The sequence below is a fragment of the Leptodactylus fuscus genome, chromosome 1 (genome assembly GCF_031893055.1).
Source record: "Leptodactylus fuscus isolate aLepFus1 chromosome 1, aLepFus1.hap2, whole genome shotgun sequence".
Lineage (NCBI taxonomy): Eukaryota > Metazoa > Chordata > Amphibia > Anura > Leptodactylidae > Leptodactylus > Leptodactylus fuscus.
Genome location: NC_134265.1, coordinates 145,939,960 through 146,012,048, shown reverse-complemented (window position 1 = coordinate 146,012,048; position 72,089 = coordinate 145,939,960).

Sequence of the window (72,089 nt, the reverse complement as noted above, 5' to 3'; positions counted from 1 at the left end):
CAGTGCTGATTGGCCAGAGTACGGAATTCGGCCAATCAGCGCTGGCCAATGCATTCTATTAGCCCGATGAAGTAGAGCTGAATGTGTGTGCTAAGCACACACATTCAGCACTGCTTCATCAAGCCAATACAATGCATTAGCCAGTGCTGATTGGCCAGAGTACGGAATTCGGCCAATCAGCGCTGGCTCTGCTGGAGGAGGCGGAGTCTAAGGTCGCTCCACACCAGTCTCCATTCAGGTCCGACCTTAGACTCCGCCTCCTCCGGCAGAGCCAGCGCTGATTGGCCGAAGGCTGGCCAATGCATTCCTATGCGAATGCAGACTTAGCAGTGCTGAGTCAGTTTTGCTCAACTACACATCTGATGCACACTCGGCACTGCTACATCAGATGTAGCAATCTGATGTAGCAGAGCCGAGGGTGCACTAGAACCCCTGTGCAAACTCAGTTCACGCTAATAGAATGCATTGGCCAGCGCTGATTGGCCAATGCATTCTATTAGCCCGATGAAGTAGAGCTGAATGTGTGTGCTAAGCACACACATTCAGCACTGCTTCATCAAGCCAATACAATGCATTAGCCAGTGCTGATTGGCCAGAGTACGGAATTCGGCCAATCAGCGCTGGCCAATGCATTCTATTAGCCCGATGAAGTAGAGCTGAATGTGTGTGCTAAGCACACACATTCAGCTCTACTTCATCGGGCTAATAGAATGCATTGGCCAGCGCTGATTGGCCAGAGTACGGAACTCGACCAATCAGCGCTGGCTCTGCTGGAGGAGGCGGAGTCTAAGGTCGGACCTGAATGGAGACTGGTGTGGAGCGATCTTAGACTCCGCCTCCTCCAGCAGAGCCAGCGCTGATTGGCCCGAATTCCGTACTCTGGCCAATCAGCACTGGCTAATGCATTGTATTGGCGTGATGAAGCAGTGCTGAATGTGTGTGCTTAGCACACACATTCAGCTCTACTTCATCGGGCTAATAGAATGCATTGGCCAGCGCTGATTGGCCGAATTCCGTACTCTGGCCAATCAGTGCTGGCCAATGCATTCTATTAGCTTGATGAAGCAGAGTGTGCACAAGGGTTCAAGCGCACCCTCGGCTCTGATGTAGGAGAGCCGAGGGTGCACTTGAACCCTTGTGCACCCCTCAGCTCTGCTACATCAGAGCCGAGGGTGCGCTTGAACCCTTGTGCACACTCTGCTTCATCAAGCTAATAGAATGCATTGGCCAGCGCTGATTGGCCAATGTATTCTATTAGCCTGATGAAGTAGAGCTGAATGTGTGTGCTAAGCACACACATTCAGCTCTACTTCATCGGGCTAATAGAATGCATTGGCCAGCGCTGATTGGCCAGAGTACGGAACTCGACCAATCAGCGCTGGCTCTGCTGGAGGAGGCGGAGTCTAAGATCGCTCCACACCAGTCTCCATTCAGGTCCGACCTTAGACTCCGCCTCCTCCAGCAGAGCCAGCGCTGATTGGCCGAATTCCGTACTCTGGCCAATCAGCACTGGCTAATGCATTGTATTGGCTTGATGAAGCAGTGCTGAATGTGTGTGCTTAGCACACACATTCAGCTCTACTTCATCGGGCTAATAGAATGCATTGGCCAATCAGCGCTGGCCAATGCATTCTATTAGCGTGAACTGAGTTTGCACAGGGGTTCTAGTGCACCCTCGGCTCTGCTACATCAGATTGCTACATCTGATGTAGCAGTGCCGAGTGTGCATCAGATGTGTAGTTGAGCAAAACTGACTCAGCACTGCTAAGTATGCATTCGCATAGGAATGCATTGGCCAGCCTTCGGCCAATCAGCGCTGGCTCTGCCGGAGGAGGCGGAGTCTAAGGTCGGACCTGAATGGAGACTGGTGTGGAGCGACCTTAGACTCCGCCTCCTCCAGCAGAGCCAGCGCTGATTGGCCGAATTCCGTACTCTGGCCAATCAGCACTGGCTAATGCATTGTATTGGCTTGATGAAGCAGTGCTGAATGTGTGTGCTTAGCACACACATTCAGCTCTACTTCATCGGGCTAATAGAATGCATTGGCCAATCAGCGCTGGCCAATGCATTCTATTAGCGTGAACTGAGTTTGCACAGGGGTTCTAGTGCACCCTCGGCTCTGCTACATCAGATTGCTACATCTGATGTAGCAGTGCCGAGTGTGCATCAGATGTGTAGTTGAGCAAAACTGACTCAGCACTGCTAAGTCTCTGCATTCGCATAGGAATGCATTGGCCAGCCTTCGGCCAATCAGCGCTGGCTCTGCCGGAGGAGGCGGAGTCTAAGGTCGGACCTGAATGGAGACTGGTGTGGAGCGATCTTAGACTCCGCCTCCTCCAGCAGAGCCAGCGCTGATTGGTCGAGTTCCGTACTCTGGCCAATCAGCGCTGGCCAATGCATTCTATTAGCCCGATGAAGTAGAGCTGAATGTGTGTGCTTAGCACACACATTCAGCTCTACTTCATCAGGCTAATAGAATACATTGGCCAATCAGCGCTGGCCAATGCATTCTATTAGCTTGATGAAGCAGAGTGTGCACAAGGGTTCAAGCGCACCCTCGGCTCTGATGTAGCAGAGCTGAGGGTGCACAAGGGTTCAAGTGCACCCTCGGCTCTCCTACATCAGAGCCGAGGGTGCGCTTGAACCCTTGTGCAGCCTCGGCTCTGCTACATCAGAGCCGAGGGTGCGCTTGAACCCTTGTGCACACTCTGCTTCATCAAGCTAATAGAATGCATTGGCCAGCACTGATTGGCCAGAGTACGGAACTCGGCCAATCAGCGCTGGCCAATGCATCCCTATGGGAAAAAGTTTATCTCACAAAAATCACAATTAAACACCCGATAGAGCCCCAAAAAGTTATTTTTAATAACATTCCCCCCTAAATAAAGGTTATCCCTAGCTATCCCTGCCTGTACAGCTATCCCTGTCTCATAGTCACAAAGTTCACATTCTCATATGACCCGGATTTGAAATCCACTATTCGTCTAAAATGGAGGTCACCTGATTTCGGCAGCCAATGACTTTTTCCAATTTTTTTCAATGCCCCCAGTGTCGTAGTTCCTGTCCCACCTCCCCTGCGCTGTTATTGGTGCAAAAAAAGGCGCCAGGGAAGGTGGGAGGGGAATCGAATTTTGGCGCACTTTACCACGTGGTGTTCGATTCGATTCGAACATGGCGAACACCCTGATATCCGATCGAACATGTGTTCGATAGAACACTGTTCGCTCATCTCTAGTTAATATAGCATGACACTGAGCATTATACATTCATATCCCATTACTAGCTCTGTATTGGCAATTATTACTGTAATTGCTGTATTTGTATGCAGCATTGATCTGTTTTTTTCTTCTATTGTATAATTTTTACATCTTTTTTTTTTCCAGTTGCATAAATACATACTTAGATATATCCTCGGAACAAGACTGTTTTTCCTCGGTATGCATTCTTGCTTAGAAAATCGATTTGGAACAGAAAAGAATTGTTTATTGTTAAAATAAATAAATAAAATGCTGATTAATTTTTTAGGCCTGTAAATATTTTTTAAGGTGGAAAGTCATTTTACCACACAGCACTTTTCCAACAATGCATTCTGTTAAGTTATGCATGACTCTTATTTGTCAGTTCAGAGATTTGCCTGTCTCCACATCCTCACTGTCTGTATAATTTGACTTGACTCACTGTGGAGAAAAAAATCACCTTCCATTAAAGTGTTTTCTGTAGTAAGCGCTCTCTGGCAAGCAGTGTAGTGTAAACATGAGTGGCTGTGAACATTTATTAAATAGCAGTGATGAATATTTCAATACCCTTGGGAAAGCAATTCACAGCTCAATCATTCAGGCTGTTTTAAGTGCAGCGCAGGACAATTGCACTACATCTTCCATTAATATTTAATGAGCCATTTTATTCTGTTTACTTTTTCCGTTAATATATAATTTAAAACGCTTTTGTCACAAAAAGAAGAAAGCAGAGAACAACATTAAAAATAATTTTAACAAAACTATGTTGAGAATTCCACATTAATTTTAAATTCACTGTAGAATAACTTTACAGTAGAAGTATAGAAGGTCCTGCTCTGACATTCATCCTATCTATCTATCTATCTATCTATCTATCTATCTATCTATCTATCTATCTATCTATCCATCCATCCCTATCTATCTATCTATCTATCTATCTATCATCTATCTATCTATCTATCTATCTATCTATCTATCTATCTATCTATCTATCTATCTATCTATCTATCTATCTATCTATCTATCCATCCATCCCTATCTATCTATCTATCTATCTATCTATCTATCTATCTATCTATCATCTATCTATCGTATATCTATCTATCTATCTATCTATCTATCTATCTATCTATCTATCATCTATCCATCACTATCCATCCATATCTATCTATCATATCTATCTATCTATATCTATCTATCTATCTATCTATCTATCTATCTATCTATCTATCTATCTATCTCTCTATCATATATATATCTATCTATTTATCTATCTATCATCTATCCATCACTATCCATCCATATCTATCTATCCTATCTATCTATCTATCTATCTATCTATCTATCTATCTATCTATCTATCTATCTCTCTCTCTCTCTCTCTCTCTCTCTCTCTCTCTCTCTCTCTATCTATCCGTCTGTCTGTCTGTCTGTCTGTCTATCTATCTATCTATCTATCTATCTATCTATCTATCTATCTTTCCATCCATTCATATCTATCTATCTATCTATCTATCTATCTATCTATCTATCGCTCTATCTATAATTTCTGGCAAAATATATAATATATATGACTGTATTAACCACCTCTCACTGCAACCATTTGTCATTTTTGTATTTTTTAATTGCCTTCCTTCCAAAAAATTGTAATTTTGTAATTTTTCTGTTCTCACGGCCTTGTAAGGGATTTTCTTGAGAGTACAAATTGTACTTGGTAATGTTACCTTTTAATATTATGTACTATGTACTGGAAAGCTGGAAAAAATAAGAATGATGTAGTGTTTGTTATATTTTAATACCTTTAGAAAAATAAAAAATGTAGAAAAATGCAAACATTTATTTTAGTCTTTAATGTGACCACTGTAACTTTTTATACCTGATGTTTTGATCACTTTATACTCAATTTTTTTGTAGCGTGTAAATGGCTAAAAAATGGCGATTCAGTGATTTTTTTATTCTTTTTTTACCACTACGGATAATATTTTTTGCACGCAGGGATATCTAATAAATTTATGGTTTTTTTTTGTTTATTTATTTTTATATACATTCTAAGGAAAGGGGATGATTTTAAATTTTATATGCTTGATATCCACCTAGTTGACTTGAACCTGCAACCAGTAGGTTGATTGTACCATACCACCATACCACAGCATTGCAGTCTATGGTAAAATCCCTATATAACTATTGAAGCCTGCTGGAAGGGTGGCATGAGCTCACTGCGTGGGAGCCATACAGGCAGTAAAATGTGAAGGGGGGCCACACGGTGGCTCAGTGGTTAGCACTGCAGCCCTGCAGAGCTGGAGTCCTGGTGTTCAAATCCCGCCATGGGCATAAAACCATCTGCAAGGAGTTTGTATGTTCTCTCCCGTGTTTGCATGGATTTCCATCCCATATTCCAAAAAGACATACTGATAGGGAAAAAATGTACATTGTGAGCTCTATGTGGGGCTCACAATCTACATAAAAAAAAGTAAAATGTGAAGGGCAGGGGGAGGATCACACTGGATGGCAGGGAGAGGGGGTAATCGGATGCTGTAGAAACAGTTAATCCCACAAATAGAGAGGACTGTAATAATGGGCATTACTGTTAGAGCCCCACTGTGTAAAGCAACTGATACCTGATGGTTATGGAGCCTGCTCTGGGAGGCTACCCTTTTTAAAGACCCCAAATCTGACATAATAATATGGTGGATGTTTGGAAGGGGTAAAAGTAACTAAGGTTATCTGATTATGTAAACAAAACTAAAATAAGTTCTTAATATCTTGAGGTGACACACATAACAGATTTGCTGCAGAATGTTTGTAACTGAAAATCTGTTTTGTAGTGGCAAGAATATGATTTTCTGCACACCACATTCAGATGAATTGGAGAGTCACAGAAATTTCTGCAACAAGTTTGCTGCATGTAAATATATCATTATTTATTTCAAATTCAATTCCAGTATAAAAATGTGTTTGAAGAATTAAGGGAACATAGGTCAGGGTAGCAATTGCCGGCTTTACTACTGTAACCAAGCAGGGGTTTCCCTTTAGGGCTTGGCAATTCCTCCTGTAGGGTAGGTGCTATTGCTATTGCCCAACCCCCCCCCTCCCCCACCCCCCTACTCTTATGTAGTGAAGCCAGCAATTGCCATCTTCTCCACTGTACTTGGTCAGGGGTTGCTCTATTGCAAGGATACTCATCTGCTGCTTACTGCCCGCTTTTCTGATATTTCATAATGACAGCAACCAGAAGAAAGCTTAATCTCCCACCCATTATTCCCAAGTCCTGTTTCCCTAGCACTAGAGGCAGCAGGGGTTGACTGATCCCTGCTACTGGTTAGTGTAAGATATCAGGGCTTGAAGATATGAAGATGAATGTTTCTCCTGGCTGCTGTTAATGTTAATTATGTGTGGGGGCTCTAATGGGGAGTTATATTGTGTGTGTGTGTGGGGGGAGGGGGGGGGGGGGGGGTTTACCGAGGAGAATACTCTGAATAGGCAAAAAATAGGGCATTACACTGTGTGGGGGGCACTGATTTGCCAGGGTTAGAAAATAGAAGGAGCAATAGCGGTAGCAGGCTTTGTAACTTACAGCTACAATAGACTCTTTGCCACAATTGCAGCATGTAAGTGGTTACTTTAGCTGCTGTTGTTGAGTGGGTTGATCAAGGGTGGGGGTGTGAAGTTGTTCAAGGAGTCAACCTCGCGAAACGGCACTGCTTTATTTGTAGCTCATCACAGGACAAACATCATGCAGCAGTATGCCATTAGACCCAAACTGTATGGACAATGGCTGTTTCGTGTTACCATGCTTTCCTTCGGTCCTCAGTTGCATACAAGATATGCACTGCAGACATCCCACAACCTTAATTTGAGTTTGTTTTTTTTAATTTTGTTTAGCAGTAATTCCATGGTTGATTGTCTGACTTAGGATTGTTTTTTTTTCTTTTGTTAAATAAAATGGACAAGAGGGATTTCAATAGAAAATTCTCTTATGTGTGTCTGTGTTTTTTCAAAATACTTTATTACAGCCTTAGTAATGGACAGCTGTCTGATTGAAAGGATGCATTACTAAGGTGGGGCTTAGTGTTAACCAGTAAAAAGGCTACCACTAACCTTCCATTATTACCCCAGTATCCACCACCACCAGGGATACTGATAAGAGCCGGGTATGAGCTAGTATACAACCATTTAGAAAATTTCAGGTACTGGCTGGTGTTGTTATGCTTGCAAGGCCTAAAAACCACGGGGTTTCCCACCGTGGTAATGCCTGCCTGTTGTTACTTCATCATATTTGGCTGTTATAAAAACTGGGGAGATGCCTTGGTTTTTTTTTTTTTTTTTAAATAATTTAAAAAAGGAGGTCCCTTATGTTTTTTTTTTTTTTTATAACCAGCCAGATAGGGTGTAGTAGTTTTTACTAGTTAACATAAGGCCCCACCTTAGTAATGGATACATTCAAACAGATGTCGGCAGTAATAAAGTATTAAAAAACTTAATTAATGAAAAAGAAACACCCCTCATATCTCTTTGACCATTAAAAATAGTGATTATCGATGGAGTTCAACAGATCTGAAGTAGTCCAAATAATCCCGTATACCTTCAAAATTAGAACTAGAAAAGTTAGTAGCATAAAAAAACTTTAACTTTTCTTGGGAGAAGTTATTCCGGTAACTCCCACAGTAGTGAATGGGACAAAAGAGAGCAATGCTGCTTTTAGTATGCCTGGTACCATTGACAGCTGGGACCAGGTGAGAGGGAGGAATGAGGTTGGGTGGGGGGGTGGGGGTAAGTACTACCTTTTACTTGACCATTATGGTAAACACTGATGCATTTTTGAATCAGTTTTGGCATCTGTTGTAATGACTTAAGGGACAAAAAACTGATACAGATGCAACTGTTATATGTGAACATACACTAAAAGAGCGAAATGCTACATCAACCAGTTGTGTATATATTGCAGGTCCAATAATATTTTTAACACCATGGTCCAGTAGCTTTAAGTTATGCAGTATAGAAAATCAAATTCTACTAATTACTATTATGTAGTCAACTAGGGTAATCCATTTTTCAAGTAACATTATTGATATGATTGGATTAAACACAGATCCATCATGTTCAACCTACAATCACACCATGTTGATTCAGAGGAAGGCAAAAAGAACATGAGGCAGATGTTTTTTCCCCCTGTATTAAGGAAAAAAAATATTTCTGACTCCAGAATAAATTCCTGGAAATACATCAAGTTAAACAAAGACTTAGTTTTCATAACTTGTGGTATTTTTACTTTCAAGAAAGGCATCCGGGCAACTCTTACACAATGTGTTAACCCTCACAACATGCTATGGCATGGGCTTCCTCAATCTCGCTGCTTTTACTGTGAAGAATCCTTGTCTATGAAAATAGTAACACTTTCATCTTCTAGATGTAGAGAATGCTGGGTAGTTGTCCGTTATAGTTATTACTTTATTATACTTTGCTATTTGTCTTATTAGTAGATTTTCAGCTTCTTCCATTACACTTGGACACTGGTAAGAAACTTCTGTTAGTATTTTTTATTGCTCACCTTATTTCCACATATAGAGTGATTTCACACAGAGTGTTTTGCAGGAGCATTTTGAGACAGAATCGGCTTAAAAATACACATCCCATTCATTTGAATGGTAGTTGGTAGTAGTCAGAAAAAAAGTGACATCACCTACCGCTAGTGTTTTTTTAGGGTGCATTCACACTACGTAACGCCAGCGTGTATCACAGCCGTACACGCCGGCGCTACAGCAGGGCTGCCGAACACTTCCCATTCATTTCTATGGGAGCCGGCATGCGAGCGCTCCCCATAGAAATGAATGGGCTGCTTCTTTCACTGCGAGCAGTCCCACTGAAGTGAATGGGAAGTGCCGGTGTGTACGGCTCAGCATGAGCAAAGCTTGCCGTATACGCCGGCACTTCCCATTCACTTCAATGGAACTGCTCGCAGTGAAAGAAGCAGCCCATTCATTTCTATGGGTAGCGCTCGCATGCCGGCTCCCATAGAAATGAATGGGAAGTGTTCAGCAGCCCTGCTGTAACGCCGGCGTGTACGGCTGTGATACACGCTGGCGTTACGTAGTGTGAATGCCCCCTTAGGCTGCATTCACACTGAGTAACGCTGGCGTTTTTTGTGCTTATTTTTGCACATAGCGCCGCGTTAACACCGGGTAACGCTGCTTTAATGCCGCGTATACGCTGCGTTTGCGCCGCGCTATTTTGCGGTGGCGTTGCCCAGCGTTAACGTGGCGTATACGTGGCGTTAACGCGGCGTTACCCAGCGTTAACACGGCGCTATGTGCAAAAATAAGCACAAAAAACGCCAGCGTTACTCAGTGTGAATGCAGCCTTAGGCTGATTTTTCAGGTCCATACAGTGTGTTGGAGTAAAAAAACGGTAAAAAAAGGGTTAAAAACCACATCATGGGAAAAAAAACATATCAGAAACCGTTCCCTAATTCCCAAATAGGATTTTTTCAGCCTATAAATATCTCTGTATGAATATAACCATAGGTAAGCCACATATTTAATCTCCTTACATATGTCATCACGCAGTATAGGCTTAAGGATTTTATATTAAAGCAAACTCCTCTTCCTTTCCCATTTGGAAGTTCTTTTTTACTAAATTGACTAAAACTATGTAAATTAACAGGCTATCATCCATCAATGTTTGACTTATCCCCACTGTCATATTTCTCTTCCAATATTATCAGTTCTAATTGCTCTGTCTTGTTAGTGAGGTTTCTGGAATTAGTATGCAGGCACTGTATGTGTTTCCTTATCTAAATTCTTCTTTTCCATACTAATTTTCTCACCCTTCTCTCCGCTCTAACCCCAGTTAGTTAGCCCAAAATTTCTGTCTTGCTTTATAACTGTTTTTATTGCCCTTTCTCCAGGTTCTTACTTTACACATTCTTCCAACCTACTAGAGATCTTCTCCCCAAGAGCTTTACCCTATTATTAAGGTTTATCCCATCCCAACAGTAGAGTTCATAGCCCAGAGGAAAATCAACCCAGTTCTTGAAGAACAAAAACCCTTCTTGACACAAAAGCTCTTGAGCTCTCTAATCACTGCCCCTGTCTTATGGCATAGTTAGTACAATATATTACCCTTGAGGTCTTTGATATATACTTGCAACCTAGTTTGCGGAAGTAACTTTCAGGACATTTCGCTTACCTCTAACTGTGTCACTAATTCCAATGTGCACTTCAGCCATTAGACCCTCACAAGTCCCTCCCAGACTACACTATTTGCTCTCCTAATCAGGGCCGGCTCAAGGTTTTTATGGGCCCTTGGGCGACAGAGCCTCAGTGGGCCCCCTTGTAAAGGAGGCGGGGGAGTCAAGACACTGTGCGTCGCAGATGAAGCGAGTGACGTCATGCAGGAGTGTGGTGTCACCAACGCCATACCTCCCAATTTTTAAAGAGTAGAAAGATGGGCAAAATGGGCACATTTGGCTCCACCCACTTTTGTTGATTCCACCCATTCTCATTCATTTATCATGTGCTCCCACACAGTACAATCCTCCTACAGTCACCCGTAAATTATATGCCCCCCTCCATCTCTCCCCCAGTTTCATATACACCCTTCCTCTGCCCCCAGTTTCATGTCCCCCCCTCCATCTCTGTCCCCAGTTTCATCACGTTCTCCCCCTTCATCTGCCCACAGTTTCATGTCCCCCGTCTCTGCCCCAGTGTCATGCTGTTCCACCCCTCCCCTTCATTTGCCCCCCAGTTTCATTGGGCCATCTCTGTCCCCAGTTTCATGCCGTTCTCTCCCCCATCCCCTTCATCTTCCCCAGTGTCATGCCGTTCCCCCCCTCCCCTTCATTTGCCCCCCAGTTTCATTGGGCCCCCTCCATCTCTGTCCCCAGTTTCATGCCGTTTTCTCCTTACCCCCTTCATCTTCCCCAGTGTCATGCCGTCCCCCCCTCCCCTTCATTTGCCCCCCAGTTTCATGAGCCCCCTTCATTATGTTCCACCTTTATATTTAGTACAAAACAAACACTTACACTCACCTTCCATCACTCACCTTCCATCGTTCCCCCGACGCTCCTCTCTCTCACTCCAGTCACATACGCGATTAAAGCAGGAGCTGTGAGTTCAGCTCCTGCTTAGCTGCGGCCCGGCTTGCGTGTGTAGGAGCGATGTGATGACATCATCGCGCCTACACACGCAAGCCGGGCCGGAGCTTTAAAGCAGGAGCTGAACTCACAGCTACTGCTTTAATCGCCTACGTATTCAGCTCATCGGCGGACGGACGCTGATGAGCTGAAATCGTGACAGGCAAGTGCTGGGGCGGGCAAGTGCCGGGGGGCCCCCAGAGGCTCTGGGGGCCCCGGCACTTGCCCGACTATGCCGTACGCTGACGCCAGCCCTGCTCCTAATAATGGAATCCCCTACTACCAGCACTTACAGTGCACGTGTATTGCAGTAAATTGTATAAGAGATCAAGTGATTAAGCCACCTTGTGGGGCATGAAAAAGTAAAGTTAAAAAAGTTTAAAAGAAAGTATTAAATAATTAAAATTTTAAAGAAAACCTCTTTCTCAATAAAAAAAAATATAAGGTAAACAAACATACTAGGTTTCCCAATGTGCATATAAGCCTGCCAGACTCAAATCTATGAACCTGTTAAAAGCGGATAAGTCTGGAGGGGAAAAAAAAAAGATTAATGAAATTCTTCTTTTTTTTCACTGACAGTTGCAAAACTGAATACATTTGGCCATCAAAAACAGAACAGAATCGAGAAAAAAATGATTCAAAACTACCATCAAAATTGGGCATTAGACCTATCAAAAACATCACAGTTATGTGCAAGAGACCTTAGGGTCCTTGCCCATGACTATGTCCCGTCTGTGTGTTGTCTTTATGTCCTGGACTGATCTTGGCCGTGTGTATAGGAGTTACTGCATCAGTTATAATGCAGTGAGCTCCCGAATATTCCAGTTGCTACAGTTAAGCTACAATCTGTAAGGTAATTGCTAGGACAGCAATTCCCCAGTAGCTGCTGGAAACCCTGGGAAGGGGCACAAGAGACATTGAGCCCTAAGCTGAAGCCCCCCACTGTCCCTTCCTCTTGCCAGGCTCTATCCTAGGTAATAGGTGGCAACTTGGATGATCACTTCCTATATATTTGAAACACAAAACACAGACAAGACAACCAACAACAAAGGGAGGTCAGCTAGCCAGGGGTCAGTAACAGTCGAGCAATGCAGAGTCAAAATCGATATCCAAAAGAGTAGTCAATAGGGAAAGCCAGAGGTCAGGAATCAGAATACACGCATAAACAGCAAAAGAAAAAGCCAGTACACACAAAGCAATAGCAAGCAACATTGTGAATGCGAACCAAGAATAAATAGGGAGGAAGAACCCGCCCAGAACCTGATAGGAAGGCAGGATGTCAATCACAGGGCAAAACAAAACTTAACTCTTAGAGGAGCAGAAGGAAATGAAAGTGAAGGAGACGGGTGTGGTGAAAAATCAATTAACAAGGTGAAGGAATAGGACAGTGTTAGACCATGCAACAAAAAACTCTAAGCAAGTTATACTGCACACGTCTCCTGCACCGCAGCATGCCAGCAGAGGGTGATGCAGAGACCAGAACAGGCAGAGATGTTACACAATCATCAAGATGCAAAATGGACATGAAAAACGTTAATTTTCAATTACATCTTGCACATAAGGGGCAGTGGTTTTCTTGGATTACATTGTAATGTATGGAGAGATCTGTAAAATCAAACAAAAATGAAGTATATTTTTACAGCTCGTTACAGTGGACTGTTAAGATAACGTTTATGTGAATAGCCCCTATTGAATGTAATGCTGCCGTGTAGTGTGCTTTTTTTTTTTTTTTTTTTTTTTTTAAAACAGCCTTTATTCACTGTAATGTAACTGACATGACGCTATCAGTTCATTTTTGTAGAGATCTGGCAGTTTTGGAAGCTGAATGCATCATAGCTGACTATGACGTAGTGACTCCCATGCACACAGCCGAGTTCAATGCAGATGCTATGGCCCACAAATGGACCATTTTCCACCGACAAGACTCAGGGTATGTGCAATGGCCCTTATACAGGTTTATTTTCACCCCTCAGCAAAAAAACTAAGGTTTTTTTGTGAGGGTCTGTACACAAGGAGTTTTTTAGCACTGATTTTAATGCTGAATCTGCCTCAAAATTAGCCTCCCAATAGAACTCTAAAATTTGAGGCAGATTCAGCATCAACATCAGCACCAAAAAACTCCATGTGCACTGACCCTGAAGTTTTTGCAACATCCGTCACACATCCATTTTGATGTGTGAGTGCAATCTGTCTATTCACATGTCCGATTTTTTAAACTGTCCATTTTTGACAGTTGACTGTATGTTTGTCTGTTTTCACAGATACATAGACCCAACAGAAATCAATGGATCCATTTTTAACTGATGTAAAACAGACTAATGTGCATTAAAAATAGTTCACCAATGAATTTCATCCATTGCCATTTTTGATGGCCAAGAATAATCAATTTTGCATAAGTTATTAACTGAAAGGATACATTTCATTGGTCTACTGTTTTTTTTTTTACCAAATCCACAGATTAATTTTCAAAACTTATGACAATCCTTTACATTTCTGTTAAAAAGGGTCCCACAGACTAGCATTGAGTCTATTTGGCTGTCAAAATGGACAAAGGTAGTGAAGGATATGAACAATGGACCATAAATGTGTTCTCAACATGGAACATCTGCCAAACCCAATATTTTTGTAGCATTTGAAACCAACACTGTAGGGGCTGTATGGAGACCACTATGGTACATTATACTGTATGGAGAGCACTATGGGATAATATACTTAGTGGGGGCCACTGTGGAACATTATACTGTGTGGATGGGCCACTATGGGACATTATACTGTGTGGAAGTCACTAAGGTTCATTATACTGTGTGGAGGAGCCACTGTGGGACAGTTAAGTCCTTAATGAAGGATCATCTTCACAAATTGATTAGACTTTAAACTTTCTGGATGTTTACTCTAGATATCCAAAGGAATGAAATCAGAGGCAGGGTTTGATTTTGTGCTATTGTGGGTTTTGGCTATATATGGGCAAGGGTGGTCTTTACATTTTCTTGTTAAATTTATGAGTATTAATAAATTGATAATACCACTCCTTGAATTTTAGCATTAATATTTTGGATAGTATGTATTGGTTACTGTTGTTTAATGGAATTATAATGGTTGTGGAATTATATTGCTCACAATATCAGTTAAAGGGGCTCTATCAGCAAAATTATGCTGATAGAGCCCCACATATGCATGAATAGCCTTTAAAAAGGCTATTCAGGCACCGCTAAAGTTTTATTAAACTACCCCCCCGTTTTAAAATAAAACCCTACAAAAGAATATATTAAACTTATCTATCGTGCACAGTGGGCAGGCATTCAGGGTCCAACGTCATCTTCAGCCATGTCTCCTCTTCCAGCGATGTCTTCGGGTTTCATCTTCCTCTGGCACTCACGAACTGCTATTGATAAAAAATGGCGCAGGTATATGCACAGTAGCAGTAGTAGAAGTAGCAGCATGTTACTGCGCATGCGCCCGCGCCATTTTTTATCAATGGCAGTTCACGAGCGCCGGAGAAAGATGGGACCCGAAGACATCGCTGGAAGAGTAGGCGTGGCTGAAGATGACGTCGGACCCTGAATGCCCGCCCACCCACCCACCGTGCTCAATAGATAAGTTTAACATATTCTTTTTTAGCATTTTATTTTAAAACTGGGGGTAGTTTAATATAACTTTAGCGGTGCCTGAATAGCCTTTTTAAAGGCTATTCACGCATATGTGGGGCTCTATCAGCATAATTTTGCTGATAGAGCTCCTTTAAAGAGGACCTTTCACCAGTTTTGGGCACATGCAGTGTTATATACTGCCAGAAAGCCGACAGTGCGCTGAGTTCAGCGCACTGTCGGCTTTCCCGATCTGTGCCCAGTGTAAAGAGCTTACGGTGCCGGTACCGTAGTGCTTTATGGTCAGAAGGGCGTTTCTGACCATTAGCCAGAGACGTCCTTCTGCCTCGCGGCGCCAATCGCGCTGTACTGTGGAGCGGGGAGGAACTCCCCCCTCCCGCTCCTGATAATACTCGTCTATAGACGAGCTGTGTGAGCAGAGGGAGGGGGCGTTCCTCCCCGCTCCACAGCACAGCGCGATAGGCGCCGCGAGGCAGAAGGACGTCTCTGGCTAATGGTCAGAAACGCCCTTCTGACCATAGAGCACTACGGTACCGGCACCGTAAGCTCTTTACACCGGGCACGGATCGGGAAAGCCGACAGTGCGCTGAACTCAGCGCACTGTTGGCTTTCTGGCAGTATATAACACTGCATGTGCCCAAAAGTGGTGAAAGGTCCTCTTTAAGGCTTCTTTTAGACGTGTTTGTGACCTTAGGCTAATTACACATTGTGAACGTATTTGTTTTCTTTTCAATATGTGTTTCTTTTCTTTTTTTTTTTTATGGAATTTTTATTGAAATTTTCATGAATTATACAACAACAAAGTGAGAAATAAAAATGGTATAAAAATATACAGTCACAACACCACAACATGTGGCCAGAACACTGAACAATGTAGAAACAATTACTGAAAAGTACATGCAAAGAAGAAATGGCAAACAATAACACAAAAAATACGGGTGGGGTGAGGGGCGGAACAAATTAGAGACATTTTAAAGAGGACCCTTCATGGATTTGGGCACAGACAGTTTTATGTACTGCTGGAAAGCTGACCATGCGCTGAATTCAGCGGACGATTGACTTTCCTGATCTATGCCCCGGGTGAAGAGCTATCGGTGCCGGTACCATAGCTTTTCTCAGTCAGAAGGGCGGTCCTGACAGTCTGTCAGGAACGTCCTTCTGGACAGCAGTGCCTAAAGTGCTGTACTGTGTGAGCGGGGAGGAACGCCCCCTCCCCTCCAGATAATAGTCATCTATGGATGAGTACTGTGAGCAGAGGGAGGGGGCGTTCCTCTCCGCTCTGACAGTACAGCGCTATAGGTGAAGAAGGACGTTCCTGAAAGACTGTCAGGAATGCCCTTCTGACTGTGAAGAGCTACGGTACCGGCACCAATACCTCTTCACCCAGGGTACAGATCGGGAAAGCCAACAGTGCACTGAATTCAGCGTACTGTCGGCTTTCCAGCAGTATATAAAACTTCCTGTGCTCAAACCCATGAAAGGTACTCTTTAAGATATAATATGTGTTCTAAGATGACCACACAGCATCAAAAGCTTCCTCATTCTGATGAAGAGAGGTTCTCCATACTACAAATGTCCTTCATACAGGCAATATGCTCCAGGTCAGTGCCCCTTCCTCCGATGGAGAGCAATAAGCGTTTGGCATAAAAATAGTTCAATATACTATTCTAATGATCACATGACTTGTTTTATTATCCAACATCCCAGTATTTTTAGGGCTTGGCAAAGGCTAAAACGAAACATGTAGCCACTGGGGATTTGTGTTAGTGTTTGGAGATTTTTATATAATTTAATAAGTCTGGAGTCCTGAAGTGCAGGCTGCCTCTTTAAATCTTCTTGGAATTATCCTCTGGATTTATCTATGCACCAAGATTTCTCTAACTTCATACATGGTATCAATGAATTTCATTATTTATTAAAGCTAATCAAGCTAAACATATTTTTAAGAATTTTTTATGACGTTTTTAAAATTTCCCATTTCACTTTCTAGATTTTTTTTAAGTACTAACTCCTACAATTTTAATTCTCGCCAATAAGCCTTAAAATAGACTTGCACTTGCTTGTTTTCTTTACAGCAGTCACCTGATTTTCATTACGGACAGTATTGCAATAAAAGATAATTCCTATATAAATAATCTCACTGAACTGTCACGGCATCGACTACTGACAATACGTGACATCAAAAATTATGTACTCCCCCTCCCTGCAAAGAGCATGTCTCAAAAAAGCTTGGGCCTTGGACCCACTCGGACACCAGCTCGCCATGTAACTATAATTCTTAGCTTTAATAGTCTCCACACTGACAACAAGCTCTACAATATATGAGTATGCAATGTTCCTTACGTGAGTCACTTACGCAATTTTTTGCAATTAGCGTATTCAGACTGAAGTGACTGACAGTGTTCGCAGAATATAGGCTGGAAAGTAAATCCAGCTCTTCATGTGATCTTTTCTGCAGTCAGTCACTGAAACCTCTGTTCACTGCTTCTTGGTGACTCAAGTTTTTTCCAGTAACTAGTTATTGTCAATCTGAAAAAGCAATACTATGTTATATAAATGAAAAAGGGTTAAAATGTATAGAAACAAAGTGTTAGATAAGTGAGATGCATTGCTAGTCACACCACTATACCACTTCACAGGACTCGGCACATTATTATTGATTTATAGATGTGTCCTTTAAATCTCAGCGAATCTTGGACTTTATTCTAATTATTTATGGAAGCAATGTCCCAGCATGCAATATTCATAAACCATTGCTACATTTACTCCTGATTTGTCTATGTTATTAATGATAATGGATGTATTATAGGGCAGCGATTTCAACTCCTCTTTTCAGTGTAGTGATAATTTGGCTAAATTGGTGGAACCAGTAATTAAAATGGAAAGACATTTTAGTAGGAACTCTGGAATAATTACCCCCCCCCCCCCCAAAGAGCCTGTATGACCAACCGACGACCCAGCTGCATTCCTGCACATACTATTATGTCCCATAGTGGCCCCTGGGCCCTGCACATACTATTATGCCTCAAAGTGGCCTCTGTACACAGTATTAAGCCCCATAGTGACCCCTGCACACAGTATTATGCCCCATAGTGGCCCATGTACACAGTATTATGCCCCATAGTGGCCCCTGCACAAAGTATTATGACCATAGGAGCCCCTGCACAAAGTATTGTGCCCCATAGTGGCCCCAGGGGAGGATACAAACATAAAAAAATACTGTTACTTACTTCTCCCTGGTTCCGGCACACTCCCCGCAGATGTTGATCATCTTCAATGATGTATGGGACGTCACGTGAGCAGGGGCTTGCGTCGCAATGCATAAGCACGCAAGCTCTGGCCTATGTGATGTTTGGGATGTCACCAAGTAGGCCTGAAGCCTGCTCAGAGCCAGGAGAGGTAAGTAACACTGTTTTGTATTTTCCACATTCTCCGTCAGACACATTTCTTTATATAGTATAAAGAAATGTGTCTGATATGGAAAACAAAATTACAAAATGTCTTTCAGAATTTAGGTATAAATTATACATAATTATATGATTTTCTAATTATGCTGGAACTGAGTTCTGGCACGGTCTGGCCCAATTTAAGCAATGGGTGAGACACATAGAGGCTAGCTAACATATTTACTGAAAATGGACAATAAAGGATAATAAATACTCTACGCATTTGTGTCATTTTGGATTACATCAATTTCTGCTTTCGCTTATAGCTACATAGATACACTAATATCTCATTAAAGGGGTTGTCCAGAATTAGATAAACATGGCCGCCTTTCTTCACAACAGTGCTACAGCCGTCCATCAGTTTTGTCTGTGCTGCAGTTTCATTACAAAGAGAGGGGTTGAGTTTCAATATCATACACAACCTGTGAACAGATGTTAGGGGTTTTGAATGAAGCAGCCATCTTTGTCTAATTCTTGAGTTTGCCTTTAAATATGTATTTGTTAGCACTGTGATGTGCATGTCACAATAGTGTTATGTAACTGAAAATTAATGATGCAACTTTCAGTAATTCCCTATGATTTTTTTCCCTATGGAAATAACCCATTGGGTTCAATGACATGAATAATTTTGGTTGCTTACATTTTACAGATTTACACTGCTCCATTCTGAAAAACAGAAGTCTCACAATAAAAGTTGTGAACTATACTTACCTAAAAATAGTGGTGTCCAATTGGTGGTAGCCATTGAAATAAGCTACAGCACTCAGCACGCAATGACAATAGTTGTTACTTATGCTTAGCCTCCTACAGTTCTCTATTACAAAGTCAATGACACATCTTTTGTATCTGTATGGTGCATCTATATCATACTATATAGCAGAACTCCTCCTCCTCCCATGAGGTAATGAGGCATTCAAGGGACCATGGATTTTTTTTTTTTTTTTTTTGCTTTCAGATTCTGTAGGAGAAAAGGTTTTCATATGTTTTTGTATGAAATCAAAGCCATACATAGTTACGGTGTGCACATGTATATTTTTATACTACCACTTTGAGCAACTGGGAGTTTGTGTGAAACCATCATATGGTTAGAAAGGCTAGACCCCATGTCAAACTTTTCACGGGCATTTCTCCCCTTTTCTACCATGTCCTGGATACAGATAAAGATGTATACATGTAACATGGCGCAAAATCTATCACTGATCCTCCTATGATAAAAAATAACAGCTATATTTATATAGCACCATCATATTTTACTGCATTTTACAAATCAGAGGACACATAAACGGACAATGTGAGACATTATAATTTGAAAAAGAATTAACATATCAAACAATAGGAATGAGGACCTTGCTCGCAAGAGCTTACAATCTATGAGTAAATAGGGAGACAAACTATTAGAGGGCTTGTTTGATACAATTTTCCAACCATCTTAAATGAAAAAGGTCATATAACTGAAGCTGTATGAGCCCGTCACGAGCTGGTATCTGTGAATATACAGATTCTATGTGCAGGCAGCACAGGGTAACTTCTAGATGGAGGGGTCAGGTTCTGAGGAATAGAGTAGCAAGGATAGTTTAGGGTAGGAAATGTTAGCTGACGCTAGGTTCACACCTGCGTTCATGTCTCCGTTCTATGGTTTCCGTCTTCTGCGTGGCAGAAGACGGAAACCATAGACCAGGTGCGGCGGTGAGCGTTTTAGGCTCTCCGCCGCGAAACCGGATTTTTTTATCCGGACACGGAGTAGTGCATGTCCGACTCTGTGTCCGGATTATAAAACCCGGTTTCGCGGCGGAGAGCGCAAAACGCTCACCGCCGCACACGGCCGGACATCTCTCTCACCCATTCAAATGAATGGGTGAGAGAGACTCCTGCAGGCTTCCGTCTCCTGCCTCTGTTTTAGGCAGGAAACGGAAACCTGAACTACGGAGAGGGCGACGCAGATGTGAACGAGCCTTTAGTGTGGGTAGGTGTAAAACAATCTGATCAGGTCTCACAATAATCCTAATTAACCCCTTCCTATAGGGGATATTTTTCCATTTTTGTTTTTGACTTTGTGCCTTCCAAACCCCATAGCTTTTTTTGTTTTTCCATTCACAGATCCATATGAGGGCTTAATGTTTGCAAGAAAAATTGTTCTGTTAAAAAATTCAGAAAGAGGTAGAATTGCAGAAAAACTGAACTTGTGCAACTTTCTTGTGGGCTTTGTTGTTACCCCTGGTTCTCATTAGCATTTGGATTCCATCCGGAGGAGTCTGCATGATGAGCAAGTGCTGTGGAGTTAAGGCACACAGACCCTATAGACTAAAATGGGGTCCGTGTGCTTGCCATGCACTGCTCACATGAATGATTTGTGCGGGCAGCGCACAGCAAGCACACAGACCTCATTATAGTTTATGGGGCCCGTGTGCTTTTACAGCACAGCGCTTGCAATTGCGATTCTATTCCAACCAGGGGGTCTCCATGTGGACTCTAATCGGACGGAATACATACGCAGATGTGAGCCGACTCTTACAGTGTTCACTGTGCAGTCAAAATGACATGTCACCTGTATTCTATGTTTCGGTGTAATTCATTTTTATTTACTTTTTTTTTTAAATGTAGATTGTGAGCCCCATATGGAGCTCACAATGTACATTTTTCCCTATCAGTATGTCTTTGGAATATGGGTTGGAAATCCATGCAAACACGGGGAGAACATACAAACTCCTTGCAGATGGTTTTATGCCCTTGGCGGGATTTGAACACCAGGACTCCAGCGCTGCAAGGCTGCAGTGCTAACCACTGAGCCACCGTGTGGCCCCTTTTTTATTTACATTTTAAGCCCTTAACAAAAATCTAAAACTTAGCAAAAAAATTTTTCCTTAAAATTGCTATATTCTGACATCTGTAACTTTTTATATTTCTGTATATAGAGATGCATAGGGCATCTTTTTTGTGGGGGCAAGTCTACTTTTAAGTTATTTCTATTGCTTTGCTAACTATTTATTTAAATTTCTACTTTTCATTTTCTTTCCGGCATTCACCATATGAAAAAAAATATTTTATATGTTTGTAAATTGGGTGTTTTTGGACACAGGGATACCAAATGTGTATGTGTTTCACTGTAATGGTTTAGTTTTATATATATTCTAAGGAAAGGGGGGTGATTTGAACTTATAGCTTTATTTTAAACTTTTTGAATTTTTATTTTGGAAGCATTTAGAAAATTTTTGGTGGTGTTTTTTTATTCACTATCCAGTTTGCAACGTACAGTCCTATGACTGTATATATTACAGTTTTTGCATTGGCCACAAGAGTAGTCTCAGTAGGTTGACAATGCATGCTTTCTATACAGCTTTTCTGTATACATCAGGGGAAATTCAGTAGAAGTATGTCATTAGTATATATGTACAAAGTATGTATTTATATAGGTTATATCGCCTGTAACCCATTGATTTGCAGTGCTGGTACAATATAGTTAATGCCAATTGCCATGAATGTACGGCATAGGGAAGGTGAATGCATAGGATGCACAGTGGTTGTCTGCTTTATGTATGTTATTACGTTACACATGTGTGATTGAAGATAATGTTGATCCTAGCTACTTAACCCCTCATAGCGACCATGCCATGCTATCTGAATGGTAAAACAGAGTAAGCATACTCTCTCTGTCAGTCATTTGGTGTCCTAGAAATCACAGAGGGCTGATAACAGATGGCTGATGGATTTCCATTTCAGCCAGGGACCTAGTGATGGCTCCAAGGTCTGCCTTCTGTGTTTGCTATAAAATAAAGAAGTTATACTTCTCAGAATGTGGGAATAAATGATTTTTTCAAATTTATTGTGCAAAAGTAGTAAAACATAGAAACAACACAAATTTGGCAATACCATGATTGTCATGATACCACAGAATAAAATTAATGTGTCTTGCTCAGTGAACAAAATACCAAACAAAACCCCAAAAATGGAATGGCTGTTTTTTTCCATTCTCCCTCATCCCCTCAAAAAAATCATTACACGTTTTTGATGAAAAATATATACCATTAAAAAATATAACTAGTTCAGCATAGAAACTAACCCCTAGCTAGCAAGGGAACTTTCTGAGCACCAGTGAGGTCATTCTCATGATATAAGGGGCACTATATTAGTATTATTTTAATGGACGCACAATAGTTATTGATGCCGGGAGGAAATTATTAATGAGGGACATATTTTTGGGGGCCCTAATGAACGCATTGTGATTGCTATTGAAATTTAGACACAACCAACAAAATTCAGAAACGTAATAAAAATCTTGAAAAATGTGCTACAATAGGCTTGCATGGTTTCTTACTACAGTTTATGTCCTGGCGGGGTCATTTTCTTGCCCAGTTAATGAATTTCTTATGAAACAAATTCAGTAGGAGGTGATATTAACATATGAAGCTGAAACCATGAATAAAAATAGCGAGATATTTACTCATAATGTGTGATGGTATTAAAATCTGGCTTTGTCATTTCTCCTGGGATACTAACAGTTCTGTGAAAATTGGACGCCTGAAGGGAAAAAAGTCACCAAAGGAACATATGCTTTCATTGACAGCCAAAAATGAAAGTTGTTATTATTTGCAACCATCTGCCTTTAAGCAAATTTTTCATATTCAAATTGATTTGTTGGCCTACCAAAGTATTAGAGTTTCCTAAACAAATCTGATAGTTTGTGATTTACATGTTTCAGATTTATTTTCGGCAGGTAATTGCACTTAAATTTTCTTCCTTTTTTATGTGTACCGGGATAGATTACTTTGTAGAAAAGCTATGTCATTCCTTCCTTTATATTTCATTGCCTTCTTTATTTTGCAGCCTGTGTTGACAGGCAAAGCGGCAGCAGCAGTCAGTGCTAAATTAAACAACATCCAAATCTCTGCTTGACAAGACACATTCAAATTATGGAGTTGTCCCTTCCAACACTAGATCTTTTGCCAGTTACATTAGCATAGAATTCATTCTAGGTGACAGTGTTCTTGCTGAAAGTAAGAATAAGGGTATCTTCTTGGCAGGCAAGTCATTAAATAAAAATAACAACTTCATTTTTGCATTTGTCACAATGTTAATATAATATTTTTATAAGTCTCCTTATACAAATAGAGATAGTACAGCATTTAGGTAATTCTTTGGAGATTTTTTTTCTGTAGATACATACAACGGTATAGGAAAGTAGTGGCACAGCTGTCATAACAGCTGTCATACACATTAATTATGACAAAGACTAATAGATATAATTAGTATGGCCACAGATCCTAGGATGTACAATCTTGATAGGTCTTACAGTTTTTCTTACAACATCCCCCTTAATATATGTATACATTGTTATATTAAAAGAGTACACCCAGACAGTTAAATGTGGGTTCCAGAAGTATATATCCTGTGGTTATAACTTATCTCAAGAACGTGGGTTCTCTAGTCAGTGAGGCAGTGACTTATGGGATGAGAGATGGCTTATACTAAGCATTGCATGTTTAGTCCAGTTTCAAGTTACAGTAGTACAGAAAAGACCATTGCATGATAAAAAAAATAGCATCTAGAGATGGGCAAACCTCTCAAGATACATTTTGTGCTCAGATTTGGTGGATCGGACACCCAATTCGTTTCGGGTCGAACAAATCCAGAATGAAACATACCTAAAATTGGCTTGAAACATAGTGTATAACACTGTCAGGGCTCCTAGGAACCTATCTGTCCAATTTCTAGCTCTCTAAGGCAAACACAGCAGAAGTTATGTCAAAGTGAAAAGTGACATCATTATACAGTACTGTGAGGTGATGGCCGTGGGGAGGTGTTAAAAAAAAAAAAAATCATATTCACCTTCCGTTACCTCTTTGGGCTTCCTCCTGGTGTCTGGCGCTATCTTGATGATGTCCGGCACCCTTCTGTGATGCCATTGGCCCATGTGTCATGGCTGAGGCCTGTATTTGGGCCACCAGTGGTCACATGGACACACTGTTCATCATGAAGTCATGACACTCAACGTGCTCGATTAACAGCTGAGGCCAAACAAGAAGACTTAGCTTAGGACTGAGCAAGGACCAATGAAATCACAGAAATGCGCCAGTTTTCAGTAGTAGATTGCCGGATACTGTGAGGAGAACCAAAAGAGGTAACAGAAGTTGAGTTTGAACGTTTTTTTGTTGTTGTTGTTTTTTTCACCTCCCCTTCCATAGACTTCTATAGAGATGAGTCATGTGACCTGCAATTGTCTTCAGATGGATAGAGTAGTCAATTTCACAGTACTATGATCACCTGTACTATTCATTTACAAAGTGAATGCATCATCAGAAAATGACCTATTTTATAAACATCACCAATACTTCTTTAGGCTAAGGCCTGTGTATTATTTTAATTCAATAGGTCAATAGGTGAAATTAACTTGCATTATAAAAGTGTGTACTATGAGAGGAGCGATATTTATTTTAGACACTTTTTAGACACTTGTACAAATGTGGCTTTGGTCACACCTGCATTAGTTGACAATTAAGGGACTCTGTCCCCATATCTGCCTGAAATATGTGAAGAGAAAAGTCCTGCAATTAGGACTTTTCTCTCCATCGATTTTGGGGAAACCTGAAGGACTCCAGTATAGTCAATAAGGTCCACTGGTTTCTGTGGTTAACAACTTTTTAAGTAGATTGGATTTCCTTTTTTTTGGATACCCAATACGAACAAAGAACAGAAATCCTCATGCTAGTGTGACCTTAGCATAACTGTCATTTCAATTTTTTTTCTTTTTTAGCAAAGTAACAGTTCAGGTGAATATAAGAAACTTTGTAGAATACTGTTACCAGCTCCTCTCCTGCATAGCAAACTTCTCATTTCACAGTAAGAGCTGTCTTCACTGTTAACATAGGTTTAACTCACTCACAAATCAGATTACAATGAGGTCTATGGGGAGGGGCAGGGGAGCAGAAGGAGGATGCCAATGAGGCAGGAGCTAGCAAAGAGGAACAAGCTGCTGGAGGACAAAATAAGATTTCTTTCTTTTATATCATTTTTTAGAACCATTTTTTATAAGGGCTTAGCAGGACTGAGTTAATTATATGTGATTAAAGCTCTGGTGAGGGAGAGAGCTTTCTGTAATCTACTCTAGGTTGTCTGTTTCCCCCTGTTTCTCATTCACTCCTCTTTCTGCTCCCTCCTCCCTATCAATAGGATTGTATGAACTGCAGCCAGTCTTTAGTTGAGACAGATTTTCTTTCACTGAACTGAGCAGTTTGCCAGGCAGGAAAGGAGCTAATAACTGCAAATAGGAGCATTTCCTCTGATAAAATTCATTACAAAGTTTCTCATGTTCTCATAAACTGTTAGTTTAAAAAAAAATATTTGAAATGACAGTTACTCTTTGGGACAGCATGCACTAAAAATGCGCCAAAATACCGCCATTGCCAATACCATTTTTCTGATGTAAATTATACCAAGTGCCACCTAACAAGACAATGTAAAGTTAGACTAGGCTGTCTAATAATGTGACAGATTTATCTTCCTTCATCAGCAACTATAATAAATCTGGCGCATTTTAAGACTGTCTAGTATAACTTTTCACTCTCTAGCTTTTAGACAGTATTAGTAAATCTCCTCCAATATCTTTACTTAAATGTAAGCAATGTCTAAAATTCTAGGCTGACACTTCATGTTCTCAGGAGATTGATTTGTAGCAGTCAGGTTATTACCAGCACAGCCAGTAATACAATGACAGGTATCATTTATACGACCATCACCAGGTAATGGTTAAAGCTTATTTATTCCCCTTCACTTCACTATGACTTCTATACAAGTCACCTAGTCCATGCTGTTAACAGCAGCTAAAGCAAATTGGCCATCCATATGATCATAAATAGAAAAAGAGAATAAAAAAAATCCTTAAGACCTGGGCCCCATGTGGGGTAAACACCACGGTTTGACCTCGGTGGAAAAGCCACATCAAAAAATGCTGCATTTTACAGTTCCTGCAAAGTGGATGGGATTCTAGTGAACCCCATGTACACATTGCAGAAGAATATGCACAGCGGACACGCTGCAATTTCCAAAACCATCGCACTTTTGGAAATTGCAGCATCTCAGTTATCCTTATAGAAATACTGGCGGTTTACCTCTAAGTATAATGAAAGAAGAAAGTCTGCAAATTAAACCTCTGCGGACTTTCTGTGAAAAGCAATGCAGGAAAAAACATGAAGCTCTGCCGCTGCGGTTTTCCCACAGCGCTTCTTTGCTTCAGGGGGAAAAAAAGTTGTTGAAAAGCTGGGTTTTAAAAAAAAAATGCAATATGTTAATTTTATTTGCAAGATTGCAAGTATTTTCCTATAGATTTAATAGGGGAAGAATAAAATGCAGAGGAAAATGTAGCAAAAAGTCATCAGCTTTTTTTTAGCTACATTTCGCAATATGGAGTCTTAGCCTTTATCAATGTCTACGTCTTTCATAACTTTGATATATTTTTGATATTTTCCTGTAAAGTTTAATCACAGAGCAGAATTGTAATGTTTATCTTTCAGTTTCTTGTAAGAAGTTTATTAGCTGTTTCATTAGTCTTTGTTTTACCCACAGAGGCAATCAGAGGGATCTAGATATAGAACAATCTACAGGGGTGGCATTTTTCTTCTTGACTAAGATATGTTAGCCATTTATTTAAATGGTTTCTTAGCTCCTGTGGCAGTGTTGATAACTCAAAGCCTGGACATCCAGTACTGCACCTCAGAGTCATTTATACACTGTGATAGATGAACATCACTTTTATTGCCTAAATATTGAAGTTTATCTTCTGTCAGTGAGATTAACAACTGGCTGCCACAGCATGGGAAGATTCTTTGAAATTCAACATTTTCTTAAATGTTTGCTTGACGGTAGAGCATATTTATGACTTTCTATAATTCTTCCTTATATCATCTTGAAGAATTTTGAATGGGTACAATGAATTTTTTTTAATCTTAAATCATTTTAAGTTATGTTTAGTAAATGTGATTGCTTCCGAACTGAATAACCACATACATAAAACATGTTACATGTCTATACAATTAGAAATGCACCGGTAAGACATGGGTGTAAAAAACAGTTAATAAAATTGGAGCAGGGTTTGATTTAGTGACCTAGTAAGTCAAGTACATTTCAGATATATTTGTTCTGTGACTGTCTCATTCATTTAATGTTCAGTCCGATTGTGTGAAATGACTATTTCTTTATAATGTATCTTTTTGTCTGTACTTGAACCCTACAAATTGTACAGTGCTGCGGAATATGTTGGTGCTAAAATGTATTATTATTATTATTATTATTATTATTATTATCAATGTTCAATTAAAATATTGGTTAGAATAATTCTGCCATGTTTGAATAAACCTAAAGGCTGGGACCTCACGGGTCGGAAACATTGCAATTTACCCGCGGCAGAAACACTGCTGGAAAAATCACAGCATTTTTCGTCACCTCCTGAGGAAGCCACAGTAGTGGCGAAACGCGTAGGGGTGGTCCGTCTACCTATTTGTTAGTATTCTATCGTGGCTGCTAGCTGACCTCTATTATTTGGAGACATGACTTCAGGTATTTGGCTGATTGCCTTATAGGAGCTATTTGTATTTTGTATGTACATAGCTTTGGCTGCATTGTAGTGTGATTACATATGTAATCTATATTCCTTATTGATGGGAGCAATATCTATGTAGTTTACCTCACACTTTACATACTGTATTTGTCTCCTCCTATATGTCCTCAGCTATTTATGCTATAATTACAAAATATTAGTATATAGTTATACATCTATAGGGACATATTTTTGGAGGGGTGTTTTTTGCCAACAGTATTTTATGGTTGGCACTATTGTAGCCTTGCTATATTTATACAAGTGTTATTCTATGCTACTATACTTACCTTTATTCATCTTACATGGTCTAGCATAAGAACCCACGTTCTTTATTCTATGTGTCTATCTGTGTATGTCTTTGGCTTAAATCCATCTGCCCTGCTGTACATTATTGTTTTTAATAATGATCTGCTATTTAATGTGTAATAAAATATTTGATACATTTTTTATATATATTGGTTGATTATTGTCTTCTTGCATTAGCTTGTGCTTTTTCCATGTGGTACTGTGAAGTCTTTTTGGGCTATTTTTTTTGCAAGAGTGTTATGTGAGGTTTCTGTGTATGTAATAGGATTCTTGCAAATCCCATGCCCACTTTGTGGCAAAAACCGCTCCGCAGCATGTCGATTATATCTACAGACATGTCCGCGGTTTCTGCATAGATATAATTGTAACAGAATGTCTGCGGAGGAAAAATCTGTGAACTCTCTGTTTAAAGCTCTGTAGGAAGAACCGCAATGCGTGGTTTTTCCTGCAGCACTTTATAGCTGCGGGTTGTCCGGGATAACTGGAAATCCCTACACTAATCTAAACACCCTCCCCTCTCCTACTTTCTAAATAACATCATTAATAAAAAAAAAATGTATAGTTACCCATATCCCTGGGGCGGTCCTGTGACCTCCCCAGGAACATTTTCTGATAATCTGGTGACAATCTGTTTCCTCATTTCCAGAAACAGATCATCACTACTATCCCCCCCATCCACTCCATCATACTTACCTTCCAGGCTTCTTCTTGGGGGACAGCTCATCCATCTTTTCTGACTGCTAGTGCTTATCACAGTACTGCTCTGCTGCCAATAATCCACCTCTACTGTGCTGCTTCCACATGTGCAGTAAAGGTGGATCATCACTGCAGAGAAAGCAGTGATGGAGAAGAGCATACGCTGTCTCACAGGAAGGGAAGTATATTGTATAATGGGGTTGAGAGTTGAGCTGATTATGTAGGGAGGGGTGAGATTGCTAGAGAGACAGGGAGGGGTTGTATGGGAGGGAGGGATAGAAAAAGGAGGGGGAGTAAGGAAGGAGGGGGGGTGAGGAAGGAGGGGGAGTGCAGTGAGAGGTAGATAGTGTGGAAGTTACATAGAAGGAAGCTGAAGCATGTAGACGAATGCGGAAGATACCAGAAGCTCCCAGAGATACCCAGAAATCACTCAAAACATAGCTAAAGGTATATGGGTTCATTTATTAACCCAATAATAGCTCTAACAGAAATTTTTTAAAAAAAACCTTTTGTTGCCCAGAAAACCCTTTTAAGGCTAAGGCCCTGCATTATGGAAAAGCTGTTTTGTTTTGTTTTTTGTTACAGACTGCTGTGTTTTATTGAGACAAAGTCAGGAATGGATTTTACAGAAGGGAAAACCATTCCTTTTCAAGTCACTCGATTTGTCTTGAATTAACAAAAATGGACACCACCAAGAGGCATTGCTAGGGGGAAGGGGGGTGGCGACTGACTTTGTTGGGCTCACTCTGGGGCCACAACAAGTACACACACAAAAATTTCAACTGTATCAACATCTACAGAACACTGATGCAGTTTAAATTAATGGTAGAGCAGGAAGCTATAAGCTTCCTGTTCTACCATCCTATAACCTGTACATACAGAGCAGTGATGAGGTGAGCGTTGCTTTCTCTTTCATGTAGCCACCTCTGCTGGCATGCGTGCAGTCGCCCGGATCGCTCACTACAGGGAATACGGTACAGGATTTCCCGTTAGTGAGCGATTGCTGCCTTCAGCTGTTTGTGCAAATGCACATCCAGCTGAAAGCCGTCAGTGTAGGAGTACAGAGTGTGACCTCTACATCGGATGTGAAGCCATAAGACATCAGTGCCCACAGTGAACAGAAGAGAGGATGCTCCGCAGCCCTTCAGGTAAGTATATTTGTGTGTGTACTGTCTAGGAAGGGGGCTACTGTGGACCATTGCATTCTGAGAGGGGAGGGTGCTACTGTGGACCATTTCATGTTGTGTGGGGAGGGGGCTACTGTGGTCCATTTCATGCTGTGTGAGGAGGATGCTACTGTGGACCCTTCCATGCTGTGTGGGGAGGGGGCTACTGTGGAACAAGCTGTGTGCAAGAGAAGATCCTGCCCACCCGATTACTGCTCTGTATGGGGCAATAAAACTATATAGAGCAACAGAACATGGAGTGGTATGTGGGTTAGGGGGACTATTAGCTCACTATTACAGTAATAGTGCCCCCCACAGGTAATAGCATTACTTATGCGGTGGGAGGAGGCTGTTTCCCATACTTTTATGTGCTGAATTTGGTGCTGTGTACTTTGCAGCAAAAATAACATATTATCGTTATTTTATGGTTTTATGGTTAGAGTGATGCCAAATTTAAATACATTTCTTATGTTGTACTGTTTTTGCACAATAAAATGGCTTATTCCCTAAAAATCATTTGTTTTAGTGTTTATTTTTCAATTGTCAGAATTGTGCAAGGGCTTGTCGTTTGTGGGATGAGATACAATTTCTCTTGGTACGATTTTTTTTATAAGTGATTTTTTTTTTTAGAGGATGATTAAAAACAATGATTCTGTCTTTGCTTTCTGTTTTTATTTTTATGATATTCATTGTGGAGGATAAATAATGCCATTTTTAATTGTATGGGTTTCTACAGATGTGACAATACCAAATATGACTATTATTTATGAGAAAGGAGCAATTTTTTTTATAAATACTTTACATTATTTAATTTCATTTTTTTTCAATAAACATTTTTTTAGTCCCAGTATGGGACTTGAGCACTAGAGGTAGTAATCATTAATATGTTATTAGAGATGAGCGAACACTAAAATGTCCGAGGTTCGAAATCCGATTCGAACAGCCGCACACTGTTCGGCTGTTCGAACGGATTTCGAACCCCATTATAGTCTACGGGGGGAAATGCTCATTTCAGGGGGTACGCAAAATTTGATAAAATTATACTTACCAAGTCCACGAGTGACGGTCGGGCTGGATTCCCCTTGAAGTCTTCTCCCGGCGCAGCGCCCCCGCGGCGTCTTCTGGCTGGAATTCACTCTGCCTAGGCATCGGGGCCTAGGCAGAGCCGACTGCGCATGCGCGGATGCCTAGGCAGAGTGAATGCCGAGCCGGAAGAGGACGCAGGAGTGCTGTGCAGCATTCTGCCAATCAACGCTGTTTCTCCATCGAATCTTAACTTCAAACAGCTAGTAGTACTCAATCGAGTACGAGTATTTTGAATACCATAGTATTCGATCGAACACCTACTCGATCGAGTACTACTCGCTCATCTCTATTCATTATATAAGCCTGTTTTATTAGGCTACTGCAAAAATCGAACAAGTTAACCTGTGATGCCAATGTGGAGGTCTTCAATGACCGTTATTTTTTTACTCATTCCATTTCATCCATGTCTTATCTTTAGCTGAAAAAAGTATTGCACTTTTGCCATCAGTGAGAATTGTAGAGTAGATTTTTTTTTCTGATTTTGTTTTATTGTCTTTTGGGTTCCAATACAATTGAACTCACTGAGAAAGGAAATGTGAGACATTAGCTCTTGTGTCCATGAGAATATTTGTGTACAATATATAATCCTCAATATGGTTAGATTTAAAGTTCTTATTTCACTTTGTTCATCTTGTCCCTGACCCTTCACCTATTCATTCAATTATGTTTGCTGGCTATGTACATTATGATATGATGGACTGAGAGGCGGCTAGAAAGTTTATAGTATATACCATTACATCTCTAGAAGAGAGCTTTAGCCTTTCATCATTTCCACATTGCTTCTGTTTCCCATGTACTTACTGAACTATAAGAATGACTTTTTCAACCTAGACATTATTGATTGAATGGAAGTGTTAACCTAAGATTCTTCACTGTCAATACGATACACTACAGTGTGAAATAGAATCTGAAATGGGTTTTATTTATCTTGAACTATATGATATGAACTGCACCATTCACCAGTCCTTCAAATACTGATTTATTCCTATCCATGAACATTATAATTATTAACTCCCCAACCCCTATACAGAGCCTAAATTGGATGTTGTAATGGAGGTCATAGATATTGTACACACAAAACAAAAAGTTAACCGAAGGACTGGCATGGAATGGACTGGAATGTTTCATGTGGAGACTCTACAAACTAAAGAAAAGTGCCTGTCTTTAAGTATTTTTCCTTTCTTTACTCCTTATCTGATTACCGTATTTTTCGGACTATAAGACGCACTTTTTTTCCCCAAAATTTTGGGGGAAAAGAAGGGTGCGTCTTATAGGCCGAGTGTGGTGCCTGGCACCCGCTCTAATAGAGAGGCGGAAGCCGGCAAGTGATAGACGCCATTACAGGTGCCGGGGCCTGCGACATCGCTGCCCTGCCCTGCATGAAGCCAGCAGCAGGGGCGATGCTATTCCGCTCCTCCGTCCCCCCGCCGCTGGCTTCATGCAGGGCAGGGCAGCGATGTCTCAGGCCCCGGTGTCTATCCCTCCCCGGCATCCGCCTCTCTAGTACAGCGGATGCCGGGTCAGTATCGGTGGCCCTTCTCCCCCGGGGCCGGTCCCCACCGGCCCCGTACCTGTAAAGATGCAGGCCAGCTCCTGCGTGGCGATATCGCAGGAGCCGACCTGTGCGGGTGACAGCCGGGAGCCTAATGAGGCTCCCCGGCCTGTCACTGCTGTATTAGTATTGCGGCTGGTCTCTATGACCAGCCGTAATACTAATAGACAGAATGTCCCATAGACGGCAATACAGTTGTATTGCCGTCTATGGGACTTGCGATCAAGTGACCGCAGGCTCAAGCCCCGGGGGGGAATAAAATAGTAAAAAAAAAAAAAAAAAGCTTTAAAAATATGAAATAAATAAAAGTTCTAAATCACCTCCTGTCCCTAGAATATATATATAAAAGTAGAAAATCATATATCATAAACCACCGGGGGTTTTTTTCAATAAAAGGTGATCTAAGCAATAGATATTCCCCAAAATGGTATAACTAAAAAGTACTTCTGGACCCGCAAAAAAAAACGCTCTATGCATCCCCGTACAGCTGCAGGGTCACCTGTCAATGTGGCCTTGCAGCTGTTGCAAAACTACAACTCCCATATATTAAATATTTTACCAGTTTTTGCTTCAAAAAATTTTTTCGCTATTTTCCTCCTCTAAAACCTAGGTGCGTCTTATAGTCCGAAAAATACAGTAATTAGGACAAAGTAATTAAGTCTGCTGAATCATTTGCCTTTCTTAATAAACAGTCCAACTGGCGCAGGGACCAAGAGACTCAAGAAGAGGCTATGGCTGCAGACCCCTTATAAATCTGTGGGAGGTCTTAACATCAGAAAAGTCATGACACTAGTAAATCAGCTGGGCAAAGGTGTCCTGCTCTTATCCCCCCCTACAAGTCCCACAGGATTTATGAGGGAAAAGACACCAGAATTGAGCCCCCTGAATGTCCCCACCCCCATCCTAGGTGGGAAAATAGTGGGTAATTTGGTGTTTAGGGAATTTCATAAAGGTTGCCTATTCACTTTTAACCATTTGCTGAATTCTCATGTGGAAAACTAAAACTCACTTTAGTTGATAGTTGATAGTTGATAAATTCTTTAAGCGGTGCAATTTTCAAAATGGCGTCACTTCCCAAAGGATTTCACTTTACTGCACCTCAAGGGCGCTGCAAACTTGACTTGTCAAAAAAGTCTGCGCTTTAAAGAGAGTCTGTCAATAGAGTGAAGCATATTAAAACAGCAACACAATTACATAGGTCACGGTCACCTGAATTTAACCCCTTCTTCCCTATGAAAATTTGTGACTCTATTCTCAAGATATTCATTGATTTCACAAAATGCAAATGAGCAGTCTGAAGCCCCAAGGGTGGACTCATTGCTCCAAACTTCTATGCTCCACACTGCTTTAATATGTCCTTCCTTTCCCCTTCCCTTCTTTCAGTGAAAGGGCCAGGAAGTTATGTTGAAATTTTGCTTGGCCCTGTGTTCTCACATTCACACCACCATATTAGAGCAATGTGAAGAATAGCAGTTTGGAGCAATGGACCCATCCTCTGTACGCCAGACTGCTCGTTTTGTATATTGGGAAATAAATGAAAAATTGGGCAAAAATATTTAATGAGGAAAAAGGCATTACATTGCGGTGAGCCTGACCTAACTAGCTGTGGTGCTGGTTTAATATGCTTCACACTGGTGACAGAATCCCTTTAAGCCTAAAGGCCCCACCTTACAGAACAGCAGCTTTTCTCATTGCAGATTTTGCTGCATTTTTTTGGAGCCAAAGCCAGGAGTGACTACAAAAGGAATGGGAAATATATAGGAAGCTTTTATAATTCTCCATTCTGCTCAGTCCCTTCCTGGCCTTGGCTCAAAAAACAGCAGCAAAATCTGCAAAAAGAAAACAGATCAACAATGTGGGGCCTTGGCCTAAAAGCCAGGCAGAGCTCCTTCCCTTCTGCACTCAGCTGTATGTTCAAACAGCAGTTTATGCCCACATGTATGACATTGTTGTACCCAGGATAACCCACTTAACAATATAAAAAGTATAATGAGCAAAGGGAAAATTGAAATATGCTATTTGTGTCAACAGAGACATGGATTCCTAAAACTTTTGTGCAGATTATCCCGTGTACAAAACAGTTGTATGTGGGTGTAAACTGATGTCTGGGCACCCAGAAATGATTGTGCCCTAACCTAAAGACACTCCTCACCTTCGGTGCTCCGCTATGTGCCCAGACATTTTAGTACGTGTGAGGTAATTCCATATTTGGGATAAATTGCTTTATAGGTTGCATCTTCTCTTTTAGCCACTTGTGAATATAAAAAAATATAGGACTACAGTGATATTTTATTGAAAATAATGGAATTTTTCATTTTCTAGGCTCAATGTTAAAAAAAATCTATGAAACTCCTGCAGGGTCAAAATGCTACTGTTTATCATATTAATGTTATCGAAAAACTATTGAAGCAAAATCTGGCCTCCTAAAGCCATATAGCCATATAATTTCATAACATTTTTTATGCAGTTTCTCCTTTAACCCCTGTTAATTGTGTCCATTTTACAGCTAAATGGATGTATCATTGAAAAAATATTAAATGTTTATAAAAATAGGCCAATAAATAAATGTCAGTATAAAGTCAAGTACGATTAAAAGATGCAAATGACAACTGCCCTAGATTTCTGTTATCACTCAAGCCAGAAAACTGTCTGGTGTTATGATAACTATGTCAGGCCAGGGCTACTCTGCAATGGCCCTCCCCATTCCAACCACATTCATACAATGTGGTGAACGAGACCCAGAGTAGGATTGATAAATTATCCCCAATATGTCACAAAAAAAAATCTCAAAATCGCTGGGGTAAATTAAAGCATTCTGTCATAATTATTTTTCTCCCATTAACCCTTTAAGGACACAGAGTAGTTTGTACGTTAATGCTCTGCGCCTTATTTCATATCTTCATTTCATGCCTTCCAAAATCCATAACCTCTTTATTTTTCTATCAACATAGCTATGTGAGGGCTTATTATTGGCATATTGAGTTGTACTTTTATTTAGCACCATTTTTTTTAGCTATTATTAATGTTTTTTGAGGGTCCAAGTGAAAATCCCTACCCAAAATCCAATTCAACCATGTATTTTGCATTTTGTTTTTATAGCTTTTACTCTGCATTAAAAATGACATGGCAGCTTTGTCCGGCAGGTCATTATGTTTACAGTGATACCATATTTAGGGCGGTTCACAGCTGCGTCCGGTCTCCTCTTTGTGGGTTTCCGTCTTTTGCCCGAAAAGTTGGACAGGAGACAGAAACCCGGCAGTCAGTGTCCACCCATGAGTGCCCGCGAGTGTCTTCTGGTCTTCGCAGTGAAACCAGTTTTACAATTAAAAAAAAAAAAAGTTTCAGAGAGACACAAGACGCTCACAGGCGGACACTTTGCGAACCCATTCAAATTAATGGGTTTGAAAACTAACTGCCAGTTTCCATCTCCTGTTCAGTTTCTCGGGCAGAAGACGGAAGCCTGCAAAGCAGAGACCGGGCGCAGGTGTGAACCCGCTCTCATATTGGTTTTGCCGATTTTACAAATGTTAGGGAACCTTCACACGGAGTAAACGATCCGCTCATTCTGAACGTAAAACTCGTTCAGAGTGAGCGGCGTTAAAAGAGATCCCATTGATTTCTATTCATGCCAGCATACGTGCGTATCACATTGAAAGCAATAGGTAAAAAAGCCTCCCATTGATTTCAATGGGGAGCACGCGTATGTCGGCACCCATAGAAATCAATGGGATCTGTTTTAACGCTGCTCACTCTGAACGAGTTTTACGTTCAGAATGATTGGAAAATGAACAATTTTCCTGGGGTCAACGTATTCTGACACCAATATTTTTACTGTTGACAGAGATAAGTAAGGGCTCATTATGTGCAGGGCAAGTTGTACTTTTTATTGGTACCAATGTATGGCATGTATGACTTTTTGATAGCTTTTTATTGTTATTTTTTGGGGAAAGCAAAGTGATCCAAATAAGTCATTTTGCACATTGCGGTATTTTTTTTATGACTTTTTAAAGGCATTCACCGTACAGGATAAATAATGTTATTTTTGGATAGTAGGGGCTTATACACACATGGGAACAACTAACATGTTTGTTTGTTTATTTTTTCATTTACGTTGTGTTTTGTTTTTTTGTTTTTTTTATTAAACCTAAAGGTGTTTTTTGTTTTACTTTTTATTGTTTATTAACGTTTTAAACTTTTTGATTAAACTTTTTTTTTGTCCCACAAGGAAACCTGAACCTGGGAAGGGATATCCACAGTACATTGCAGATAGGTTAGTATCTTTTGACTCATATGGCTAGTTATGGGCCAGAGGAACTAGCCACTGGAGCTGTTGTGCCCACGAAATTATAGTGCCATACTATTACTAATATTTAACTACAATCTCACACCAAAACTATCAGTATTGAATACTCGGGAACAGTGGGGGCTAGAGAAAAAAAAAAAATCCAACTGTGCCAGAATCAGTTGAGCAGTGCCTATTAGATGATGTAAAGAGCTGGACTTATTGGAGGTGGTGAAAGGTCCCCTTTTACGCAGCAAGACAATAACCTAATATTCAAAGTAAAACTACCTCAAGTCGATGTCTGGATATTTAAATGAATGTAAATAAAAGGAAGTAAAATGTGCAGCATCGACAAATTCCATAAAATAACTTTTATATTATTATTTAGGCATATGATTGAAAAAGGTTCAAGGTTTTGAGGCTATAGAATTCTTAATGCCTTTAATTCCCATAATGAGGTTGTGAATTGATATACTGTACATAGATTGTCCACTGTTAGATACATAAGCTACAGCGTTTTAATTCAACATGACTGTTAGAACTCACATTCTAATAAGAGACCATTCATATAAACTAGAAAAAAAACAAAAAAGACACAGCATGCCATACTGTAGCAATGTAACAAACTGGGTTGCTCATCGTGATGAGATGGGCTAATGTATTGATTTTAATATAAACTGCTGCAGTCCGGTGGTACACTGCTGTTCTCAAAATGTGAAGAAACAGATGATAGGGCTGTCAAGATCTGCTTTTTTCCACCACATTGTGCAGATTTTTTTTTTTTTTTTTTTTGGACCTAACGTTACATAAAGTATAAAAAAAATTCTGCATATCTATGTGAAATCTAATAAAGAAAATGACTTGCCCTAGGGATGCCTTTTTTCAGAGCTAAGATTGAGGGGAGAGTCCATAATTTGGTGCCATATGGAGGCCACCAAAGCACACAATATATTATATAAAATAGTTTAATAATATTTGTTTCAAAACTGCTCAATTATCTACTAAACAGATGGTTATCAGATTATAATCTGTAACAGCAGAAGTAGAATATAATTAAGAGACTATCAATAATTAACAGAACTAACGCTCCATTATTTCTGGTGACTCAGCAGTTTGATTGAGTTGTTGACACGTTCCTGCCTAATCAGCTCGCTACACAGCTGTGTTCCCCTCATTTAGGATAACATACTAGCAAAGGATCTCAGGCAGGTGCGCTAGAGGAGGAAGGAGACTTAGAACGGAGGTCCGTCATGACCAATCATCTTGGAAATGCAAAGCAAGCAATTTGTAGAAATTTACCTGTAATGGAGACTATTTCATAGTTTACTGCTAATGCAAAACACAATTTACTGCAATCATGTTAACCTAAAAAAGGTTTACAGGAAGTTAAAGATATTGTTCAGTGTATGGAAAAATGATCTATTTTGGAACAATATAATAGATGGAAAACAGCATATGGGAAAAGAAAAGGGAAAAAGTAGCTCTGTACTATCACTGTGTTAGTGAAGATTTCACTCTTACCAATCAGTTTTGTTTGAGACACCAGTGTGACCATTGGCTCTAATCTCAAATTTTGTTATGCCCTAGTCCTGTCCTAGGAGATTGCTGTACATGCAGTTTAGGAATATAAAACAGTGGTGGTGGACACAGTTGCATAATGATCGCAGTCACGAGGGATATGACCACAACCGAGCTCGATGGCTTATCACCGTTTATGGCTGTCAAGGTAACGGTCTTGTTAATGGAAAGGGTCCTGTCATATCGCCAGGCCCTTTCCAATCGATGCTAGCCCAGGTGAGGCGACAAAAAATATTTATACTCACCTCTCCTGGGCTTTTGACAGTCCTCTGCTTCCTCTCCATGGCTCTTCCGACCTGTGACTGAGGTTGCACAACCCAGTAACCCCTGGGGCCTCAAAGGTCACATAGGGCACCACGATGTAATGATGGCAGCGCACCCCACGTGACTGCTGAGGCCCAATTACAGGCCCCAGCAGTGACGTCTGAGGCGCATCACTTCAGTCGCAGGCAGACAGAATGAGAATGCCTAGGAGAGGTGAGGAAAGGTGAGTTTAAGTGTTTGTTACTTGCAATCACTTTCCCTCAGCCTCTACTTATTATACTGTGGGGTCTGAGGAGACCACAGAGTATAATAATAGCACAGAAGCAGAGGACCAAACCTCACTAATATTCATCAAATTTTGTATGTTTCACCTAAAGTGGCTTTAGGGGGCTCTTGGGAGCATTTTAGACTCTATGGGGCTACTATGGGGTGCATATTATTTAATGTGGGGGCCATTGTGAAACATATTATACATGTGGGGACTGCTGTGGAGCATATTATACTGTGTAGGGGCCATTGTGATGCATATAATACAGTTTGGTGTCACTGTGGAGCATATTATACTGTGTGCGGCCACCTTATAGCATATTATATACTGTGTATGGGGCTACTGTGGCAAATATAATACTATGTATGGGCCACTGTGGAGCATATAATACTGTGTAGCAGCCACTGTGTAGCATATTATACTGTGTGGGGCCACTGTATTGCATATTATATACTGTACGGGGGCTACTGTGAAGAATGTAATACTATGTAGGGGCCACTGGGGAGCATATAATATTGTGTAGCAGCCACTGTGTAACATATTATACTGTGTGGGCCACTGTATTGCATATTATATACTGTGTGGGGGCTACTGTGAAGAATATAATACTATGTAGTGGCCACTGGGGAGCTTATAATACTATGTGGCAGCCACTGTGTAGCATATTATACTGTGTGGGGCCACTGTATAGCATATTATACTATGTGAAGGCCACTATGGAGCATAGTATAATGTGTGGAGGTCACTTTAGAGCATATAATACTGTGAGGGGGCCACTATAGAGCATGTAAAACTGTGTTGGGTCACTGTGAAGCATATGTTACTGTGTGGGAGCCACTGTGGAGCATATGATACTGTGTGGGGACTACTATAGAGCATATAGTACTTTTGGGATGTCTTCGAAGCATATTTTACTGTGTGAGGGTCACTGTGGAGCATATAATACTGTGTAGGGGCCACTGTGGAGCATATAATACTGTGTGGAGGTCGCTGTAAAGCATATGATACTGTGTGGGGGCCACTGTAAAGCATATTATAATGCGTGGGAGCCACTGTATAGCATATAATACTTTGTTGAGGCCAATTTTATTATAGTATGTGGGGTACCTGCACTATTCACCATCTGTTTTATAGCAGCCATGGACTATTATTGCAGGCTGTAATGACATTGCACAGTGATTATAAAACAGATACTGTGCAAAGTAAATAGAAAAGGAGTCAATGCACCACAGTATCTCTAAACAGTTGATCAACAGGGACTCCTGGCTGTTGGACCCCCTGTGATTTCTTACATCTCTTAGACCAGGGGTGCTCACACTTTTTCAGCGTGTGAGCTACTTTATTAGCTGACCAAGGCAAAAGATCTACTAGGGCAGGGCTGTGGCGGGCCTGTGGGCGGGCTGGGGTGGGCCTATGGGCGGGCTGGGGTGGGCCTATGGGCGGGGCCAGGCTGACTTGTGGGCGGGGCAGGTGTGTCTGTGGGCGGGGCCGGACGGATCATGAGAGCAGGAGCAGCGGCGTTTTGTGGCCACCCAGGGATCCCCGGTGTCTGTTCACAGCGCAGGCTGAGAGTTATCTCTGGACACTGGCAGGCTGGGGCTGCGGCAGCCCCGCCTGCCAGTGTCCGGAGATGACTCTCAGCCTGTACTGTGAACAGACAGACACCGGGGATCCCTGCATCCCGCGATCGACCCATACGTCCTTTGCGATCTACCAGTAGATCGCGATCGACGTATTGGGCACCCCTGCCTTAGACTGTTTTCTACAGTACGCAGCTTCCAGTATTGTTTACATACCAGACACTGTGCTGCTCAATCACCATATTTTTGATAACTGCAGTGGTGGGTAGTATAGTTATATCCCTTTCAAGTATCTGAGTTACCACTACAGCACCCGTAACTGTTACGATCAAGAATTTGCTGTAGGAAGTGTTGCGGCCCTGAACAAAAGTTTGCACTCGGGCTCAACAAGACTTTAGTTATGCTATTGGATGGGCATGTGCAAGACACATCTACAAAAAAAATCCTACATACTGCATTTTCCTTACCCCATTTACCCATGATAAGCAGCAAGCAATCCAGAAGTTGATAATATTAATGTTTTCACCATTGCTACCAGTATAATATATACTGTATTGGGAACAACATTGACCAAATATACAAGATAGTAAAAAACTATTGTAGCCCAAGTCAAACACTGCTTACATATTAGAATTTAAAAAAAATCAATAGATAACTAATAATATGAAGTAGTCACAGTAATAAAGGAGAAGAGAATTTCAATAAAAGTTCAAAATTTCAAAGTTCTTACATAAATTTGACCCCTTCCTGCAGCGGCCATTTTTCGATTTTCATTTTTTTACTCCCCACCTTATAAAAACCATAACTGCATTATACTTCCATTCACAGAACCATATAAGGGCTTTGTTTCCGTGGGACAGATTGTATGGTTGGAATTTGAAAAAACGTACATTTGCACATCTTTCTTATGAGCTTTGTTTTACTGGTCTTCACTGTGCAGCTAAAATTAGGTCACCTGTATTCGGTGAATTGGTACAATTACAGCAATACCATATTTCTATAGTTTTATTTACGTTGTGACCCTTTAAAATGAATAGGTATCATTTTTGCAGGATATTATGTATTTACTATTTATGACATTTTAGGGAATGTCTATTGTTTTGATCGCTTTTTATCCAAATTTATTATGATAGGTGAAAGGGGGGTGATTTGAACTTTTAACGCCTTCCCAATATCCACCATATTATTACGATGGATCTCAGGTCTTTAAAGATGTTGGTCACCTGTATTGTACAGAGGAGATCGGGAGCTAATGCTCACGATCAGAGAGGACCTTTCACCATCTCCACCAACTTTGCATCTATTAATAGGAGCTGCTCTGCTGATTCCAGCACAGTTGGAACTTTCTCTATAGCCCCTGCCATTCCTCAGAAACAAACAATTAATTTTGGTGCCCGATATGCTATTTAAGCTCTGTAATATTATAAGGGCAGTGTCAGACAGGGGTGTGGGATTCAGAGATAACCAGTGTCAGAGCTCAGAATGACCTCCCTTGTTTGCTCCTGTATGACACCGCCCTCCTGACAGTACAGAGCCTAAATAGCATATTAGGCACCAAAATTAACAGCATTTCTTGCTTAGGAACAGTGAGGACTAGACAAAATATTCCAACTGCGCTAGAATTACTATAGCAGCATCTATTACATGAGGCAGAGATGAGGCAGCAACAATTTTTTGAGTGCTTTTTTCTGGAAGCCTCTTCCTTCCTCCCCTTCCTCTATTTCATAGACTAATATATAAAATGAACTCAGCCTGAAGATTGGAGACGGAAACCATTCTCCCTAATAAGATATATTACAAAGTTTCTTAAATACACTTGTACTGTTCATTTATGAAAAGTTGTTTATATGTGGAGGTATGCTTTAAATAACCCAGATTTCATTTTACTTTTACTGTTGTGTAGGAAAGTTTATTGGCAACATTTTTGTATTATACTTTATCAATCTATTTCACTTCATTTTATTAAAACCAGGCTCTAAAATTTCTCCTTAGTGATATTCTAAGCATGGTTAAGGAGAGTCTGTTCCATATGTACTGACCAAGATTTACTATTGTGGTTACTACTAGAGATGAGCGAACACTGTTCGGATCAGCCGTTCCGAACAGCACGCTCCCATAGAAATGAATGGAAGCAGCTGGCACGTACACTTTGCCGGCGGCCAGTCGCTTAACCCCCTGTGTGCCAGCTACGTCCATTAATTTCTATAGGAGCGTGCTGTTCGGAACGGCTGTGCCGAACAGTGTTCGCTCATCTCTAGTTACTACTAGACACTTGCATAAATGTGGTGCATCAGTGGGACAAAGTGAATGTGGATTCTAAGAAAAAGGAAGCATGTGCCCAATAAACTTTGGCTCATATTTACTAATACTTAGAAAGTGTAAATTTGCATGTGTAATCTGAAAATTTGGCAGATTTATCACAACGGCTAGTGATAACGGCTGGTTTAGTCATATTTTTGGTGCATTATGTTACGTTTAAGCAATGGCTCTGCCTAAAAATCCACCTGCAAAAAAGGCTCCCATTTATGTGAATGTGAACTGCTCACTTTTTTTTCCCACTAGCGATTTTTTTTCCGCTAGCGGAAAAAAGAAGCAACATGCTCCTTCTTCCCGCGGATTCTACGACTCGAGACTCACTCCTGATTACGCCCATTCATTCGGATACCGCGTCGGGATGCTGGTGTACTCCATTGGCATTCCATAGTGGCCAGCTGCGCGGAGAATTCACATGGCGAAAACGGTTTCCACTGTGTGAACATACCCTAAGGGTGTGCCGCTGTCCAGAATAAAGGCTCATATCACTAAGTAAAGCACAGGAGAGTATTTGGGTTTTCCCCGACAGAGCTGTCTTCCTGCCACAGAACTATGTAGACACTGCAATGCAATCCTATCCACTCCATTGCAAATGTCGGTGTTCATTCTCAACTCATGATGGTATTTGCTTGTTATGTTTTGATCAGCGACAAATACAGTTTTTATAGACACTAGTCTTTGAGAAAAAGAAGTCATCAATATCAGTGCTTAGTTTTTCCATTGAGAGGATATTTCATTCCTTGCAGATGGAAGTGTAATTGAAATTATCTGAAGAGGAAGAAAAAGCAAGAGCATACAAATATAGAAGGAAGGAAAGCCATTTGGTCTTTGGCAGCACAGACACTGCTTAGCTAATCCATGCTGAGTGCAATTCAATACTCTTTCATCTAATGCTGTACTCAAGGAAGACAATTAAGGCATAATGCAATAACAGCTGACACAAATCTGTTTGGTTGCCCAGAAGCAGATTAAAGAATAGTTAAAATCATGCAAATCTAATTTAAGGGGTTCTTTTACGTTATTATCTAATCCCAAGCATCAGTTTTTGATTAATACATTTATATTGCCAAGGCAGAGACTACAAGAGGTGAAAAGTGCTGCAATGATTTATGTGTAAAATTCACATGCGGAGATCTAAAAATCCAATAAATATCTGATGTTATTATTGGTCCTTGCATAAAATAATATACATCAAAAACAATTGTGTTTGAAGATGAAATATATTAAACAGTTATTGTGGGAAATTTAATAGAAACCGCACATTTATTGAGGCAATTTTCATAATCCAGGAAAGTTTTATTAATTTATCATCGTCACATTTGATAAAGTCCTCTGCACCATATTCTGGCTGACATCACTTGTTATCAGATTACAAAAGCAGATTAGTCATGTACAGCAACGACACACATGTTTAACATGCCCATGCTGTTACCCAACACCATGACTTCAATCATCAGTCACATCTTTAAGTACATTTATGAAAGACAAGGAAAGTGATACACATCATCTTGGTAAAGCTCAGTCACTCACCCTTTCACTATTGCTACATGCTAATGAATTCTTTCCCATTCGTTGATCAGTATCTATTATTTCTGAATGTGTAATCCAGTTTATTATTATATATAGAGGGGTAACAGGGTCATCTGACTGTGATGCATCAATTTGAATCAACATACAGCCCTTTGGCAGGAAACCCATGGATTTTTAGATTCCCTATTCATATTGAGATATTCTTGCAATAATCTAGTTCTGGTTTCGTCATATAAGGCAGCGTAACCTTTTTGGGTATATAGATGATTAGTAACGAAGTATGCTCCAAAGATGCCCTTACACAATGCTTCCTGGCAGCTTCCATTCTGTGCTAGTTGATCAGAATCACACAATGTGTTATGGATAGTACTTAAATTGGGCTGGAACGCGCCAGAACTCAGTTACGGCATAAAAATAAACTGTCTTTCAATGTTCCGGTATAAAGAGCCCCACAAACACCGCTAGCATTACAAACGGTGGTCTTTTCAGGCCCCCAAGTATAATGAGCAGAGGGCTAGGAGAGGTGAGGGAACATAAAAGACACTGTTACTTACCGGAAGGCTTTAGATCTACTTGATAACGTCACAGACGTCACTTGGGCCGCGCTTGCATTCTTATGCATCATGACGCAAGCCTGGCTCAAGTGATGTCTCTTCCATCATTGAACAACATCAGTAGTGTGCGCTGGAGCCCAGGAGAGGTAAGTAATATTGTTTAGTATGTTTGTATCTTCCCCTGGGTCTCCATTATTATAATTATTGCAGAGTTCCCCTTATTTTTTTTTTCCCAATTTAAGCACTGGTTATGGAATAAAAATGGGTATACTCATCTTATCAATAGGCAATTTAAAATTTTGCCATTTGTCATATGCGCTGGTCATTTTTGTTGTGTTTTTTTTTGTTCTTCCTAATCCCATTATATTAAGGAATTGTTTACTGAACATGTATGTTTAGAGATATTTAAATGTCATGAAACAATTTTCATATATAATAAGGGGTCGTTTACTGCATGTTCTTTTATGTTCATTTGGCGACATTGCCTTTTTAATTTAAGGGAAAGCTTTGCATCAGGGTGATAAATTCCAAGATAATACCAATCCTTAAACTGTCACCAGTGTGTCTATAATATTCAGCAGCTATTTATATAGAAGCTGACAGCTACTTTCTGAAATAGCCGTGGCAGCATAAATAAAGCTGTTTTAGACGTAATGCCTGAAATATACTGTAGCATCAGTTTCCATGTAAAAGATACATAACATTTTTATGTCCACACCTGGTTCAGCAGGACCACAATGCATTAGGTTTCTTAATTAAGTATTAAATGTCAACGGAGACATATTTTTATGTAATGTTCAATCTAGTTAAAAATGAAAAATATTGTAGATATATAGATAACATAAAAATCATTAAAATCAACTGTCTAATTTTATGTAGGTTCCTCAGCTGTGAGCCTGTAACCCACTAAGGCATGCACTCCATAAGACTTCTAAATTTGTTCTGTGAATGTGGCATCAAAAAATTGTCTCTCAATATTGACCAACCCCTTAAACCCCTTCCTGATATCTGCTGTAATAGTAAGGAAGATGCCAGGCCTTTAAAGATGGCGGCCACTCTGCAACCAGGTCTCTGTTGTATACTATGTGGTAAGATCGCAGGAGCCGACCTGTTCCTCTGACAACTGGGAACCTAGTGAAGACTCCCAGGCTTGTCAATAGCTATGTAGCGAATCTCCCATAGATCTGTAATACAGTTGTATTAAAATCTAGGGGGGGGGGGGTTAATAGTAATAAATAAATAAATTAATTAATTAATTAATTAATTAATTAATTAAAGTTCAAATCACCATACCTGCCGTATAATATATATATATATATATATATATATATATATATATATATATATATATATCTCCCTATATTATAAAAATGAATTTCTGTCTGTCTGTCTGTCTGTCTGTCTGTCTGTCTGTCTGTCTGTCTGTGCTCTAATGCGAACCAAACGACTGGACCGATCTTCACCAAATTTGGTACAGAGATACTTCAGATACCCGGGAAGGTTTAAGACGAGACTCCAACTCGCTCGGACGTACTGTTGCTGAGATACAGCATTTCAAACACAATGCCCCCCCCCCCCTTAGCCAATACAAACCTGCAAGACTTTCACTCATATTCCAACTGCAATACACACGGTCACTCCACATGCATAATACAACACTGATATCCAAACTGAGATACACGCATCAGAGGATTAGATACACAGATCAGTACACAGTATCACACACCAGAGGATTAGATACACGGGTCTGCACACAGTCCCACAAACCAGAGAATTAAATACGCGCTTCTGCACACAGTTCCACACACTGAAGGATTTGATACGTACGTCTTCACACGGTTCCACATACCGAAGGATTAGATACAGGCGTCTACACACAGTTCCACACTCCAGAGGATTAGATACGCGCGTCTGCACACATTTGTACACGCCATAGGATTAGATACACGCGTCTTCACACAGTACCACATGCAGTAGGATTAGATACGTGCGTCTACACACAGTTCCACACGCCGAAGGATTAGATACGCGCCTCTTCACACAATACCACACAGGGGAAGATTAGATATGTGTGTGTGCACACAGTACCACACTTTGGAGGATTAGATACATGCCTCTGCACACAGTACCACAAGCCAGAGAATTAGATACGCGTCTCAGCACACAGTACGACATGGGGGAGGATTAGATACGCGCGTCTACACACAGTACCACATGCGATAGGATTATATATGCGCGTCTGCACACAGTACCACATGCTGGGGGATTGGATACATGCGTCTACACACAGTTCCACACACTGTAGGATTAGATACGCACCTCTTAACACAATACCACACAGGGGAGGATTAGATACACGTGTCTTCACACAGTTGTACACGCCATAGGATTAGATACACGCGTCTTCACACAGTACCACATGCAGTAGGATTAGATACACGTGTCTACACACAGTTCCACATGCCGAAGGATTAGATACGCGCCTCTTCACACAATACCACACAGGGGAGGATTAGATATGTGTGTGTGCACACAGTACCACACTTTGGAGGATTAGATACATGCCTCTGCACACAGTACCACAAGCCAGAGAATTAGATATGCGTCTCAGCACACAGTACCACATGGGGAGGATTAGATACGCGCGTCTACACACAGTACCACATGCCATAGGATTATATACGCACGTCTGCACACAGTACCACATGCCGGGGGATTGGATACATGCTTCTACACACAGTTCCACACACTGTAGGATTAGATACGCACCTCTTCACACAATACCACACAGGGGAGGATTAGATACACGTGTCTTCACACAGTTGTACACGCCATAGGATTAGATACACGTGTCTTCACACAGTACCACATGCCGTAGGATTAGATACGCGTGTCTACACACAGTTCCACACTCCAGAGGATTAGATACGCGCGTCTGCACACAGTTGTACACGCCATAGGATTAGATACACACGTCTGCACAGAGTACCACATGCCGTAGGATTAGATACACACGTCTACACACAGTTCCACACTCCAGAGGATTAGATACGCGCGTCTGCACACAGTTGTACACGCCATAGGATTAGATACACGCGTCTTCACACAGTACCACATGCAGTAGGATTAGATATGCGCCTCTTCACACAGTACCACACGGGGGAGGATTAGATACGTGTGTGCACACAGTATCACACTTTGGAGGATTAGATCCATGCCTCTGCACACAGTACCACATGCCGGGGGATTGGACACGCGCGTCTACACACAGTTCCACACGCCGTAGGATTAGATACGCGCCTCTTCACACAATACCACACAGGGGAGGATTAGATACGTGCATCTGAACACAGTACCACACAGGGGAGGATTAGATACAGGCCTCTGCATACAGTACCACATGCCAGAGAATTAGATACGCGTCTCAGCACACAGTTCCACATGGGGGAGGATTAGATATGCACATCTGCACACAGTACCACACGCCAGAGTCATTAGATACGCGCGTCTGCACACAGTTTCACTTACTGGAGGATTAGATACGCGCCTCTTCACACAATATCACATGGGGAGGATTAGATATGTGCATCTGCACAAAGTACCACACCAACAAGGATTAGACACATGCATCTAAACACAGTACTACACGGGGAAGGATTAGATACAGCTTTACTCCAGGTATCCATAACAACTGATCACAGGTTTTTCACTGACATCCAAAATGAGATACACATAATCACATTACGCTTATGGACATACACACAAACCACATTACAAAATACACCAGTGCAAAATTGGACAATTCTTATGGGGCCACTACACAAACATAAAATGTAATATACCCGTGCGAAGCCGGGTCTTCCCTCTAGTATATATATATATACAGTTAGGGCCAGAAATATTTGGACAGTGACACAATTTTTGCGAGTTGGGCTCTGCATGCCACCACATTGGTTTTGAAATGAAACCTCTACAACAGAATTCAAGTGCAGATTGTAACGTTTAATTTGAAGGGTTGAACAAAAATATCTGATAGAAAATGTAGGAATTGTACACATTTCTTTACAAACACTCCACATTTTAGGAGCTCAAAAGTAATTGGACAAATAAACATAACACAAACAAAATATTTTTTTTTTCAATATTTTGTTGCGAATCCTTTGGAGGCAATCACTACCTTAAGCCTGGAACCCATGGACATCACCAAACGCTGGGTTTCCTCCTTCTTAATGCTTTGCCAGGCCTTAACAGCCGCAGCCTTCAGGTCTTGCTTGTTTGTGGGTCTTTCCGCCTTAAGTCTGGATTTGAGCAAGTGAAATGCATGCTCAATTGGGTTAAGATCTGGTGATTGACTTGGCCATTGCAGAATGTTCCACTTTTTTGCACTCATGAACTCCTGGGTAGCTTTGGCTGTATGCTTGGGGTCATTGTCCATCTGTACTATGAAGCGCCGTCCGATCAACTTGGCAGCATTTGGCTGAATCTGGGCTGAAAGTATATCCCGGTACACTTCAGAATTCATCTAGCTACTCTTGTCTGCTGTTATGTCATCAATAAACACAAGTGACCCAGTGCCATTGAAAGCCATGCATGCCCATGCCATCACGTTGCTTCCACCATGTTTTACAGAGGATGTGGTGTGCCTTGGATCATGTGCCGTTCCCTTTCTTCTCCAAACTTTTTTCTTCCCATCATTCTGGTACAGGTTGATCTTTGTCTCATCTGTCCATAGAATACTTTTCCAGAACTGAGCTGGCTTCTTGAGGTGTTTTTCAGCAAATTTAACTCTGGCCTGTCTATTTTTGGAATTGATGAATGGTTTGCATCTAGATGTGAACCCTTTGTATTTACTTTCATGGAGTCTTCTCTTTACTGTTGACTTAGAGACAGATACACCTACTTCACTGAGAGTGTTCTGGACTTCAGTTGATTTTGTGAACGGGTTCTTCTTGACCAAAGAAAGTATACGGCGATCATACACCACTGTTGTCATCCGTGGACGCCCAGGCCTTTTTGAGTTCCCAAGCTCACCATTCAATTCCTTTTTTCTTAGAATGTAGCCGACTGCTGATTTTGCTACTCCAAGCATGTCTGCTATCTCTCTGATGGATTTTTTCTTTTTTTTCAGCCTCAGGATGTTCTGCTTCACCTCAATTGAGAGTTCCTTTGAGCGCATGTTGTCTTGTCACAGCAACAGCTTCCAAATGCAAAACCACACACCTGGAATCAACCCCAGACCTTTTAACTACTTCATTGATTACAGGTTTACGAGGGAGACGCCTTCAGAGTTAATTGCAGCCCTTAGAGTCCATTGTCCAATTACTTTTGGTCCCTTGAAAAAGAAGAGGCTATGCATTACAGAGCTATGATTCCTAAACCCTTTCTCCAATTTGGATGTGGAAACTCTCATATTGCAGCTGGGAGTGTGCACTTTCAGCCCATATTATATATATAATTGTATTTCTGAACATGTTTTAGTAAACAGCTAAAATAACAAAACTTGTGTCACTGTCCAAATATTTCTGGCCCTAACTGTATATATATATATATATATATATATATATATATATATATATATATATATATATATATATGTAAAAATGAATGTGAAACACATACAGATTAGGGATCCCTGTGTCTGAACTTTAAAAAAACACTTCCCATACAATGAATGACGTAACTGGAAAAAAAAAATCAGAACTGCCATTTTGTTTGCTGTTTTGCCTCTAATAAAAATGTAAATAAAAAGTGATCAAAGCAATCGACATTCCCCAAAATGGTATAACTAAAAAGTACATCTGGGCCTTGCAAAAAAGGACACCCTATGCATCCCTGTACATGGAAATATAAAAATATTACAGATATCAGAATATGACGACTTTTAGAAAAAAATTCCACATTTTTTATTTTTGTTAAGGATTTATAATGCAAATAAAGCTATATATAAATTTGTATCCCTGGAATCATACCAACACATAGAATATAGGTGACATGTAATTTTGTCTGCACATGAAACGCCATAAAAATGAAGTCCCTAAGAAACTTGCACAAATGAACTTTTTTCCAGTTCGACCCATTCTGAATTATTTTTCCAGCTTCCGAGTCCATTGTAATGAATAATAAATGGTACCATGAAGAACAATATGTCCTGCAAACATTAAAGGGATTCTATCATTCGAATGACATGTTGGAATAACCTTTGGAAAGGCTATTCTATCCCTACCTTTCCTTAGTTTTTATCCAACACGGTTTTTGAAATACAGACTTTATTCTTATATGCTAATTCTGTGCACAGAGCACAGGGGGCGTTCTGCTGTGATCTGAGCACAGCACCATCATCCTCTGGACGCTACACGTCCCTTCATGTGTAGATATCCTTCTCTTCTTATTCTTCGCTGCATAGGAAGCAGCACTTTTCATTTCAGCACATCCTTCTCAGGGTAAACCATTAGACCACAAGTGACAAAGAAAACAGGACTGATGAATTGCAGTCACAGGAAATCCATACCTACTGTGACTTACTGGTGACATCTCCTCTGATTGCAGCCCCTTTCTTATTTATCCATTTGACCAAGAACGCCAGCCATAATAAAATGATGTAAAAGAAAACTTGATACCTCACACCACATCAGGTTTTACCATTACTCTATACTCCAGGACTGATGCTCATGTACCCATTACAGGGATTTCAGCAGTGAACAGGAGTCACAGTTCTGCAGCATCTACACAAACCCATACAGAATAAGCTGCAATCCATTGTGTATTTTGAAACCTTTTTACCATAGCCAGCATTAACATTTTTAGCAATTTATGCCATAGTGCCTCCTGTGTAGGGTTGGATTAGATAGGCTAGCCTTCGTTTTCTGTGAACACAAAAAGCCTGGGGCGATAACGACGAGGGGTATAACAAGAGGGTGTACAGAGACTGAGGAGCCTTAACGGACACATAAGTTGTCTTTTCCCAATATGAAAAGACCAGTATTATAAATAATTCATCATAGTTGGGGAGCCTGGTACAGCTTTTGCATTGGGGCCCAGGAACTTCATACAACTCGGCTCATGACCCTATCACCAGTTTAGTAATTGTCATTCCTTGGGCAGATTTAGGTGTTAGCCACTGCTTACTAGGAGTGCTCAATAATGCAGGCTGTGGCTAGCAAAAAAGATTCATGGAATAGTTCTTGGTTCTATTATCTGCTGCCTTCAATGTCTCCAATCCCACAATCACCTGCATTGGCTTATGAAAATACAACTGATTACTGCAATGGAGCACTGGAACATAAGGCTTCCTTCATTTACACTTATATGTCACAGACAGGGGAAGTAGAATGATGATGGTAAGGTACCAGGATGGAGGGGTTAATGAAAAAGTGAACGATCTAAGATGTTTGTGTTGTAAACTCTAAAGAGACCAGTTGTAGCTTTGTCACTTGCTTCTTAATATATCTCACCCCTTGACAGATTCCATTGTGACAAGATAAGTAGAGATGAGCGAACAGTGTTCTATCGAACTCATGTTCGATCGGATATTAGGCTGTTCGGCATGTTCGAATCGAATCGAACACCGCGTGGTAAAGTGCGCCATTACTCGATTCCCCTCCCACCTTCCCTGGCGCCTTTTTTGCTCCAATAACAGCGCAGGGTAGGTGGGACAGGAACTACGACACCGGTGACGTTGAAAAAAGTAGGCAAAACCCATTGGCTGCCGAAAACATGTGACCTCTAATTTAAAAGAACAGCGACGCCCAGGTTCGCGTCATTCTGAGCTTGCAATTCACGGAGGACGGAGGTTTCCGTCCAGCTAGCTAGGGCTTAGATTCTGGGTAGGCAGGGACAGGCTAGGATAGGAAGGAGAAGACAACCAACAGCTCTTGTAAGAGCTAAATTCCAGGGAGAAGCTTGTCAGTGTAACGTGGCACTGACGGGCTCAATCGCCGCAACCCAGCTTTCCCAGGATCCTGAATGGAATACACTGTCAGTGTATTCCCGTATACCCGATATATACCCCGATACCCGTTCCAACGGTGTGCCCCCCCACCTTCACCCCAGAAATACCCTGCAAGTCCCCTAGCAATAGAATTGGGGCTATATACACCCACAATTTTTACTACTGGTATACAGTGCCATTGTCTGACTGGGAATTCAAAGAATATATTGGGAATACAAATACCCTCATTTCTTGCTACTGCCATATAGTGCCAGTGTCTGACTGGGAATTCAAAGAATATATTGGGGTTACGTGCACCCACAATTTTTACTACTGGTATACAGTGCCATTGTCTGACTGGGAATTCAAAGAATATATTGGGAATACAAATACCCTCATTTCTTGCTACTGCCATATAGTGCCAGTTTCTGACTGGTAATTCAAAGAATATATTGGGGTTACGTGCACCCACAATTTTTACTACTGGTATACAGTGCCATTGTCTGACTGGGAATTCAAAGAATATATTGGGAATACAAATACCCTCATTTCTTGCTACTGCCATATAGTGCCAGTGTCTGACTGGGAATTCAAAGAATATATTGGGGTTACGTGCACCCACAATTTTTACTACTGGTATACAGTGCCATTGTCTGACTGGGAATTCAAAGAATATATTGGGAATACAAATACCCTCATTTCTTGCTACTGCCATATAGTGCCAGTGTCTGACTGGTAATTCAAAGAATATATTGGGGTTACGTGCACCCACAATTTTTACTACTGGTATACAGTGCCATTGTCTGACTGGGAATTCAAAGAATATATTGGGAATACAAATACCCTCATTTCTTGCTACTGCCATATAGTGCCAGTGTCTGACTGGGAATTCAAAGAATATATTGGGGTTACGTGCACCCACAATTTTTACTACTGGTATACAGTGCCATTGTCTGACTGGGAATTCAAAGAATATATTGGGGTTATAAATACCCTCATTTCTTGCTACTGCCATATAGTGCCAGTTTCTGACTGGTAATTCAAAGAATATATTGGGGTTACGTGCACCCACAATTTTTACTACTGGTATACAGTGCCATTGTCTGACTGGGAATTCAAAGAGTATATTGGGAATACAAATACCCTCATTTCTTGCTACTGCCATATAGTTCCAGTTTCTGACTGGTAATTCAAAGAATATATTGGGGTTACGTGCACCCACAATTTTTACTACTGGTATACAGTGCCATTGTCTGACTGGGAATTCAAAGAATATATTGGGGTTATAAATACCCTCATTTCTTGCTACTGCCATATAGTGCCAGTTTCTGACTGGTAATTCAAAGAATATATTGGGGTTACGTGCACCCACAATTTTTACTACTGGTATACAGTGCCATTGTCTGACTGGGAATTCAAAGAGTATATTGGGAATACAAATACCCTCATTTCTTGCTACTGCCATATAGTGCCAGTTTCTGACTGGTAATTCAAAGAATATATTGGGGTTACGTGCACCCACAATTTTTACTACTGGTATACAGTGCCATTGTCTGACTGGGAATTCAAAGAATATATTGGGGTTATAAATACCCTCATTTCTTGCTACTGCCATATAGTGCCAGTTTCTGACTGGTAATTCAAAGAATATATTGGGGTTACGTGCACCCACAATTTTTACTACTGGTATACAGTGCCATTGTCTGACTGGGAATTCAAAGAGTATATTGGGAATACAAATACCCTCATTTCTTGCTACTGCCATATAGTGCCAGTTTCTGACTGGTAATTCAAAGAATATATTGGGGTTACGTGCACCCACAATTTTTACTACTGGTATACAGTGCCATTGTCTGACTGGGAATTCAAAGAATATATTGGGGTTATAAATACCCTCATTTCTTGCTACTGCCATATAGTGCCAGTTTCTGACTGGTAATTCAAAGAATATATTGGGGTTACGTGCACCCACAATTTTTACTACTGGTATACAGTGCCATTGTCTGACTGGGAATTCAAAGAGTATATTGGGAATACAAATACCCTCATTTCTTGCTACTGCCATATAGTGCCAGTTTCTGACTGGGAATTCAAAGAATATATTGGGGTTACGTGCACCCACAATTTTTACTACTGGTATACAGTGCCATTGTCTGACTGGGAATTCAAAGAATATATTGGGGTTATAAATACCCTCATTTCTTGCTACTGCCATATAGTGCCAGTTTCTGACTGGTAATTCAAAGAATATATTGGGGTTACGTGCACCCACAATTTTTACTACTGGTATACAGTGCCATTGTCTGACTGGGAATTCAAAGAGTATATTGGGAATACAAATACCCTCATTACTTGCTACTGCCATATAGTGCCAGTTTCTGACTGGGAATTCAAAGAATATATTGGGGTTACGTGCACCCACAATTTTTACTACTGGTATACAGTGCCATTGTCTGACTGGGAATTCAAAGAATATATTGGGGTTATAAATACCCTCATTTCTTGCTACTGCCATATAGTGCCAGTTTCTGACTGGTAATTCAAAGAATATATTGGGGTTACGTGCACCCACAATTTTTACTACTGGTATACAGTGCCATTGTCTGACTGGGAATTCAAAGAGTATATTGGGAATACAAATACCCTCATTTCTTGCTACTGCCATATAGTGCCAGTTTCTGACTGGGAATTCAAAGAATATATTGGGGTTACGTGCACCCACAATTTTTACTACTGGTATACAGTGCCATTGTCTGACTGGGAATTCAAAGAATATATTGGGGTTATAAATACCCTCATTTCTTGCTACTGCCATATAGTGCCAGTTTCTGACTGGTAATTCAAAGAATATATTGGGGTTACGTGCACCCACAATTTTTACTACTGGTATACAGTGCCATTGTCTGACTGGGAATTCAAAGAGTATATTGGGAATACAAATACCCTCATTTCTTGCTACTGCCATATAGTGCCAGTTTCTGACTGGTAATTCAAAGAATATATTGGGGTTACGTGCACCCACAATTTTTACTACTGGTATACAGTGCCATTGTCTGACTGGGAATTCAAAGAATATATTGGGGTTATAAATACCCTCATTTCTTGCTACTGCCATATAGTGCCAGTGTCTGACTGGGAATTCAAAGAATATATTGGGGTTACGTGCACCCACAATTTTTACTACTGGTATACAGTGCCAATTTCTAACTAGGAATTCAAAATGCGCAAGGCTCCCGGAAAGGGACGTGGACGAGGCCGTGGGCGAGGTCGGGGGAATGGTTCTGGGGAGCAAGGTAGCAGTGAAGCCACAGGGCGTCCCGTGCCTACTCCTGTGGGGCAGCAAGCATTGCGCCACTCCACAGTGCCAGGGTTGCTTGCCACATTAACTAAACTGCAGGGTACAAACCTTAGTAGGCCCGAGAACCAGGAACAGGTCTTGCAATGGCTGTCAGAGAACGCTTACAGCACATTGTCCAGCAGCCAGTCAGACTCTGCCTCCTCTCCTCCTATTACCCAACAGTCTTGTCTTCCTTCCTCCCAAAATTCCGAAGCTTTACAGAACAATAACCCAAACTGTCCCTGCTCCCCAGAGCTGTTCTCCGCTCCTTTCATTGTCCCTCAACCTGCCTCTCCACGTCACGATTCCACGAACCTAACAGAGGAGCATCTGTGTCCAGATGCTCAAACACTAGAGTCTCCTCCATCTCCGTTCGATTTGGTGGTGGATGACCAGCAACCCACCCTCATCGACGATGATGTGACGCAGTTGCCGTCAGGGCATCCAGTTGACCGGCGCATTGTGCGGGAGGAGGAGATGAGACAGGAGTTGGAAGAGGAAGTGGTGGATGATGAGGACACTGACCCGACCTGGACAGGGGGGATGTCAAGCGGGGAAAGTAGTGTGGATGTTGAGGCAGATGCAGCACCAAAAAGGGTAGCTAGAGGCAGAGGCAGAGGTCAGCAGCTTAGGCGAAGCCAGGCCACACCCGGAATCTCCCAAGATGTTCCAGTTCGTACCCAGCCCCGAAAAACTCCCACCTCGAGGGCACGTTTCTCGAAGGTGTGGAGTTTTTTCAAGGAATGCGCCGAGGACAGATATAGTGTTGTCTGCACAATTTGCCTCTCGAAATTGATTAGGGGCTCTGAGAAGAGCAACCTGTCCACCACTTCAATGCGCCGTCATTTGGAATCCAAGCACTGGAATCAGTGGCAGGCAGCAACGGCAGGACAAAGGCCGCCTGCCGTTCACGCCACTGCCACTGCCTCTGCCACTGCCTCTGCCTCTGCCACTGCCACTGCTGACTGTGCTGGCGATGCACTCCAGAGGACGAGCCAGGACACCACTTCATCTGCCTCCGCCACTTTGTTGACTTCTACCTCATCCTCCCCTGGTCCTGTCTTATCTCCTTCTCCTGCACCATCAAAGGCACCATCAGGCGTTTCTTTACAACAACCCACCATCTCTCAGACATTGGAGCGGCGGCAGAAATACACTGCTAACCACCCACACGCGCAAGCCTTGAACGCCAACATCGCTAAACTGCTGGCCCAGGAGATGTTGGCGTTCCGGCTTGTTGAAACTCCCGCCTTCCTGGACCTGATGGCAACTGCGGCACCTCGCTATGCCGTCCCTAGCCGTCACTACTTCTCCCGGTGTGCCGTCCCCGCCTTGCACCAGCACGTGTCACTCAACATCAGGCGGGCCCTTAGTTCCGCGCTTTGCACAAAGGTCCACTTGACCACCGACGCGTGGACAAGTGCATGCGGACAGGGACGCTACATTTCACTGACGGCACACTGGGTGAATGTAGTTGAGGCTGGGACTGCTTCCCAAACTGGCCCGGTGTACCTCGTCTCCCCGCCTAACATTCCTGGCAGGGACACGAGAAGAACACCCCCCTCCTCCTCCTCCTCTACCGCCTCCTCCTCCGCCACCGCCTCCTCCTCCGCCACCGCCTCCTCCTCCGCTGTTAGATTGACCCCAGCTACGAGTTGGAAACGTTGCAGCACTGGCGTTGGTAGACGTCAGCAGGCTGTGCTGAAGCTGATCAGCTTGGGGGACAGACAGCACACTGCCTCCGAGGTGAGGGATGCCCTCCTCGATGAGACGGCAATATGGTTTGAGCCGCTGCACCTGGGCCCAGGCATGGTCGTTTGTGATAACGGCCGGAACCTGGTAGCAGCTCTGGAGCTTGCCGGACTCCAACATGTTCCATGCCTGGCCCACGTCTTCAACCTAGTGGTGCAACGTTTCCTAAAGAGCTACCCCAATGTTCCAGAGCTACTGGTGAAAGTGCGGCGCATGTGCGCCCACTTTCGCAAGTCGACAGTAGCCGCTGCTAGCTTAAAATCTCTCCAGCAACGCCTGCATGTGCCACAACACCGGCTTTTGTGCGACGTCCCCACACGCTGGAACTCAACGTTTCAGATGTTGAATAGAGTGGTTGAGCAGCAGAGACCTTTGATGGAATACCAGCTACAAAACCCTAGGGTGCCACAAAGTCAGCTGCCTCAGTTTCACATCCATGAGTGGCCATGGATGAGAGACCTTTGTGACATCCTACGGGTCTTTGAGGAGTCCACAAGGAGGGTGAGCTCTGAGGATGCGATGGTGAGCCTTACAATCCCGCTCTTGTGTGTTCTGAGAGAATCCCTGATTGACATCAGGGATAACTCAGATCACACAGAGGAGTTAGGGATAGCATCCGATCTGTCACAGCTGGAGAGTAGGTCCACACATCTGTCCGCTTCACTGCGTTTAATGGAGGAGGAGGAGGAGGAGGAGGAGGAAGAAGAGTTGTCCGATGATGTGATGGTGATACAGGAGGCTTCCGGGCAACTTCGAATCGTCCCATTGTTGCAGCGCGGATGGGTAGACATGGAGGATGAGGAGGAAATGGAGATTGAACTTTCCGGTGGGGCCAGAGGAGTCATGCCAACTAACACTGTGGCAGACATGGCTGAGTTCATGTTGGGGTGCTTTACAACCGACAAGCGTATTGTCAAAATCATGGAGGACAACCAGTACTGGATCTTTGCTATCCTTGACCCCCGGTATAAAAACAACATCTCGTCTTTTATTCTGGTAGAGGGGAGGGCCAATCGCATCAATGCTTGCCACAGGCAATTGGTGCAGAATATGATGGAGATGTTTCCAGCATGTGACGTTGGCGGCAGGGAGGGCAGTTCCTCCAGTAGGCAACCAAGTTCTCACCGGTCCACACAAACGAGGGGCACACTGTCTAAGGTCTGGGACACCTTGATGGCACCCCCTCGCCAAAGTGCCGTCACGGAGGGTCCTAGTGTCACCAGGCGTGAGAAGTATAGGCGCATGTTGCGGGAATACCTTTCCGACCACAGCCCTGTCCTCTCCGACCCCTCTGCGCCCTACACGTATTGGGTGTCGAAGTTGGACCTGTGGCTTGAACTTGCCCTATATGCCTTGGAGGTGCTGTCCTGTCCTGCCGCCAGCGTCCTATCTGAGAGGGTGTTCAGTGCAGCCGGTGGCATCATCACTGACAAGCGCACCCGTCTGTCAGCTGAGAGTGCCGACCGGCTCACTTTGATAAAAATGAACCACCACTGGATAGAGCCTTCATTTTTGTGCCCACCTGTGTAAAGCACCCCAACATGAAACTCCATGTCTGTACTCAACCTCTCCAATTCCTCCGCATCCTCATACTCATCCACCATAAGCGTTGCACAATTCTGCTAATACTAGGCTCCCTCCAACATGATTTCCCCCAACTCTGCTGGTTAGAGGCTCCCTCCACCCTGATTTCCACCAACTCTGCTGGTTAGAGGCTCCCTCCACCCTGCTTTCCCACAACTCTGCTGGTTAGAGGCTCCTTCCACCATGAATTTGCCCAAACTGGGCTGTTTAGAGGCTCCCTCCACCATGAATTGGTCCAAACTGGGCTGGTTAGAGGCTCCCTCCACCATTAATTGGTCCAAACTGGGCTGGTTAGAGGCTCCCTCCACCATGAATTTGCCCAAACTGGGCTGTTTAGAGGCTCCCTCTACCATGAATTTGCCCAAACTGGGCTGTTTAGAGGCTCCCTCCACCATGAATTGGTCCAAACTGGGTTTTTTAGAGGCTCCCTCCACCATGAATTGGTCCAAACTGGGCTGGTTAGAGGCTCCCTCCACCATGAATTGGTCCAAACTGGGGTGGTTAGAGGCTCCCTCCACCATTAATTGGTCCAAACTGGGCTGGTTAGAGGCTCCCTCCACCATTAATTGGTCCAAACTGGGCTGGTTAGAGGCTCCCTCCACCATTAATTGGTCCAAACTGGGCTGGTTAGAGGCTCCCTCCACCATGAATTTGCCCAAACTGGGCTGTTTAGAGGCTCCCTCCACCATGAATTTGCCCAAACTGGGCTGGTTAGAGGCTCCCTCCACCATGAATTGGTCCAAACTGGGGTTTTTAGAGGCTCCCTCCACCATGAATTGGTCCAAACTTGGCTGTTTAGAGGCTCCCTCCACCATGAATTGGTCCAAACTGGGGTGGTTAGAGGCTCCCTCCACCATTAATTGGTCCAAACTGGGCTGGTTAGAGGCTCCCTCCACCATTAATTGGTCCAAACTGGGCTGGTTAGAGGCTCCCTCCACCATGAATTTGCCCAAACTGGGCTGTTTAGAGGCTCCCTCCACCATGAATTTGCCCAAACTGGGCTGGTTAGAGGCTCCCTCCACCATGAATTGGTCCAAACGGGTTTTTAGAGGCTCCCTTCACCATGAATTGGTCCAAACTTGGCTGTTTAGAGGCTCCCTCCACCATGAATTGGTCCAAACTGGGGTGGTTAGAGGCTCCCTCCACCATTAATTGGTCCAAACTGGGCTGGTTAGAGGCTCCCTCCACCATTAATTGGTCCAAACTGGGCTGGTTAGAGGCTCCCTCCACCATGAATTGGTCCAAACTGGGGTTTTTAGAGGCTCCCTCCACCATGAATTGGTCCAAACTTGGCTGTTTAGAGGCTCCCTCCACCATTAATTGGTCCAAACTGGGCTGGTTAGAGGCTCCCTCCACCATGAATTGGTCCAAACTGGGTTTTTTAGAGGCTCCCTCCACCATGAATTTGCCCAAACTGGGCTGTTTAGAGGCTCCCTCCACCATGAATTGGTCCAAACTGGGTTTTTTAGAGGCTCCCTCCACCATGAATTGGTCCAAACTGGGCTGGTTAGAGGCTCCCTCCACCATGAATTGGTCCAAACTGGGGTGGTTAGAGGCTCCCTCCACCATTAATTGGTCCAAACTGGGCTGGTTAGAGGCTCCCTCCACCATTAATTGGTCCAAACTGGGCTGGTTAGAGGCTCCCTCCACCATTAATTGGTCCAAACTGGGCTGGTTAGAGGCTCCCTCCACCATTAATTGGTCCAAACTGGGCTGGTTAGAGGCTCCCTCCACCATTAATTGGTCCAAACTGGGCTGGTTAGAGGCTCCCTCCACCATGAATTTGCCCAAACTGGGCTGTTTAGAGGCTCCCTCCACCATGAATTTGCCCAAACTGGGCTGGTTAGAGGCTCCCTCCACCATGAATTGGTCCAAACTGGGGTTTTTAGAGGCTCCCTCCACCATGAATTGGTCCAAACTTGGCTGTTTAGAGGCTCCCTCCACCATTAATTGGTCCAAACTGGGCTGGTTAGAGGCTCCCTCCACCATGAATTGGTCCAAACTGGGTTTTTTAGAGGCTCCCTCCACCATGAATTTGCCCAAACTGGGCTGTTTAGAGGCTCCCTCCACCATGAATTGGTCCAAACTGGGGTGGTTAGAGGCTCCCTCCACCATTAATTGGTCCAAACTGGGCTGGTTAGAGGCTCCCTCCACCATTAATTGGTCCAAACTGGGCTGGTTAGAGGCTCCCTCCACCATGAATTTGCCCAAACTGGGCTGGTTAGAGGCTCCCTCCACCATGAATTGGTCCAAACTGGGTTTTTTAGAGGCTCCCTCCACCATGAATTTGCCCAAACTGGGCTGGTTAGAGGCTCCCTCCACCATGAATTGGTCCAAACTGGGGTTTTTAGAGGCTCCCTCCACCATGAATTTGCCCAAACTCTGCTGGTTAGAGGCTCAATCCACCCTGATTTTCAAAACAAATGTTGGTGCCAACCTCAACTTACTACAAGGGCCAAATTCACTGCTGGTGACAAGCTCTCCTCACTGCAAGTGCCAAATACACATGTTTCAAGGTGTTTTCCTACTGTCAGAGAGGTGGTATTGAGTGTGTAAAGTGTGTAGTTGTTAGGCTGTGATGTTGGGGTAATAGAGGGTCTTTGGTGTGTTAGATGCCCCCAGACATGCTTCCCCTGCTGTCCCAGTGTCATTCCAGAGGTGTTGGCATCATTTCCTGGGGTGTCATAGTGGACTTGGTGACCCTCCAGACACGGATTTGGGTTTCCCCCTTAACGAGTATCTGTTCCCCATAGACTATAATGGGGTTCGAAACCCGTTCGAACACACGAACATTGAGCGGCTGTTCGAATCGAATTTCGAACCTCGAACATTTTAGTGTTCGCTCATCTCTAAAGATAAGTAATGTTATTTGTCTGTCAGTTATATTAATGTTTAGTCTATATTAGGCCCAGAGAGTCAAGGTGGTGCACTCTAGTTACAATAGTTTTTTATGCTCTGCTACCTCCTTCTTAAACACGGTAATACAGTATCTATTTTCCAAAGCAGTCCATAGTCCCAGTGAATGGCATGAGGATGGAGCCCTGCAGCCTAATGTACATGTATTGAAACCCTTCACTATACTACCATATAACCCTTACACATGCGTGAGCAGACATCAAAAAGTGCAGGCTACCCAGAAAAAGTGACGTCCTGTGCTCAGAAGCTCCGAAGCGGAAGGCAGGTAAGTATGATGGAGTGGGGGGGATGAGAGTGTGTGAGTTAGATAGGTGACGAACTACAACTTCCCCGTAACGTCACCAAAAAATGTGCCTGGAGATTTAGGTAAATGTAGATTATTGGAACAATGAATAATTTAAAAGGTTGTAGGGAGGGGGGGAGTGTTTAGCTTAATTTATAATTATCAATTTATTATGAACAACCCCAATAACTCCCCTACATTTCCCTAGACCAACAGGGATATTACTGATACCCTATTCATTGCACAAATTCACCAGAGGTGTTATTAATAAGCCCATTTTGTTCTAAACAACCAAGGATATTAACTGCAGTGTTTATATTTAACCCAAGCCTTCAGTTATTATTATTTTTATTGTTATTATTGTTTATTTATATAGCACCATTAATTCCATGGTGCTTTACATTTGGGGGTTTATATACAATACACAAAATATACAGGTAGATATAATACTAACAATGACCAACTGGCACAGTGGGGTAGAGGGCCCTGCCCGTGAGGGCTTGCAATCTATGAGGGAAGGAGGATAGACACAGAAGGTGAGGGGGGAGACTGTTCAGATGATGGTGTGGTGATAGTGTTATTGGAGGTTGTAGGCCTTCCTTAATAGGTGAGTCTTCTGGACCTTCTTGAAGCCTGTGATTGTGGGGATCAGTCTTATGTGTCTTGGTAAGGAGTTCCAGAGTATGGGGGATGCACGGGAGAAGTCTTGGAGACGGTTGTGTGAGGAGCGGATGAGGGCAGAGCGGAGTAGGATGTCATTGGAGGATCTGAGGTTACATGTGGGCAGGTAGCGGGGGATTAGTTCAGAGATATATGGAGGGGACAGGTTGTGGATGGCTTTGTATGTTAGCTTTAGTAGCTTGAACTCAATTAGCTGGGCTATGGGTAGCCAGTGGAGGGACTGGCAGAGGGGAGCAGCCGATGAATATCGGGGGGTGAGGTGGATTAAGTGAGCAGCACAGTTTAAGGTGGACTGGAGGGGGTGAGGGTGTTAGCTGGGAGTCCATGGAGAAGGGTGTTGCAGTAGTCTAAGCGGGAGATTATGAGGGCCTGGACGAGCATCTTAGTGGTTTCAGGGGTGAGGAAGGAGCGGATTCGAATGATGTTCTTGAGTTGGAGGTGGCAGGAAGTGTTGAGGGTTTGAACATGTGACTTGAAGGATAGTCGGAGTCCAGGGTTACCACAAGGCATCGGGCCCGTTGGACACCCCATCTATAAAAGTTAATGGAATGAACTATTAAGTATAATGATCAGCAGCCCGGGAGAGGTAAGACACATAAAAAACACTGTTACTTACCTCTCCATGATCCGGCAGGCTTCAGGCCTAGTCGTCTGACGTTTCATGACCCTGGCCTGCATCCCAGGTCATGTGACGTCTGACATCATTGAAGATGGACTACAGCGGAGCCAACAATGGAGGACTGCAGCAGAGCCAGGAGATAGGTGAGTAACAGGTTTTTTTTTTTATGTTTTTCTCCCCCGGGTCTCCGATTATTATACTCTGGGGTCTTAAAAGACCCCAGAATATAATAATTGTTTATGGGTGTCCACAGTCGGCCCATGTCAAAAGTTCACCACGGGGCCCCGCCATTCCTAGTTACGCCACTGGAAAGGAGGTGTGTGGTTCTGTCCTGTAACCCTGAGTCCGATGAGACAATATTGCTCCTATTTTATTTGTGTGGCTGGAAGTAAGCCGCACGTATATTTGGGTTATCAGTTCTGTTTAGTTAGTTGCTCAGACGAGCAGGTATTTATTGTTTTTGCCTGAAGTTAAGGCTGTATTTTGTTATTTTGTGCCTGAAGTCAAGGTTTATTTATTTTCCTGGTTTTTTTTCTAAATAAACCAGTTTTGCTGCATATTTTGTGTCCCTGTCGTAACTGCTTGGGTCTGTACCACTGCTTCTACTGAGCTAAGTTCCCCACACATGATACTAGGCATATACAGTGTCTTTGACTGCATGTCATGTTGCATGCCAAAGGACTGCAGTGTTGCACTTTTTGTAGCTTTGACTGTGTGGCATGTTGTCAAGCAATAATTATCCCTAACTTTACCTACTGAATTTTTGAAGCACTGGCTATGAATTTCATTGTAACATTAAAATAATACATGTAGTTTTCCTTTTCTTGTGGAAGTTGTAAATGCGTGTGTTTTTTTTCTTTTCTTTTCTTCAGTGATTTCGGAGTAATATAAATTGTATGTCATACCACAGTTATTAAAAGTAACAGGTGGAGCAGTAAAAATATGTTCTTTTTATACTTATACATGAGGTGTAAAAAGAGCTCTCCTTCTGACATTAAAGTTTTTTTTTTTTTCCTTTCTTGAAATCTGAGTGGCAAGGCCACAGACCTTCACTTCTGTAAATCCATAGGAAGGAGAGTGTAAAGTTCCCACCTAGAATAAACGTTCCTGACCTTTCAAGTGATGAAAGATATAAGCTATATAATTATCATATATGCTGGTTCAGCTGGAGTGGTGACAACTTACTAGACTCAGTGTCTGGTGTAAGAGTCAGATCTGAAGCACATTACATGAAATCATTAGCTTAATATCCCAGCCTGCCCAGTCATTTTACGGTCTTGTAGATTTTACATAGGAAATTGAAACTTGTAAAGGTGTGGTTTGTTTTTTTGGTAATATTAAGTATTACTAACTCATAAATTATGAATTACATGTTGTGAGTTGGAGACTGCTTTTATTACACTGTTCTCTCAAGCTATTTCAGTGAATAAATCTAGGCTTTGTGCTAACAAGTTCTATATGAAGCAGTAAGTTTTATTGCTAGAATTAAATATATTCAGTTTATGCTTCTTTTCACTCATCACCTGCAGATAGCAATCTTTCTCAGGATTGTGTATAAAAATGTTACCCAACATACAAGAATTTACTGTAGAAATATTTTTAAGTGTTGTCACACAACAGACTTATGTACTTTAGTATATACATTGGTCTAGATCCAAGTGGAGACTTTATTCTGATTTCTTTATAGCAGGTATACAGACAGTATGACTACTTCTGAACAGAGGAGACTCTATTTGGGGCATATTTATTGGTCTCTCTTACCCCAGTATTACTTCTATACTAAGCATGTCTTTATTATATGCATGATATCTCTAAGATCATATAACAAGAATCAGCTCACAAAGTATTAACATAATGCATACTTATTTTTGCATTAGTATGATATACCAGAAAGTGTCTGCATTACTTTAGCATATTGTATGTATTTTATGAGTCAAAGCTAGACTTTCCTTTACTGGGAGGCAAAGATTCAGTTTGTTGCACTAACCCTGTATTTATGTACCTAACCCAAGGCAAACTGGTTTGTTCACATCTCCAACTCCCTCTAAGCACCCAGCCCTGGTGTATATACTCTCACCTCACCAATCCATTTTCCCAGCTATGTCTCTAGTTATTGTTGTTATTGCCTAAAATCAATGTTGTAGGTAATAGGGCTTTGGGTTCCTAATGCCCACCTCTATTGCCCACATCTTCCTAGGTTGCTTTGGGGATAATTTGACTCTGCTCTCTGACCTTTGGACAAATCAAAAGGTGTATATATATACAAAGTGAAGAACACCATTGCTTAGTGGTTAACCCTGCTGGTGTGTAGAACTGGGTTTCAAGACCAGTTACAACTTTTGCAGAGAATATTTGTGGATTTCATGCAAGCTCATCAGTTTCTATGACTTGCACTGTCCAAAAAATACTGATAGGTTATTGTTATGAACCAAATGCAGTATAGAACAGATATTTAGTCCCAGGCAACCAGACTCCCCTGCACACTGAGGTAGAACAGCAGAGACCATCCAACACCCTCCAAATCAGAGCAGAACCAGGCCCCAGAGGTCTTCGCCAGAGTTCCTGATGGTGGAGATGGACTGGGTAAATTCTGGGACCCAGAACCACAGCCGTCCAAAGGGCGTCACACACACAGCGCACCCCAAGTCACAGCAGGACCCATAAACCCGAAAACCACTCGCCTCGGCAGGTGTGGCAGCAGATGAAACTGGTCAGCATAGATGGGTGCAGTACCATGAGATCACCAGAAGATGGCAGAAGCACTGAATTATCGTATTAGCTGGGTTGCCACCAGGAGGTCATGCAGTATCCAGGGATGAGACAAGATGTAGTCAGACAAGCCGGGTCATACCCAAGAGGTCACGTGGTACAGAAGGATGGAGCAAAAGGATAGTCAGGTAAGCTGGGTCAAACACGGGAGGTCATGCAGTACAGATTTGCTGGTCAAGGAGAGGTGGTCTGGAAGGCAAGTAGGGTCATACACAGGAAGCAAATAGAGGTACACAATCGGGAGGCAGGAATCAAGGTCAGAAAGCAAAACAGTCAGACAACAGAACACCAGAACAAAATAAGGAGTTATGTGTCAGACCAGGCGCCGACAGAGGAGAGAGCCGGCAACCTTCGTGCAGAGGTTCCAGCCCGGCTCCTAACAGCTAATATATTCTTCTGGCCTAAGCTTTCATGTGTCTTCTAGTTATGCGTATGATCAACTGTAGACAAAATAGGTTTAGACATAACAGACAGAACTGACCAGTGTTGTGCACCATCTTGATGTCATGGAAATGAGACAGAAATGAATGAATATCTATAAAATATTCCCAAAGTATAATTTCAGAATAATCTACAATCTATTTGATCAATGTTTAGCCATCTACATTCACAGTATTGGTTTTCCATCAGCCTGACGCCTTAAATCACATATGATGAAATACAGGGAGCAGTGAACTGAAATCAATACGGTTAAATGTTCAAGTCATTAAGAAATGCTTAAGCATTTAATATATGATGACAAATGCTAAGTAAGATGTCACTTTACAGAGTCTATCCAGAGTAAATTTAGGCGAGTAATTAAAATTGGCAGCAAATACAAAATAAGGCAACAATTCTGAACGGCTGATCTGGACGACTGTAAAAAAAAAAAAAAAGTAGAAATAAAAGAATTCTATTAAGGTTGGTTGTTCTAAAGAGAAGTAAGAAGTCTACAATCAAGATGATAAGTCATTTTGCATTGATTACACTGTGATGTGCGAGACTTTCCGCTGTATTCCTTAAAGAATTGTTCTGCTTAAGGCAATACTTACCCTTGTTGAACAATTGAACTGTACATTTTTCTCATTATGCTAAGTACTTTGATCTCTCACTGCATTTCATAAACTGTAATATAAAACCCACATAAGGCTTAGTGATGACTAAAAAAATTATAATAATCACAACTGTGCTTCTAGGATAACCATAAAGTATGCAATAGGAACAGTAAAAAAAATGCTGTGACTGTCAGTAGAACTGTTTTATGTTCTCCTAAGCAGACAGTTTCTCTTTCCATTGAGAGTCCATGGAGACTGTATAGTAGAACTTTGAAAAATATCTGAATTTACAGTTCTGTGTCAGTTTTATAAGTTGCAGTATTTGCAATTGCTTTAAATAGAAGATAAGATAAAATAATCCTTTAATAGTCCCACAGTGGGGAAATTTCAGTATGTTACAGCAGCATAGTAATACAGATACAGGATAATACACAAAGTAGACACACATATGCCGAGAAGAGAAGATATACTAGGAGTCCATAGCAACTAAGGAACAGAAGAAGAAAGAAGGAAGACTTCATAATCATAATCATTTAGTTCTCTGTGCAGAGTGATCTTCGCTTGGTCTGATGTAGATTATACGGTTGGAAGAAAGGATTTGCGATAGTGCTCCTTCTCACACTTGGGGCGGAGCAGACGGTCACTTACAGTGCTGCCAAGTCCCATCAAGGTCTCATACATGGGGTGGGATTTGTTCTCCCGCATGGAGCTCACCACGGACAGTGTCCTTTTGTCACCCACCACCTGTACTGGGTCCAGGTGACCAGCCCAGTCTAGTTTATTATTGAGGAGTACACCCAGATACTTATAAGTCCTGACTATCTCAATGCATGTAAAAAGGTAGGTATATCCAGCAACCAAGGAAAGTCCAGCAGTATTTTACTACTGGACTTTCCTTGGTTGCTGGATATACCTACCTTTTTGCATTGTGTCTTTGTCCTCGTCCGGGAGGCTCTATCCGCGCATCAGGAAATCCTACAATATACTATCAATTTGCTGTTGGCTGTGGACTTTCCCTTTTTTTTTTTTTTTTTTGCTATATCTCAATGCATGTCCCTTGGATCTCCACTGGGGTCGGAACACTTCTCCGTTTACTAAAGTCCACCACCATCTCCTTGGTCTTCCCAGCATTAATCCTGAGGTGGTTCTGCTGGCACCATTCAACAAAATCCCGGTTTAAGTCTCTGTATTCCCTATCGTCACCATCAGTGATTAGGCCGACTATAGCAGAGTCATCGGAGTACTTCTGTAAGTAACAGCTGAATGAGTTGTGCCTAAAGTCAGCAGTGTACAGTGTGAAGAGAAACAGGGCAAGAACTGTACCTTGTGGTGGATACTGAGGGCAGTTTGTGGGATAGTCTAGGATCTAGTTGGACATGTGATGGTCCACTCCACCAAGGTTCAGCTTCTCCCTCAGTAGCTCTGGCTGAATGGTGTTGAACGCACTGGAGAAATCAAAGAACATTATTCTCACAGTGTACATACTGAAGTGAAACCTTTGCGGAGCTGTATATAACTACTGTGTGTATTGCTGTATATGCTACCCCACTGTAAATGAGAAACACATGCACTTTATGTTAGAAGTATTACAGTGGCCCTTGACACTCTTGATTTAAAGGGACACTAAGCATAAAAATACCGTAAATTTTAATAAATATCTAAACTGCCTTAATCTCCTATTTCCTTTGATTCTGTTTTATCTCATGCTCAAATAAAAACCAACAACTATGTAAAGAAATCTCTATGTGCCTCACTTGTTTCGCTATATCTAACCTCCTTCTTCTCTCTGTCCTGAGAAGGCTGTAAGACAACTAGCTGGAGCAGAAGATTCTCTACTGTGTTTTCGGATTAGCGGCAGCCCAGAGTCAGAGCCATACTTAAATAGGCTCCGGCTCACCATCCAGCTCAGGAGGAGATTGGTAATCCCTGCACATCACTGCAGAGGTTCTGGCCTGCCTATCAAGACCCAGAAACAGGGGACTCAGGAGCGCAGGGAGGAGAAGGCGCAGCGTTGAGGAGGCTGCGGTCCTACTCCTAACAATTATAAGCATTAACATTTGGATACAGATTAGAAATTGAATTTCTCAGCACAAGGATTGCACTTTGTCTCAGAAAAACTATGCAACTAATGGCCCCCAAAATAGCACATATGAGGTTTAAAAGCAAATTTGGAGTTGGCAGATTACCTTAAAGATGGAACAAATCGGCTAAAGATAAAACCTTTTGTTTCAGGAGCATGTAAATAATGCTGCAGTTTGCCAAAAATTTGGTACTAAAATATTTTTGTTGTCAACAGAATCAAAATTGGGCTGACAAAATTTGGTTTTACTGCATTTACTTTTCTCCTTAATAAATGTTTCAGGTGTAATATTTCTTTTCATGCTGTTCTCAGCTGCTGTACCACCACCCACCCACCACACACCACAACCCAAAACCACCACTACCAGGAACAAAACAAGAGATTGTTTACATGCATTTGGGTGGATTTGCTGAGTATAATCCAGTTGCTTATTTGTGTTTAAGAACTTGCTGGGACTTCCTGCTTAGAGAGGGAGAAAGGCTTCTGCTTCAGATGGGACCCCACCTTGAAAATAAGTGGCGTATTGGCCGCAGCCAAAATGATGCACCGAAAAATGCCGTGTATTACAGTACCTGAAAAATGGATGGGAATATGGCTACTGCATTCTACAGGAAAAAATTACAGCGGAAATGCTGCAAATTCAAAAATCATCACGTTTTTGTAAATCGCAGCATGTCGATTATACCTATGGAAACGCTAGTGGTTTCCCTATAGGTATAATAGGAACATAAAGTCTGCAGAGGTAAACTCTGTAGAATTTCTGTAAAAAAAAAACTGAGGAAAAACACGTGATTCATTTCCGCTTTGGTCTTTTTGTGCTTTTCAGCTGTGGCTTTCTATGGTGGGCCTTAGCCTCACTGAGTTTTTATGGCATGGAGAAAACATAAGTAAAATACTAGGAAGTAAAAAACAAGAAATGCCTAAGAGTGTTATAAAGATATAAGAATAGTTTCTATGTATATTATATGATTCTTTTTCATTTCTACGTTGGCAGCAGGATATACGTGTAATGCTTGGAACCACTTTTCATTTGTTATGTAGGCTACATTAGGTTAGAGGCAAAAAGCTGTTAGGTTAGCTCATTCTACATTGGAGGTTACATTATGGTCATATAGGTATACAAACCAAAAGTTGTGGCTTGTGATATGTTATGTGCGGCATCTGTAAGTCATTCAGACATTTCTTAATATAAAATAATGTGTCCAGTTCTCTAAATAAGAGCGGAGTAGAAGAGATTTAAGAATAATGAACCTGTTTAAAGCCTAGACCATAATAGCTCTCATCGTATTCCCCTGTGGATAAAGCTGTAGTGTAGAGCAGGTGGGTATCACATCTAATGTCATGTACACATGTCAAATGCCTGCCCTTTTCAACTCTGGAATGGTAGACTTTTATTACAAATATTCTACACTTGCACATGCACATACATAATTGGTTTCTGTGAAGTGGACCATATGACAAGCTAGGTCACTCATTAGACAGCTGAATACGGTACTTAATGGGGAAACCAAGTATATAAAAAGCATTAAGGGTTAATTAATGGAAACACTCAGAAATAGTGCTGTGTAATTGAAGCTAAACCTACACTGGAGCAAACAGGGATGGTATGCTATGTCAAATAGTAAGAAAGTAACATATACTCTCTAAACATAATTTTATGTTACTTTACAATATAGACGTGCAGCTATCAGCTTGATGGCACTGTTTGTCCAATGTACTTGTACAGTGATTTACAAAATTGTTTAATGATTTGATGACCTTAATACACAAATTCACCTATTATTGTGTTATTCCCTGTAAGGGGGTATCCAGTTTTATCTAATATATGTTATTGTTTGCATAATGAAAAGGTAAGTTATTTTCCAATATACTTTCTATATCAAGTCCTCGTGGTATTTTAGATCTCTGCTCGCTGTCATTCATTCTGT